Below are 72089 nucleotides of genomic sequence, written 5' to 3'. Positions count from 1 at the left end.
TTGAATATCTTTGCGTGGTGTTCAATCCTCGTGGGAAAGCATTCAATTTGTCAATATTAAGTATGAATTTTCCTATAGAGCTGGAAGTGGACCCTTCAGTGTTGATATGCCTTTCTCGGAGTCTAATTATATAACAGGAAAAAGCTGCTGGGCTTTTGCTCAATGTATTCTTCCATCCTGGTGGGATTCTCCCAACACACAGACTACGCCGAACAAAGGAAGGCTGGTTATGAGAACCTTGATGTGCTGATTTCTTTCTTCATCACGTTCAAATTCTATCTTACTGCTGATGAAGCAAATCAAATCCACTTAAGCCATGTCCCCCCAAAAAGCTTCCTTTTAATCCTCTGCACCAGGCTTCTTATCCAGGCTCGTTCCCAGGTCTTCCCAAAATACATCCTCCAACCAACAACAAAAGAATGAAACATTCTTCTACATTTTCCTTCATTAAAGCAAATATCCACTATTAAACAAAAGTCAAGGCATTGACTGAAAACACACCTGGTTATATTATCTTTCAAATTTGCACTAATAAATTGATCTAACATATTTTTAATAGTTCACAGGGAGCCAATACCTTCAAAATGCTTCCTTTCGCAGAATTATTTTGTTTTCGTGTTTTATTTTTGAGAGAGACAGAGACAGAATGTGAGTGGGTTGGGGCAGAGAGAGAGGGAGACACAGAATCCGAAGCGGGTTCCAGACTCAGAGCTGTCAGCACAGAGCCCGACGCGGGGCCGAACTCACGAGCTGTGAGATCACTACCTGAGCCGAAGTCAGACGCTCAACCAACTAAGCCACTGAGGAACCCCTGGAATTATTTGTTTTAATTCTCTATGCTGGAATAAAAAGAGCTATTGCATATTCCAGTAGGACTCTTTTATATAAGTTTATTTGTTTATTTTGAGATAGAGAGCATGAGCAGGGGAGGGGCAAAGAGAGAGGGAGAGAGAATCCCAAGCAGGTTCCACACTATCAGCGCAGAACCCTGGGAGGCTCAAATTCACAAATTGTGAGATCATGACTTGAGCCAAAACTAAGACCCAGTCACTGAACCCATTGTACGACCCAGGCATCCTCTGGTAAGACTCTTTGAAGGCTCTATCAGAGCCCTGTCAAAACATAAAGGTTGTATTGCATTGCTGTATGGGCACCCGGTCCTGTGGTCTTCAGTAGATCCTTAAGCACCTGCCAGAGTAGAATCGTGCTTTTGCAGGTAACTGCTTTGTTTTTGTGGCTCTAAGGTCACTCCTACTTGCTCCAAGTTCATTGTCTTGACTTTCTTACCTCTTCTCTCTCTCTCTCTCTCTCTCTCTTTCTAGTTTTATCAAGAAATAATTGACCTTGGGGCACCTGGATGGCTCAGTCAGTTAAGCGTCCAACTTCAGCTCAGGTTATGATCTCATGGTTCGTGAGTTTGAGCCTTACATCGGGCTCTGTGCTGACAGCCCAGAGCCTGGATCCTGCTTCAGATTCTGTCTCTCCTTCTCTCTGCCTCTCCCCTGCTCGTGCTCTTTCCCTCTGTCTGTCTCTAAAATAAATCGACATTAAAAAATTAAAAAAATAGTTGACCTATAACATTGCATAAGCTTAACATGTTCAGCATGATGATTTGATACATCAGACTAAAAAGCTTCTGCACAGCAAACAAAAACCACCAACAAAATGAAAAGTCTACCTAGTGAATGGGAGAAAATATTTGCAGATCATATATATGATAAGGGTTTAATATCCAGACTATATAAAGAACTCAAAAACCTCAATGGCAAAAAAACACCCACAAATAATTCAATTAAAAAGTGGGCAAAGACCTAAATAGGTATCTTTTTCAAAGAAGATATTCAAAGAAGATATTCAAATGGCCAACATGAGATGATGCAGTGGTGCATGAGATGATCTTCAGCCTCATCATCGGGGAAATAAAGATCAAACCCACATTGAGATACCACCTCACACCTGTCCGAATGGCTAGTATCACAAAGACAAGAGACAACAGGTGTTGGTGAGGGGGTGGAGAAAAGGGGACCCTCGTGCACTGTTGGTGGGGATTGGTGAATCGGTGAATTGGTGGATCCATTCTGGAAAATAGTATGGGGGTTCCTCAAAAAATTAAAAATAGAACTACCACGTGATCTAGAAATCCCCCGTCTTGGTATACATCCTAGTGAAAATCACTATCCTGAAGAGATACCTGCGCCCTCACGTTCACCGCAGGATTGTCGACAATAGTCGACATATGGAAACAGCCTACGTGTCTATTGACAGATGACTGGATAAAGAAAATCTGCCCTAGTCTCAATATTTCCCATCAGCCATCTGAGTCCCCTTCTCTTAACAAAACCCATGGGGCTTAGCTGTATAGCTAAGGCCCAAATGGGCTGCTTTAAATCTTTGTTCTTTTCCCTCACTGATTTCGAGAGCAATCTAAATGTGATATTTTTCTCTGTTCTTGTCTATTTATAACTGACATGTTTTCAAAGGTAAAGCATATTACTATTTTGAATACATTTTAGATGCCCGGTAAGTTTAGGTGAGTTTTCAATGAAGTCTTATCGTTACATGAAGATTTGAATTGCGCCTGGGCCCATCACCCTTTCATTGTAATGATCTAAGCAAATACTCCAAAGTGGTAAATTGCCAGTAAGAAAGAATTTCAGTATGATATCCATCACCTTGGCATCGTTTTGAGGAATGAATGTTCAATCTTCGGGTGTGAAAGTAAAATGGGGATGAGCTGCGGAAAAATGAAAATGGCCACGTCACATGTTGCCTGGCTTGGAAGGCATTTTGATTAACGCAGCACCGTTTAAAGAAAAAAAAAATCATTCAGCAAATACACAGTAACCAACAAGAAACACTTCTATTTTCATATGCTGCAATGGAGATCGACTTATTCATGTGGAAACCCAAGTTAGATAAAACATGCTGTTTCTCCAGAGAGATGGGAAGAAAGGATTGCTTTGTAAACTCTGGGACAGGAATTATTTATTCTTTAGGACCAGACCTGAGCATGTTGCTTTGAATAAAATTCAGTGCTTTATAAAGTGTGTCTTTCTTTGTTGTTGTAGATACACAATTAAAGTTGAAGCCACTCTTTTTTTTTCTCATTGTAGGGATATTCAGTTTTTTATGAGGTCTCAGAATGTTCTATGCTTGCGACATGTTCTTACACTGAATCGCTGAAGCCAGAAAACTAAGGAGGGTCAGAAGTAACAAAATTTTCCCTTGAGGATACACTGAGAGGAAAGAAACTGGTTCACTTACTGACTTGATAGATGGGTTCCTCTTTGTCATATTCTCAGGTTATATTCTGCATACATAGAGGGATACCCTGACATATTCCGAGCTATAGAAGAAATAGAGAACCTTTGAAGAAGGATTGAAGAGTCAGAAATAAAGCAGAGGGGGCCACCAGCCCACTTCAGTTTGTAAGTGCCCTTCCATGCATAATCTGAAAGATACTGCTCATTGCATTTGCCAGAAAAAGCGCCCGGGGAAAATGGAGGCCAGCAACAAATGTCCTAAAGGGGGATTCCCGGGTTTGCCCTAGGAGTAGTTTCCTGACATAGCCCTGCAGTACTAAACCAAACCAGACGGGAGGAGGAAGTAAAGGTCAGGCAAACAGGCCAAACACAATGAGATCCTGTCAGGTTCATCAAGAGTAGATGAACAGGAGTGGCAGATGTGGGTACAATGCAGTAGGGTATAAAAATCGAGTCATTTCTTTATACTTTCTCATAGATTTCTCACCTTCCTGCCAGTCTGTCTCCACCTACTGTGTGCTCCCCACTCTCTTAGACCAAACATCCTAAATATCAAAGAAAGATGTGTAGGAAGTCAGATTGCCAGCAACTTCCCCAAATGTGGTTTGCTGTAAGTAATGAAACCTCATGTGTCAGGAAAATCTGTGGAACTATTTCAAATTCCTCTCCATCTTGGGGGTGAGTGGGGATTGTGATGTCAGGGAAGCAGATGTGCTGTTGAACCAGGGAAACCAAGGTGTCAGTGGGGCTGTGGCTCTCAACAGCTGTGTAGAATGTCACCTCCCATCACTGATTCTGCAGTTCATCTATAAAGAACATAAAAACACACCTCTGGCAGGTTTGTACGAGGATTGACACTGGAGTGCGTGTAGAGTGCACATTCTATGGTAGGTAGCAGGTACAGTTCTCACCCCCCCTCACACTCTGCCAGTTTCGTCTGTCCACAGGAGGATATGTATGAGAACTGGCCTTAAATAGATCTGTCCAGCTTCAGGGAACACATCAGAAGCTTGACCTCTCTCAGGAACAAAATGGCGTTATAATACGAAAGGGGTACATTTATTACGTGGAGAGATCGTTAAGCATCCTGTGACAGGCCAGCTTCCCATTACTGAGAGAATTTCAACAGACACCTGATTCAGTAGGCGAGAATGTGACTTTGGCTGATACATTGAATCAGAGGAATTCAAAATTCCATTTCATTGTCCATCCTATAGAGTCTCTTTGTTTTTGCTTTTTCGTTGTGGTGGTGGTGGTGGTGGTGAAACACATCAATACTAACGTTGGAAGTATGGTATATGCATGGATGTGAACATGTGCAGGCATAGGTATGGCTAGGTATAATATACGCATAGGCACATGTAATTTGTAAAAGTGGGGGGGGTGAGTGTGTGTGTGTGTGTGTGTGTGTGTGTGTGCGCGCACAGGCGTGCATAAGTGTGAGCACTTGAAGGAGGGGATAACAGGTATGGGGAGAGTTCAAATATGGAAGTAAGCCTATCTAAATAATACTCTGTTCATAATTTACCTTGAATGTATCATTTAACATCATCCAGTTCTGTCAAGTGAGGAAAATAACATCTGCTTGGCTACTGTCACAAAGAAGACAGCAAGGAGGAATTAAAACACTTTCACATCCATTATCTCTTTCATCGTAGCAGCCATGACAATGTTGAAATGATCAATGTGAAAATTATCCTTTAAACTTTAAGGCAAAGTAAAAATGCTATCTAGAAATAACTATTTGGTTTTAAGATTTGAATTATGATTAATGTGTTTATCATTTTCCTCAAATAGGAATGGGAGGTGAAAGTATGATGTCTTCTAACCAGTGAAGGTTTCCCACCTGTCGCTAACTGTATTAATTAACTGTCACCCAGTTGTGCATCAGTTCTGGAATTAACAAGCAAACTCCAAAGACCCAACTAGAAATACATGCGTGTGCGCATGTGCCCACGAATGTGTGTGTCTTAATTTTCTCACGTTGGTTTTCATACTCTTCCAACCCACACAAAATTATCTATTGTTATTCAGAACAAACCTGCTTTCTTGTTTGGCAAGATTGCCTCCCTAAATGTCAAACCTATTAATTTTATGCTATATTTTCTGTGTCGTAGTGTGGAGTGTTGTCTCTGCGAATTAGCATTCTTTTCTCTGTTTTCACGAGACAAATTCTTCTCCCTCAAACAGGGATTAATTCTTGTTACTGAAGTTCATTGCCAGAGAAAACCACATTATAATATTTCGATATCTATGTGAATTATAAACTGGCTTCATTTTAGTATATATTTTGTAATTGTTCATATTCCTCAATCTTGTCAAATATCTCTAAAATATTGACATAAAATCACTTTCATTCTAGATAAGAAGTTCCCAATTCAGCATTAGAATAATATGGGAAACTTTATTTATTTATTTATTTATTTATTTATTTATTTTCTTATTTTCCATTCATTTATTTGTTTATTTATTTATAGTTTTATTGAAATTCCAGTTAGTTAACATATGGTATTATATTAGTTTTAGGTGAAAATTTTAGTGGTTCACCGCTTCCCTACATCATTCTGTGCTCATCACAAGTGCCCTCATCACCTATTTCCCCCAACCCCTCTCCCCCCTTCCCTCTGATGACCGTTGGTTTGTTCTCTATACTTAAGAGTGTTTCTTGGTTTGCCTCACTCTCTTTTTTTCCCCGTTGTTCATTTGTTTTGTTTTGTAAATTCCACGTATGAGTGGAATCATATGGTATCTCTCTTTCTCTGATGTATTTCGCTTAACATAATACCTTCTAGCTCCATCCATGTAAATGCAAATGGCACGATTTCATTCTTTTGTTTGCTCAGCAATATTCCATTGTGTGTGTGTGTGTGTGTGTGTGTGTGTGTGTGTGTGCATATCACATCTGCTTTATCCATTTATCAGTCGGTGGACATTTGGGCTGTTTCCATAGTTTGGGTGTTGTTGATAATGCTGCTATAAATATAGGGGTGCATGTATGCTGTTGAATCCGTATTTTTGTATCCATTGGGTAAATACCTAGTAGTGCAGCTGCTGGGTCGTAGGTTAGTTCTATTTCTAACTTTTTGTGGAAGCTCCATACTGTTTTCCATGGTGCCTGCACCAGTTTGCATGCCCACCAGCAGTGCAAGAGGTTTCCCCTTTCTCAACATCCTTGCCAACACCTGTTGTTTCCTGTGTTGTTGAATTTAGCCTCCTGACAGGTGTGAGGCTATATCTCACTGTAGTTTTGGTTTGCATTTCCCTGATGACCACTGTTGGTGAGCATCTTTTCACGTGTCTGTTGGCCATCTGTATGTCTTCTTGGGGAAAATGTCTGTTCATGCCTTCTGCCCATTTTTTAATTGGATTATTATTCATTTTGGGAGATGCTGAGTTTTAGAAGTTCTTTATATATTTTGATACTAATCCTTTATCGGATATGTCATTTACACATATCTTCTCCCATTCCATACGTTGCCTTTTAGTTTTGTTGATTGTTTCCTTCACCGTGCAGAAGCTTTCTATTTTCATGGAGTCCCAATAATTTAGATTTGCTTTTATTTCCCTTGCCTGAAGGGACATATCTAAAAAGAAGCTGCTACAGCCCGTGTCGTAAAGGTTACTTGCCTGTGTGCTCCTCTGCTATCTGGGAAACTTGAAACAATTACCACAACCCAGGTTCCACTGCGGACAAAAAAAATCAGAAACTCTAGAATATGGGACACGAGGACCTGTTACTGCTACTTTCTCTAAGCTCCATGAGAGGATTCAAATGTTCAGAGAGACTGTAGACAACAGCTCCTCCAGAGGGATGTCAAGTTAGCAAATTCCTCACGGTGTCCTCCGCTGAGCTCAATGAATATGAATATGAGCTCAATGAATATGGCCAGTGAAGAGGACTGAATGAAATCACAGGCGTAGATTGTTTACCAGACCCCATCTTTAAGTATTAGTTGCTTTTTTGTCTAGCATTCCTCATGCATGCTTAATCAACACCAAGACTATGTCATTTACTACAGACAATTGAAGACTAAATTTCTGCCACAATTCATGCCTTCCGACTAGAACGAGGCTTTGCCAGGGCTATCCTCAAATCAATAACGTCAGCTCCATTCCAAGACAGGCCTCCACATTCCTCGGCTGCTCTCAGGGGGTGGTGCTAGGACGTGGGGACTTGAATCCCAAGGATGCCCCTCGGAACTGCTACACACAACTGCACTGGAGGGCTCCTGGGGACGCTGTCCATAATTTTGAGAAATCTTGGCTTTGTTTATCACGGCTTCCCTTTTTTAAATCTTCTTATTAACCTAAACACTTTTTATTTTGGAACAAAATGCCTTTGTTCAGCGCCCCCCCCCCCCGCCCAATCCCTTTCTCTCTCCTTCTTTTGAAAACATTTGCCTTCCTAAGTCTGTGATTTAACCACGATGCATATCAGAATCACCTTTGAATGATTCAAAACTCATATGCCTGATGTTATTTCTGGAGATTCTGATAAAAACTCAGTGGCTGGAGCATAAATATAGGTTATTACCTTTAGAAAGATGCCTCGGTGGGTCAGACTTGCATTCCTGCCTAGTATTTCTTGCCACAAATATACATCAAGAGTAGATACCCAAAGCATGCGTCTTCGAAGTGAGAGCCAGAAAATCTACCTTATGCACATCACATTGGTATATAAGACACATCCCAATGTTACTAAAACAACATATAGAATGTGATCCTAATTTTTTAAAAAGAATAACATACTTTATATACCTATGAATATGCAGATACTACATATTGGGATCAAACAGGCAATTATGGCTTTTGTGTATGAAAGAATTTTCTCAACAGCCTAAAGTCTCCAAAGAATTTGGTGTTTTAATAAATGTTATAGCTGCAGAACCTGCATATGAAGCAAAAATACAAAGTTTTATAAATGTCTTATAAAAGTTTCAGCATATTCTTCATTTTTACAGCCTGGATTTCAAAGTAAATCATCATCCATCCCGAAAACCTGAGAGCTAGAAATCAGTGGTGGAATACAGCTAGTACTTTTCATCACGGTTATTCATTGAATTATGAGTCACCATTCACCGAACTATCATTACCTGAAAATAACAAATCACCCTGTCACAGTGGGACTGCTTTTGTGGAATCTCCATTTCCAGTCTTTTTATGCTGAAGATATTCTCGGAGTCCCCCATTTTACAAAATAATCCGACGTCTTGAGTGAATGATGTTCGCTGTTATTAAAATAATTATCTGCAATAATGTTTGCTCTGATTCATTGAATTTGCATTGCGAATAAGAGACTATACAACCTGAGATTAGGCCAACATAACATAATAACTGCTTCGCCTTTTACAGAAAGTGTCAAGGACCAGAATCTCCAGTCCCCCCCCCAACCCCTCACCACCACCCCTCACCTCCTTGCAAACATTTGGACATGGCCCCACTTTACTGCTCTGATTGAGTTAACAACTGGCCTGATCTAGAAAGAGGCAAAGCGTGCTGGCTGTTCAGTTCTTAGATCTGAAGACAACGCTAAGAGCATTTGAGGGAACACCTTAACTGGAGGTCACCCAAACTTCCATTGAGATGCCCAAGGCTCATGTCTAAAAGACAAGCCCCGAGGCTCCTGGCAGATGCTGGGTCTGCAAGCCAACACGCGTGCTCGTTGGGGCTTCAGGCAGAGCGTGCCAAATGACCCTGGGCAACCCAGCTGCTGGCCCCTAACGCTGCTTTCCCCAGGTCAAGCGACGCTACTGAATTCCCAGCTGTCGGCCGCATACGTGAGCCCTGATTCGAAACCTTTCCAAGTCTACCGTTTCAGTACCTCTGAAAGAACTGGATAGTGTTTGGCCACACCGAATGGACACAACCCTCCCCAACTGGCGATAGAAGCTGACTCCATTATTCAACTCTGGAGGCCAGCAGAGCTGAAGGTGAAACTTCCTTCTGCTACACCTTCTTCTCTCCAAGCGTCAGGCTCTTCCTTCCTCCTTAAAACAATGAAATGATGACACTTGGATCTCAGGTTTGTGGCAGGAATTTTATATGACCATATGCACACTTAATAGTTCTGGGCATAAGCAAACGTCTAAATTTTTAATTAAACAAATGAAAAATAGTAAAACAAAAAAGCTTAACTTAATCGTAATGCTTCTCTTTGTGGCACCTGATAAATCACATATGTGAATGAAATGGACGGAGTACTAATCCACATAGTGCAAAAATAACTCTTCCATGCCATCTTGCTTTCAGGATATGGTCCTTATGTCTTTAAAGTCCCCCATCCTATGCAATAATACATTTTGTCAAACTTACCTATATTGAAATATGGTTAAAATATTGAAATATGAGATCATTCGAGTGGTAATCAACATATGGAACGATGAGATCGCCATGAAAATTCTCAGAAGAAAAGGTTCAGGTGGCAGGGTCAGCCACCAAGACCTCTCGCTGATCAAAAGAGAGACATCCGGCTAAGATGGGGATTTGGCCAAAGAATTTTTTTACACTATTGGGAAAAAAAACCACTTTCTGAATCAACTAGATGTGCCGGCCTAACCTACAGCTCTCCACCACACTCTTGGACACAGGTTGGAGGCTTTTTGGTTGATTACAAATTAATAACATAAGTCATGAGAATTCACTGCAGACTTGACTTGTCATATTTAATATCTGTTGTACTTCTAAAATCAGACCCTAAATGTAGGGAAAGGGTGTGGGTTCCTTCTGCTGTTTGTGTGCTTATCACAAAAATTTAAATCCCCAGGTTATATGGTTACATATTCATGTGTGTGTGTGTGTGTGTGTGTGTGTGTGTGTGTGTAACTACTCACCTCAGCCCATATCTATAAGTGCTTGCCAATGTTCCCAATACGTTTCATTACTTTGAGGTGGCAAAACAGACCCTGCTTAGACCCTGCCCCATGACAAATGTGTTAAGCCTTGAAGTGCTCCCACCTACTAAGCTCAAAGTTTCTTGAATTTCCATGAATGTGCATGTAGGGCAAGGACACGGGTCACATCACACATCAGCATCATCAGGCACAGTTCTGTAACTCCAGGGTTTGGAGGTTTTCAAGTGACAAGGCGTGACAAGGGGGAACACGTTATGTGCTTTTCATTCTGAGCGCAGTCCTTTCTTCTGACTTTCTCTCTCTCTCTCTCTTTTCTCTCTCTCAGCCATTATCTGTTTCCTGTTCCTCTCCCGTTGGTGATAAAGATTGCCTAAGTGGGGCCCAGGGAACCCCCAACCGGTGCTGTGCCTCACACCTACTGCAGGGAGAAATAGAGACCAGATGTGAGTGAAGGAGGTCCACAGAGAGATCGGTCAGCTCTGGACACGAGTCAAGACCAGACACAGGTTTGCTCAGAGACCACAGGATGATCAAACTAGCTCATCATGGATCTCATTCTTAACTAGGGAAACGAGCTCATCATGGATCTCGTTCTTGACCAGGGTCCCCCCCCTCCCATACCTGAGGTTTCCTTTGCTGGCTCATAAACTAATAAGGAAAAAGGGGTAAGATAAAACATGTGTTCATTGTGGAACAAATTATGTCTGACTCTGTATACATCTGGCACATCTGGGATAACTGCTGTGACCCACCCCCCCTACCCCCCCCCCCCCCCCCACCAATCAATGCCTTGCTGAAATCCTTAGCAAACTCAACTAGGAGCCTATCTCCAGATCCTCTTTTTTTCCATTGGCTTCTTCGGTGCCTCACACTGGACTAATGCAGGTCTCAAAATTGACCATTTTGTTCCACATTGTTCTGTTTCTTGGGTTGGAGTGGATTAAGCCCACAAAGAAGCAAGTGTGTTCAAGGTCATATTCCTGAATTCCTCAACGAAGGCTCATATGGCATGGGGGGAAGTCAGGCCGTCACTAGGTGGCCACGTAAAAGTCCATTAAGCTCCTGAGCTCCAGTGGGCGTGTTTGTAGAGTGATGGAGTTGGAATTATATGGGCTCTCGCAGGTAAGTCTTAACGTTTGATTCCAGGGATTTGAGCAGTCTTCAGTTTGAATCAACAGTTTATCTTATTTCGAGATTGTAAACAACAAGCTTTTAAGTATTTGTGGTAATGCTTTTTTATTGCTGCATGTATTTACTGTATTTTTACAGCGTTTTGAGTGGTAGGTTTTTGATAAATAACTTTTTATTTTCTATCACTCTCTTGGCATTTTCTCATTACTTCATAGCATAATGACTTGGGTTTTGATTGTGACATTAATTGGATGTTATACTAATAATGTATTATTCACGGAGCTCTTTAGAAAAGGAAAGTTGAATTTATAAACCTGCATTCACTTATTAAAAGGAGACTGTGCACAAAATCATATAGAAAATGTTTTTTAAATAGAATTATTTGAAGTCAAATATTGGTTTGATTTTCTAATTTCTTTCCTTTTGGGCAAAAAAAACCCCACATTTTGTCGCTAAGTGTTTTTCATAATCAGTTCCTATTATTTTTTAATTTTTTATTTATTTTTTAACGTTTATTTATTATTGAGAGACAGAGCGTGAGCAGGGGAGGGACAGAGAGAGAGAGGAGGACACAGAATCCAAAACAGTCTCCAGGCTCCGAGCTGTCAGCACAGAGCCTGACACGGGGCTCGAACCCACGAACTGTAAGATCATGACCTGAGACGAAGTCAGACATTCAACCGACTGAGCCATCCAGGCGCCCCTATTTTTTTTAATTTTCTAAATTAAGTTTATTTATTTATTTTGAGAGAGAGAGAGAGAGACAGTGTGAGTGGGGGTGGGGCAGAGAGGGAGGGAGAGAGAGAATCCTAAGCAGGCGCCACGCAGCCGGCTGCAGAGTCTGATGTGGGGCTCGAACTCATGAACTGTGGCATCATGATTTGAGATGAAATCGAGTCAGACACTTAACCTACTGAACCACCCAGGTGCCCCATCAGTTCCTGTTTTCAATGTACAATTTCTAACGGCAGAATTCATAATGTAATTACACTTGATGCTATAAAATATTTTCCTATCTTTTTATCTTGATCGTTTAAATTAACTCAGGATAACTTGATGTGTTCATCATTTAATGTTTGAACATTATAGCTCAATCATTGTTTCCACTTTCTTACTATATTCAGTGTATGTATGGTCCACAACTTTAAAGTCAAGATAACTGATTTGAATTATAAGATGCAGTTGGAAATTGAGGCGTGAAGCCCAGGAGTGAGCCAGGGATGAAGGTAGACTTAGAAATCAAAGCAAAATGTGTCTTCACGAATGGTATTAGTTGTAAGAGTGTGTGACGTGATAAAAAGATTAGAAGATAAAATCCCATGTTCTGAGGCCAAAGGAGCATCCCAAGACGTACGAGGAAAACCAGAAGCCCTGGACATAGAAGCCCCAGGAAGCGTGCCCTCTCAGAAGTGCAAAGTCAAAGTAATGGCGGCTTTGGTGCCAGCGGGCTGCCTGCCATTAATTGGGACAATCATTAAGATCATGATTGAGAATGCTTATTATATCTATGAATGAGAAAATCCTTTATGACCTCGCAGAGAAAAAAAAAAGAAAAAAGAAAACACAACTATGGACTGTTTGGGGGGGGAAACCAGAGTGAGTGCTTGAGAGCGAGGCACGGTGGGGAGTGGAGCCAGTGCCTGAGACGTGGTGGGCGATGCACGGAGGCGAGGTTCCAGGCGTCGTGGGCAATGGATGCAGGAACACAAACTTGTGCTTCTCTAGGTTCATCCGTGAACAGGGGGAGAAAGGAGAAAATCAAAACAGAGGCTCTCTCAGTCAGTTCAAGCTGCTTTAACACATTAGTACAGACCTGGTAGCTTATAAGCAACGGAAATCTATTTCTTGGAGTTCTGGATGCTGGGAATCCAAGATCAAGGCACCAGCTGGGTCTTGTTCTGGGGAGAACTGCCTTCCTGTGCCATGGAAGGCTACAGACAGTGGATATTTCTGTTCCCTCCAGTGTAGAAGAGTTTGTTGAGAAGTCATCCACGGAATCTAAGGACAAAATAAAGGAACAAGCAAAACAAAACAACTCGGAACCAGATGCATGGATACGTTACCAGAGAGGGAAACGGAAACGGTTGGGGACGGGTAGGTGAAACAGGTGAAAGGGATTAAGAGCTCCAGGCTCTTGGTCACAAAGTAATTAGGTCATGGGATGTAATATGCAGCATAGAGAATACTGGCAATAATATTGTAAGAACTCCGTGTGGTGACAGATGGTAAGTGGACATAACTGGATTTATGAACTGGTGAGCATTTCGTAACGTGTCAACATGTTCAGTCACTGTGACGCACCCCTGAATGTAATGGAATGTTGCAAGTCATATATACTTGAATATAAAAAGAAGTCCTAAGTGGCCAGCACAGGCTTATTTGAAAGTGGCGACTTTGTTGAGTCAATGAGAGATGAATTTGTTGGACAGAGAAAGAATGTGATAAGTAGGTCATGGATATTTGTGAGTGACTGGGGTAATGGATAGTGGAATATATGCCTGGCAGAGAAATCAGGAATGTAAGCAAACAAATTCACCATAGATTCCCCAGGAAGGAACTGTGGAAAATCTTAGAACTGTAAAAGATGAGGACAGAATTCGAGGTAGTGCCCTAAGATACTACCATCTTTTTTTTCTTTCTTTTTTTTAGCAAGATAGATTTCCATTCGATAATAGAAAATATTTTCTAAAAAGAAGGGCTGACTGACAACTAAGCATTCTGTTTACTTAAGTCATAGCATCTCTGAGGCTGCATTGAAACAAATTTCAAGGGGGCGACTGGGTGACTAGTCGGTTGAGTGTCCGACTTTGGCTCAGGTCGTGATCTCACAGTTCATGGGTTTGAGCCCGGCATCAGGCTCTGTGCTGATGGCTCAGAGCCTGGAGGCTGCTTCGGATGCTGTGTCTCTCCCTCTGCCCCTCCCCTGCTCACACTCTGTCTCTCTCTCTCTCTCAAAATAGATAAACATCAAAAAAAATTTTTAATAAAATAAACATTAAAAATTTTTTAAAAAAGAAACAAATGTTAAGTAGTCAACAAATGCAGAATTGTCACTAAATGCTTGTTGAATGCCTAGGCATATAGGAGTAAGCAAAGGAGATGAAAACCCCTACTCTCATGGACCTTACGTTCTGGTCGTAAAATTTAAAAAATAAAATTAAAAAGAGTTTTAAAAATCTGTTAGGTGAAGAAACAATAAAGCAGAAAAATGTTGCTGAGATTTGTGTTCTGTTTTTGTTCTGTTATTTTAGAGAGAGAGAGAGCTCACAGTGGGGGAGGGACACAGGGAGCGAGAGCGTCTTAAGCAAACTCCGTGCTCAGCATGGAGCCCAACTCGGGGCTCGATCTCATGACCTCAGGATCATGACCTGAACATAAATCAAGAGCAGGATGCTCAACCGACTGAGCCACCCAGGTGCCCCTGTCTGTTCTATTTTAAACTGAAATGCATGTGTTCACTGACTCCTGTGGTGTTCATCCAATGATCCCAGCATCCGTGTAATGAAATCCTCATATAAGGCCCTCCGTTTCTACGTAGACTCATTCTAACACATTAAATATGACCGTGATGGATTGTCTCTTATCAGATTAGCTTATACAGGTCACGCCTTCAGGTTGAGTCCTCTCTCTGGCTTTCTGTCTGGGGAAGTCAGCTGTATATCTTGAGGCAGCCTTGAGAGGAGGCATTCCTGAGGAAGGGAGCAGATCTTTTGTGATGGTACTCTGGAGGTCTTCCAGCAACCGCATGCCTGAGATTAAAAGCCAGTTCTCCCCTGGTTAAATCTTCAGAGGAGATTGTGGAACAGCCACTCATGCGGCTGAAACCATGGGAGAAACCTGGATATTACAGGCAATTGTGTCATGCTTGGATTCCGGAACCATAGAATCTGTGAAATCTTGTTTGTTTTAGGCCACTCGAACAAACGACGGAATGATGTGTTATGCAGTAAAGATAACTACTACCATGAGTAACCTCAAGTTGGTGGACATTTAAATCATGTGGATTCTAGGGGAAGCAGCCATTGGCAGAGGATGTAGCAAACGGAGGGTTGCTTGGGTTTGTCTGGCTTCTGTGAGCAAGAGTGGACACGGCAGCCACTGTAGCTGTGACAGCTAAGGGTGGTTGAGGTCAGAGAGGCAATGACAGAGGGCGGCTCAGTTGGTTCAGCATCCACCTCGGCTCAGGTCGCGATCTGACGGGTTCGTGGGTTTGAGCCCCACATTGGGCTCCATGCTGTCAGCCTGCTGGGGATCCTCTGTCTCCACACTCATGCTCTCACTCCCTCCCTCTCTCAAAAATAAACATTAAAAAAAGAAAGTTAATGGCAGAAGAGGTACAACACAATCTGTCATTATAAGAGATTTGGCTTTTGCTCTGTATATCTGGGAAAGCAAACGGAAGAAATTGAAAATGTCTGCATTAAATGTCAACATGAGCCCTCGGACCACATGTGAAGTCTCAACAGGGTTACTTCCTGATCATCAGATGTACAGTAGAACCTCGGTTTGCGAGCATAATTCGTTCTGAAAAAACATGCTTTCCTCCAAAGCACTCATTAAAACGAACTTCAGAAACCATTGGCTCATTGTGGTCATGTGACACGTGTATTGCAAGACATCACTCGTTCATCCAGTTAACATTTATTAGAAATGTCTTGTGGAACACTCCCAGAACAAGTTCCTCACAACCCAACAGAGCTGAGGCTTACTCACTTGAGAAGGACTGAGACGGGTCAGTGGGGTATAAATGGAAAGTCTGGACAAGACGGTGAAAACTTTGAGACACCTCTTCTACATCCAGGAGACTTGTCTCTTGGGCAACTGGGTTTATGAGTTTGATTTTCAGGAAACAGCTGGGTTAGAGTTTAAGCCTGTGTTTCATTTGTATATCAATACTATTTAAAACCTCAAATGTAGGGGAACCTAGGTGGCCAAGTGGTTGAGCTTCAGACTCTTGATTTCAGCTCAGGTCATGATCCCAGGGTCGTGGGATTGATCCCCGCATTGGACTCTGCCCTGAGTGTAGAGCCTGCTTGAGATTCTCTCTCATTCTCTCTCTCCCTCTCCCCTGCTCATTTGTATGTGCTCCGTGTCTCTAAAACAAACAAACAAACAAACAAATAACAAATACATAAATACAAACAATGAGCCCTAAGAAGAGGAATATAAGGAAAAATCAGCAAAGGATACGTGGGTGGAACACCGGATAAGGCAGAAAGAAAACTATGTGAGCGAATGCTTCTGGGATGCAAATGAAGAAGGCGTTTCAAGGACAGGGATCCTAATGAACTGGACCAATGCCTCCGAGTTGTCCATTAAGATAAGGTTTGAGGATCGGTTTTTGGATTTAGCAACTGGTCACTGTTAACCTTGCCAGGAACCATTTTAGGGAAATATTAGGAGCAACTGAATTGCGATAAGAAAAATCGCGTGTATTTTCCTATTCGAAGTATGTCTTTAGCCACCGGCTTTTTGTTCTTCCACAAACTACCCCCAGGTTAACTTGTAAGTCCCCAAACTACAACTTTCTGTTAGATGTTTTTTTTTTACTTTGACTGTTTGACACCCTTCTATGGGTGGGGTGGATGCCTGCCCCAAGATGGCCAATGCTCCTACCCCTGGGGGGGGCCCATCCTCCGCTGATGCCGAGTTCTGGTCCTCCGACACGACACTGCAGTGCCCTTCGATGTTGACTACCAAGTAGCTGCTGTGGGGTCCAGAGTCTCGCAATGATTCTCCTAGTGGTTTTGGTTTATCTCTTCCCTCCTCCATTTTTAGGAGTTCAAACACCTCAGTGGTAAATAGACTTGATTCCAGCAATAACCCACCTCCTTGCTGCCGTTCCATACTTTTCCAGCCAAACAAACAAACAAACAAACAAACAAAAAACAAGTCTGTTTTCTTCTCTCTCTGTTACAAAACAATGAGCCCAAGCACATGGCTGTGTAAAACAATGGACAATGACTGTATAAGGTACTTGACGGAAAGCTTGAGGTTTTACCTACAGGATAAATCTGTTGCTACGCCTCAGGTTGGGGGAGAATGCCTTGTTGAATATGCATTTGGTAAGTCATGTTTCACTTTATTATATAACTGCACCTACGGAAAACCCAAAGAAAGATCCAGGAACAAATATATGGAGAGTGGATTACCAGTTACTTCTCTGCTCCCCAAAAGAGGGAAAAAAAAGAGTAGAAAATTGAATTCCAAATTTTAGCAAAATTTGATATCTGGTGAGAAAAAAAAAAAGTTGGCTTGCTAGCCAAAAAAAAAAATGAAAGTAATGAGGGTTAATTACCTGGACAGATTCAGCAAAATGTCTGCCATCATTAAACTGGCTTTGGTTTTACAGGCTTACCAACCTGATGTTACTTTGTTCCATCCAGGATTTATCAAAGAATTTGCAGAAGGAAATAATGCATTTCATGTTTGCAAAGTTAGAGTAAGTCTCTGCCAGACTACCTTTTCCACCCAAAGTTGTGCCTGACTTTTAATTAATACACCGAGTCCGGTCTAGTCGACAAGTGCAGAAAGGGCGATGCAGAAAGGGGGCAGTTCAAAACCCTCTCCTGCACAACTGTCACGCTATTGGTCAGATTCCTTTCAGGATATAAGCTTTTCTCCGTGGGCTTTCTCACCAGATTCAACTCTTACCACCTCGTATTAAAATAAAGTTTCTAGCGTAACCTGAATTATTTTTCTTAGCTCTTTCATCTATTTTGTGAATATGCATTTTTTTAACATAAGAGGACGCATCCTATAAAATACTTAGAAATCACATAGAAATATCTTTTCTTTTTTAAAATTTGTATTTTCGGACACCTGGGTGACTCAGTCAGCTAAACGTCTGATTCTTGATTTGGGCTCAGGTCATGATCTCACGGTTTGTGAGGTCAACCCCTGCATCGTGCTGTGTGCTGAGAGCATGTAGCCTACTGGGGAGTCTCTCTCCCCCCACTCTCTCTATCCCTCCATGTTTCTCTCTCTCTCTCTCTCTCTCTCTCTCTCTCTCTCTCTCCCTCTCTCAAAATAAATAAAGAAACTTTATAAAATGTAAACTTTGTATTTCGACATGGGAAATTGCTATAATTTAGTTGATATTTTTTTCTTTTCCATCTTTTGCTATTAAAAACGTACCATAAGCTTTTTGTGTAACTCTTCAAATAGACTTGCTTCTCCTCCGTGTTAAATGTATATCAGTTATTCTCAGAATTTCACTCACAGAGCTCAGAGATGCTGTCGGCTGTATGTTGTTGTAATTGACTCTGGGACAGGCTGGCCAATTCCATTCACGTAAAAATTGAGTTTCCCTGCATTCAGCCTTTCTGTAAGTTCAATTCGGTGGTTCTGTTTCCTCGAAATGTCACTTACAAACACTAAAGTGATAGAAGTATTTGGTTAATTTTTTTTTTTTTTTGGCGATTTTGTCAGATGAAATGTGCACCTGTTTCAAGACATAAAGTACTTCCAAGACCCCTGGCGGTTTCCTCATGTTGTTCTTTGTCCAACCTCAACACCCACAGGAAACCACTTCTAGATTTTTCCCGTGGCCAGTTAGCTCTGCACATTTCCACCGTGGGATTGGATACTTTCCAATTTTTTGTGTCTGCCTTCCTTTTCCTTTCTTTTCTTTTTTTTCTTTTTTCTTTTTTAACGTTTATTTATTTTTGAGACAGAGAGAGAGAGAAACAGAGAGAGAGTGGGGGAGGGGCAGAGAGAGAGAGGGAGACACAGAATCCGAAGCGGGCTCCGGGCTCTGGGCTGTCAGCAGATAGCCTGGCACGGGGCTTGAACCCACGAACCATGAGATCATGACCTGAGCTGAAGTCGGGCACATAATCTACTGAGCCATCCAAGCGCCCCTGCCTTCCTTTTCTTAACAAGTTTGTAAGAATTTTCCCTATGGCTGTATATATTTATAGTTAATTCCTTTTGCATTGTTGAATCTGTTGCATGAACATGCCATATTTTTCTTAGCCTACCATTAATAAGCACTTGAGTGGTTTCCAGTTTTTGAATATTATGAATAATGTCACTACAAATACCTTTGTAGTTTTTCTTTTAATTTCTCTTGGGGAAATCTATAGCAGTAGAGTTTGTGATGTGTTCTTCAAGTGCTTTTCGATATATTTTCTATCTCCTTAGTTTGCATAGATGTTTGGGGATATGTGTTTCTTCCACTGCCTTATAAGTTTTACAATGTATTTTGAGGATTTTATTCTTATGTTTAGAACTCCTAACAATATACCAAATGGCTCCTAGGATTTACAGAGCTTTAGACAGCCTCTTTGACTCATCCCTGTGAGACATGTAAGTAACATGATGTGCTCCATATCTCCTCCTTTTTATTTTTACTTCCAACTGTTAATATTTATTAACAAGGTAACAAGGTCTACGGCCTTTTCCTCCTGTTCTAAACCATAATTGCCATGAGTGTTTAGCTTTAGGCTCTACTTATGTTTTCAGTGTTGACCATCAGTTTCTAAATTCACTCCGTTGATGGCATTTCATCTTTTTGGCGGAGGAAATGTGATAACGAACACCGCATTTTCAGAAAACGTGTCTAAGTCTTTACAGTTATTAACTCTTTTAATCTCAAAACCTCCATGACTAATGTGGACACTTACCATTGTTCTCACCTTACAGATCAGGAGGTCTAACCAGCAGAACGTTAGAGGATGTTGAGAAAGCCTGCAGAACTTCTGAGTGACGGATCCTTACTTGGCAATCCCCATGATTCCCGAACCTGCGCTATCTTTCCGAGAGAATGCACGGCTTACCAAAGCTTCCTGAGTCCCAGCGGGCCGCTCAGCTTATCTGCTAGCAAATTGGGTACGTGACTAGCTCCTTGAAGGTCACCTCTGCCTGTGGAGAGCAAGCCCGGAGATACAGTCCCCAGATTCTGGTCCTCTGCATGCCTCCTTGGAAGGAGAGGCCGTCGTTCTCCACGGGAAGGTCCAGCTCTCTCTCAGAGGAGCTCTGGACGAGAGCCCCACAGGGGTTGGTGGCATGGTTACGAAAAGGACCCACCGTTCTGTTGGGGTGGAGCTTGTGGCTGGGAGCGCTCCAGAGCTTCTCCTGCGTTGTGGTGGTCCCTGCAAGCTCTCAGGAACCACTGCTTCATCCTCAGCCCGAGGCCGATGGAGCTCGCTTCTCCGGCCGTCACATTGCCAGTTCTCCTAACAGGTGTAGAACCCGACTCACTACAACAGGAAAACTCCCAGGTCCCTCCTGTGATCTTCATCGGGCCTGGGAACTAAGGTACAGACATCTTGTGGGGACATTTATGGTGCCTACCAGGATGGGAATCTGGAATTCGATTTCTGATATGATTATATGCCATGGGAACAGTGACTTCATCATTAGGGGGAGAAGAAACAAGACCCCGGGGATCCAAGGCATGTACATTGATGTCAGATATTGAAATGGTTACTTGGCTTCATGTGCTCAAAGAAGCCTTGGGGAGACTACGTAGCTAGTGGTATCGTTGTTCTTTATTGCTAATAAGCTACAACCCAAGACGGGAAATGGATTAAGTACTGTGGGGGTATACAGGGTGCTGCTTATTTCCGTTGCAAAAAGCAAATAAAAAAAACGTTTTCTCTAACTCTGGCCATGGGTAAAGATCCAGACAAGACACTTACATGATTGTGTTCAGACGCCATGTTACTTTTGCCATCACGGAGCCACGCTTTCTGAATAGCAAACCCTGAGCCAGGCCCCACAGCTGAATCACAAGGCCAGGTGGATTTACAACGTGGCTTGGCCTCCTAAATTGGTGTAGGAAACACTGTTAGACAGAGGGATCCTAAAGATTGGAAGGGTAATATTGGGGCAAATTCCAATGTATACACCAAATATAATTGAATACCTTAAGTACTGCTGAACCTCTTTTTCTACTGGAAGCACCCTTTCCCGTTCTGAGAGGGTTAGGCTTCTCCCGGCCCTACGGCGCCATGACAGTCTCAGCTGACGTAGTTGCCTTGAAAGAGAGGACGCTCATCCCAGGCCCATTTGTGCCTGTTCTACCATTTCTGTTTCCAGACCATACCTAGACTCAAACTCTAGCCAATTCCAAGAAAGAAAACAAAGCCATTTACCAGGAGAGGCCATTACCATCCCCAAATAATTGCACTAACTTTGCAATTAGCGTTCATAAAAACACAGAGACAATGTATGAGCATGATTCATTAGGAGAAATAAGGGAGAAAAAAAGGTTGATCTTGGATCGAAGTAAACGTGTTTATATGGGTACCCTGGCAAGAGATTCTAAATTTGATGTGGCAGCTTTAACAGCTCATAGTGACTTGAAATTTTATTTGGTGGGGACGGAAATTGTTCTCAGTGTGGCCTACATTAAATTAAATTGATTAAGTTAAATTAGATTAAATTACATTAAATTAAAAATGTCCATGGCATACTATAGAGAAAGCTTTGAAAGACTTAAAGAAGACAGGAGCGCCTGTGTGGTTCAGTCTGGTGAGTGTCAGACTCTTGATCTCCGCTCAGGTTGTGATCTCAGGGTCGTGACTTTGAGCTCCAAATTGGGCTCTTCCCTGGGCGCGGAGCCTACTTAAAGTAATAATGATAATAAAACGAATAATAAAAATAAAGACTTACAGAATAAATATGAGGGTAGCTTTGCTACGTTACCTGCCCTCATCCGACAGTGATGCCCTGGGTCTGCCCAGAGGACCATGAAGCACTGAGGAAAGGGGAGGCATTTCCAAGTTCTCCCATGGCTGTCCCCTGGAGGCCAGTGAGGACGTTAACAGCGCTGGCATTGAAGTGACTTCCTCAGTTCCCTGGAAGGATGGGACCACATGACAGCACAGGCTGAGCTACCAAAACTCACTTCCAATGACAACGTGAGCACGGTTCCCACCGGACAGCAGAGTCAGAGCAGAAGAAGGAGGAATTTGACCCAGAAACATTTCTGTCCATTATTAACTGATTATGGCACCCTTATAAATTATAAGGCAGGGCAGTATACATTAACGTCTTTCCCGATGGGTGCAATTAATGACTCTGGCTCTGGTGAACGGAGACCTAAATGAGCCACAGCACGGCCACCCCACCCCCTGCTGCCATTTCCAGGCTGAGGATATTTACAGACCCAGAAATCCTTAAAGAAAGGAGGAGTCTGAGCCATTTTGAGAAAGAATACTGTTATTCTGTGATCACGAGTATATATTTAGTGTAGCAACAGTATGTAGTATATACAGCTGTAAATATTCCTCCCAACATGCCCCGTGGGAACTTTAAACATCTAACAGGATGGCCGTGTATCAGGAAATGAAGAGTATCTCATGGGAACCACAAGGCAAGAACCTATAGTCAATACACCAAAGATGAAGGAATACAGCTACAGTTCCAGAAGTGGTGTTTCTATTGGATCACATGAACACAGTCCTGGTCCCTGGCATGTGGCCATTGATCTCGAAATTGCTTTTTCCTTTCTACTTGTTAACAAAGGACTTCCAGAAGCGGTTTGCTTTCATCTGGCATGGCCCAGCAGTACAACCTCACTGTCCCAATTCAGGGCTAACTCCTCTCTCCAGCTGTCTGGTCTACAGAGATATTGGCCAACCTGCTACTCCAAAAGGCATCACACTGGCCACCTACGAGATTAAGTAACACCTGCTGCGACCTGTACCCTAAAATTTTCTCTGTTGAACCTCTTTGGATTCCAGAGGTATATACACATATATAGGACATATATGGTCAATGATACGTCGCCTTGCCCCACTGACTGATTAACTCATGAGTCAGACCATAGGGTAGCAGGATTCTCACACAGAGAGTCGTGACCACGAGGCTTTTCTTTCCGGGAAGCAACTTTATTCATGCCGGCCCCGCTCAGTTGGGTTCGGACCTGGAGAACTGAGCCCTGAACCCCACGTGGTGTCGTTTTTTATATATTTTCTATTCCTTTGTCTCCCATATATGGTAACACACAAACACGCGGTCTGATTAAGTGGTCTCATGTTACAAGGTCGTGAGGGATGTTGTCACGTACATGTATAGCCAGGTTGCCTTCAGGTTGTTGTTTTCTTTTTTCCTCTCCTTAGGGACAGGAGCCTACCACAGCAGGGGAGAAGCATGGATCGCAAACACACAATTCAGCAGCTTCCGGCTTCTATCAGCTTATCTATTATATCTATATAGAGAGAGATATATATGTGGGTATATATATACACATATATACATATGTTTATTATAGGAAAATGTGTGAATTCTATCTTATTAACAACTTAGAAGAGAAAAGACTTGAAGATCCTAGTTCACTCTTGTTAAACATGTTTTCTTGTGATCTCAGGGTGCACATAGGAAGCTATCATAGCCTAAAACGCAGAAAAATGCAAGCTTTATCCTGAGACATAGGTCAATTACATAGAGATTACTAGATTTATTTCTAAAGTCCGCATCAGAATAGAAGAGACATAAAGAACAAAGGAATGAAGAAACGACGTGTAGTCTGGAATTAGAACATTAATATATGGACACGGTTTTGATCTTTACATATATGCACAAAAGAAAAATGGATTGATTTTCCAGAGTTTAGTTCCAAATGAAAAAGTAGTCTCAAGAGCAAGGTGTTTTAAGAGACTGGAAGACATATTTTATTTTGGCCTAGGCAGACATTTCTTAAGCCCTTAAGCTATGGAGAAGAAAACATTTTGGAGTTTTAAGGTAGAATATATTCTGAAACCAGAAGGATAAACAGGTGCCGAAGGAGGAAGCAGGAATTCAAGCCCATGAGACGTATTCCCAGGGGACCCAGGTTTTCTGAGCAACCTCGATTTCCTCTTTGACATGTGACTTACGTAACTTGAAGGCACATAAACGAGAACATCTAAACACAAGAAAATGTAAGGTATTGTAGACTTTTAACTCATTTTGACTCAACTCTTGCTGGCAATAGAAAGATGCTAGCTATCAAGTATCTTCTATCAATGAAACATTATGTCAGAAACCCTACGCTGTCTCCAATTCCGTTAACCGTCTTACAAGTGAGGCATTATAACCTTCACTTAACACATGAGAACCTCCAAAATTAGAAGCATAAGTCACCCAAGAGAAAACATCCAGGAGACGGGAGCGATAAGATCTGACCCCAGGGCTTCCGGATGCCAGACTGATGCTGGTTGTACCCCTGCCGTATTGTGATGGCTCAGACTCTATCACAGACAGGAGAGTCCTGCACAACTCATCACAAAAGTTGTTTCCCAGTACAGTAATCTATTAAGTGCTTTCATACGAATGACCCATTAAATGGAGACAGCTCTGGATAAAATACGTGGGTAATCTGACCGAAGACCGCCGAAAGTCAGATTCTTTTACAAAGATATTTATTCTTGATTCAGAAACCAGAGGGGGTTTTTTAGCAAGCAACAGTGGGGTCTGACAAGGATTTGCTTTCTTTCCACTGTTACCATCAGGACATGAGCAAATGCTGGGCTTAGTGGAGAAGTGGGTCTCTTTCGTTACCCGATTCGGTTTTGCCTTTCTGAGGCATGATTTTTAAAACCCTAGATGTCAGATTTTGTAAATTCGTATCAGATAAATTTAGCAAAATTTAATGTCAAAGATTTTGTTTTCTCACTTAAATGCCAGAGTATATTTAAAACTCTTTTCTCTGGAATATGGCTCTTGTAATCAGCAGACGTCATTTCTAATTCCAGAAGGACCTACTACCCACGTTGCTCTGGAGAAACTTTCTCATTTCTTTGAACCTCAGTTTCCTCTACTTAAAATGTGACTCTGTGAGCCCTCTGAGGATAACATACAATGAAATGTCTAAAAAGTATCCATTCTATTTGCTCTGGATTCTGTAGGGTGAATGTTCTACCGGTTGTGCCTGGGGTCGTTTGTATGAATGAACTGTCAGCACCTCAACGGGGGCTGGTTGTCTGAGGCAGCCTTGCTGAAATGTGCCCGGTCCATGCTGCTGGCCGGGCCACGTATTTCCAGCAGCCCAGACTTACCCATGTGACAGGGAGACAGCTCCCAGGAGCTAGAGAGGTCTAACGCGCAGACGCTTTAACCCTTCTTTCACATTGACCAGAACAAGTCCTGTGGCCGAGTGTGAGGTCATCGTGGAAGGGGACCGCACGGGACAGGATCCCAGGCGGTGTGATGCGCCAGAGGCCGTCACGGGAACATCCAGAGTGTTCTTTACTGTTCCCTGGTGCCCTGAAGAGTACAGTTCTGACCTACAGCGTCTTTGAGCCCTAGCAAACTAATACCTGTCCAGAATTGCTTTCTCTCCTCTGTAGCTCTCAGGAGCATAGTGAAGATTAAAGTTAGTAACACATGCAATGTATTTTAGCAGCATCTGGTGCGGAATAATTATTTAATGTAAGGTAGCACCTTCCTTCTATTGGACTTTGCATTTCTGTTTTTATACTACAACTCTACCTTTCTCACCATTTCTCTAATAGCAGATCAAGAATTTTTTTTCAAGGGGCACCCAGGTGGCTCAGTCGGTTAAGTGTTTGTGGGTTCGAGCCCTGCATCAGGCTCTGCACTGACAGTGTGGAGCCTGCTTTGGATTCTCTCTCTCTCTGCCCCTCCCCTTCTCTCTCTCTCTCTCTCTCTCAGATACAAATAAACATTAAAAACATTTTTTTTCTAAAATCTGTAGAGCCTCTCTCCCCCCAACCAGATATTAAAAATTCTAATTCTGAAAGACCAGGGCAAATGGCAAAGCAGAATAGTGAAAAGAACATAAAATTTTTCAAGCACCCTGGTATACATGTATTTATGTATTTATATAGATCTACGTATAGTATATGTAATTTTATTACCTCTATGTGATAAATAATATTTATTGTATAAATATAAATATATATTTATATTAATAAACTAATACATTTAGTTTTGTATAAATTTATTTGCATAAATTTATATTTACTTATATAAATTTATCCAACATTTACTAAATATACATGTCTTTGAACAAGACGGCATCACTGAACCTTAGTTTTCTTTTTTCCTTTGATTTTTTTTTCTAATGCTTATCTATTTTTGAGACAGAGAGAGACAGAGCACGAGCAGGTGAGGGGCAGAGAGAGAGGGAGACACAGAATCCGAAGCAGGCTCCGGGCTCCGAGCTGTCAGCACAGAGCCCCATGTGGGGCTCAAACTCACGGACTGTGAGATCATGACCTGAGCCGAAGTCGAGACTCAGATGCTTAACCCACTGAGCCACCCAGGCACCCCTGTCGCACTCTTTATCAAGTGTATAACACGGAGGTAGAAGAAAGGGCCCACTGAAATCGAATAGACTCTGGCCAGGCCGCGCGCTACCTTACCGAATTCCGTTGTCTTGGGTCTCAGTACTCCGGGCGAGACCCTTCTCCGCGGTGGTGACCTGCCCTGTGCTCCAACAGCTAGCTGGCTGTCGTTCTGGTTCACCAAGAACACGTCCACACAGACCCACACAGACACAGAAAGCCCAGATGCAGCCAACTGGCGAGGGCAATGTACTTATCTCTCAATGTTGAAGAAAAGAAAAAACACGAAGGCACAGTTCTACACTATCGGCCAAATGACCCGATTATTCGGCTATTCCCTTCTTTTTCCCATCCATCATTGCTTAAAAATGGAATAAAAATTCAATCATCTAAGGAGAAAGTTTTTGAAGAATTGCTGAAACCCACACCCTTCCCGGGACATGTTTAACCTTTCTGGGAACTTAATGATGAATGGTCCAGGAGTGAGTTTTCTTGGGGAAAGTACAATCATTATTTGCTTTGAGTTAATTACTCAGAAATAAGTGGTCTACTAGGTAGTTAGAGGAGAGAAGGAGTGCTGTTTTAAGTTGTGTATCTAATTTATGAAAAGAGAGGAGGTGCGGCCCATGGATTAATTATATTTCTAAGTAATAAATACAGTTTTTCAAAACACTGTATTAAAAGTAAAACAGTTCACATATTCAATTTGCAATTGATGTGAAAAACGAATGACTTCATTAATTATAACATACATATTATCTTCTTCCTTCCTTTTTTTTTTCCCCTTTTGGATTTCAGGTGGGAAGGAGATTGAAGGCAAAGGCAGCTAGTATTGTAAAGGTAGAAACATTCAGATAAAAGAGGGCCAGTTTTAAAAAAGCAACGTATACAAATAGCTAATGCTACATTTTAATGTTCGCACTACAATCTTTTGAAAATCATTAATGAATAGAAATGCCTTACTTCAAGGAAAGTTGGAAAGTATGAAAAATTGCCAACGCAGATTTTTATCCCTTGGTTCTATACCAAGAAAGTTGATTTTTAATCTTTTATAGGTTCATCATCCTCTTTATCAAAAAATATGTAACGTGTAACAGTATCCTAAAATTTTTATTATTTGATCACAATATAGTGAGAAAATTAATTAAAAACTTGAAGATATGTACTGATAAATTCACCTTCTGCTGGAATCAGTTTCAAATGCATGTGCAGACATATCAATTGCCCTTAGATTCCTTATATAAAGAAACAATTTTACTTTTGGTCTCTGTTGATACCCAGAGCTGGAAAGAGACAAAAAGAGAATAGTCGTCTACAGAAAAGCTAATCCCAAGATTTAAATTACGTTTTGTTTATTTTTGCAAAGACACATCTATGGGAAAATACGTATTTATTTTCGTTTTAAATCTAACAATGTGATTAAGTACATTTAAATTCTCAGCACAAAGTACAAATATTCACCATGTAGTTTATAGAGTAAAACCTTGATATTTCTTTTTAGGAAAACTTTGTAGGAGCTTCAATAGAGTATCTCATACCCGTCTTACCTGCTTTCTTTTATTTTTGCAATTTTTTTCTTTTATAAATAATTCACGTAACCGCATCTACACATAGACACAGTTCATCATTCAGGGGTTTTTAGCGCCCACAGCACTGTGCACCCTCGCCACTGTCTACACCCAGAATTTCCCACCATCACAAAAAGTGAGTCCACACCTGTCAGGTGTCAGTTATTCCATTACCCCTCTCTCCATCCTTGGCAATCACTCATCCACCTTCTGTCTCCACAGGTCGGTTCTTTCTGGGCATTTCATACAAATGCAATCATACAATATGTGACCTTTCGTGTGGTGGGTTTTTTGGGTTTTTTTTTTTCACTCCGCATAGGGTTTCTGAGGTACATCATGTTGCGGCAGTCTCCCAGCTCCTTCCTTGTTTGGGCTGGGTCCGACGCCATTGTATGGACAGACCACATTTTGCTTACCCATTTATCAGTTGCTAGGCATTCGGATTTTCCCCTGCTCTTTGGATACCCCGGATAATGCTTCCGTGAACATTCAGGTACAAGTTCTTGTGTGCACATATGTTTTCAATTCCCTTGGACACATAGCTGGGACAGGACTGGCTACGTCATGTGGTAACCCTATGTGTCACATGGTGAGGAACCCCAAACTGCTTTCACCAGTGGCTGAACCATTTTATGTCCCCACCGGGAATGCACGGGGGTAAAACGTCTCCACAACCTTGCCGACGCTTGTTGTTTATTTCCTGTCTTTTTTAATACAGCCGTCCTAGTGCATGTGAAGTGGGATCTTATTGTGATTTTGATTTCCACTTTGCTAATGACGAGTGATGGCGAGCATGGTTCTGTTGGTCTTTTTACTGCTGGCTTGCAAGGGTTCTTACCACACGCTGAACTTTAGATGTTTACGCCATCCACGGCTTGCGAATATTTTCGTCTACCCCATAGCACGGTGTTAGGTAGCATCTGGCCAGCCCACAGCTACGTCCGCCCCCGAGGGAGGACCCTTCAATCTGAGGCGCAGGATGCGTGGATGTGGGCTAATGACCCTGTGTCGTTGCTGGAGGGACTTTAGGGGACCCGAGGCCCGCTGGAGCTTGCCCTCAGACGCTGAGGGCAGGGGGCAGAGGTTCTCAGGATTCTACTCCTCCTAGAAGCCACCAGACGGCAGTTCTTCAACAGATATGACACAAAAGCACAGGTATTCTTTTTGCCAAACATTTAAAATGCAATTCAACATTTAATCAGGATTCCATAGAAAAAGCGCTTTTTTTTTTTTAACATTTTCATTTCTAGGATGAACTGGTAGTCTCTAGAGAAAACACGCTATTCCTTCATCCACTTTAAGGAAAGCACAAATAGAACAAATAATTAGTGCAAATAAAGCTTATCCTCCAAGTTCAGAAACCACAATCACAGCCTTAGTAGGAAATGTGATGAAAAGGGATTTTTGCTTCAGCAATAGTCTGAAAGAAAAATACAACCTCGCCACGTTGAGGTCCCTATTCTCAATAAAAGAAAGATCTGAATGGCTTGGAATTACTGTTGTTAGAAATTATTTATATGTGTTTGCGTGTATGTCTATATGCGTGTACACGAGTGTGTGTATGTAAGCATATGCGTGTTTATTTTTCCATGTTAATTTATTTATTTTGAGAGAGACAGAGAGGGATAGAGAGAGAGAGAGCACGCACATGACCAGGGGAGGGGCAGAGAGGGACAGAGAATCCCAAGCAGGCTCCATGCTGTCAACACTGAGCCCCACTTGGGGCTCAAACTCACAAACTCACGAACTGTGAGATAATGACCTGAGCTGAGATCAAGAGTCAGATGCTTAACCGACTGAGCTACCCAGGAGCCCCAGCACGTATGTGTTTATGTGTATATGCATGCACGTGTGTACGTGTGAATGTGTTTGTGCCACATACGTGTATGTATACGTGTACATAATTTTCAAGTAAAACCAATGTGGACCTGTTATAATTTTAACAGGGAAATTTCCTTGTATTTAGTTCTGTTTTATAATTTTTAATGTTTATTTTAGGGAGAGAGAGAGAGAGAGCGCGAGAAAGGGAGGGGCAGAGAGAGGGAGAGACACAGGATCCAAAGCAGGCTCCAGTCTCTCGCTGACTGCGAGATGATGCCCTGAGCCGAAGTCAGACGCTTAACCAAATAGATCTGCGATCATTGTATCCCCCAATTTCCTTAGTATATAGAAGAAAATTCATGTACAGTAATTCAATTTACATGAACAGCTTTGTCTTCTGGGACCTCAAAAACTTGTTTTTGTGGGAAAAAGAACTAATACAAAGAAAATAATTTCAAACACAATATGTAGTTTATAAAGGCTCATAAGTATTTAGGGTAGAAATAGCTCCATGAGAATCAGAATTACCACAAAAGTCTTTCCAGGAAGGGTACAACTCACTGTGCAGTTTGAGGACTGTGTAATTTCAAAAAGTCACGAGATTCTACCTGAGAGAAAACCATGAAGGGAAAAAGGGGCAAGGATTAACTTGTGTTCTTAGAACAAGAGAGGAATTAACCCTCGTATAAAGAAAATCTTCTGGAAAGAAATTGGATGCAAAATTGCATACATAGATCGGAAAGGATGTGGGAGATGAAACCCCAAGAGTGGAATGCTTACCTTCGATCGTGGCTGAACAGTAAGGCTTTAAGACAAATTTGTCAGGGTAGTGGAATAATGAAAACTCTTTACAGAAAATGAATTTATAGGGGTCATCAGGGCTAAATGAACATGCTGAGTCGTAAATATTGCAATTCCCTCAACTTTCGATGACTAGAGTTTTGGAAAAGAGTTTTGAGAGTAAGAAGGGAGAGGTAGAATCAATACTTACAAATTTTAAGAGAAAATTGTAAGATATAGTATGAGTGTGTCCACATGTGATACATGAAGTCAGATGGGACCGAACCTTTTGACACCGGGTCAGCTGAGCGCACGTGTCGATGTCACTGAGTACGGGTTGAGAATTATCTAGAAGCAGATTCATCAAGACTAGAGATGAATCACAAGAAAAGTTGAGTCCCTCGGGGAGGGGTAACACAGAGTCAATCAGAGAGGGGTACTGGAGAGTAAACGAGCAATCATTTAATGGAAGGGGGAAAAATTGAGGCAAGACAGAGATTATTGATATGGGAGGACCCAGGACACCACGGGCAGAGGCCTTTGGAAAGGGGAGGCCCACCCGTAGGTTAACTGTGCCTGTAACTGAGGCAGCTGGAGAGGGATAGACTTGAACAGACATAGAAAATATCTCAATACAGGGCTCATCACTTTCAGGAACCCAGGTTTCAGCATAACCATGGCAAAACAAATGGTTGGTTTGGTGGAAAAATTAAAAGTGAGGAAAACCCGTAAGGGCCCCACGATGAACCTCCTGGCAGACCCTGGACGGGCAGCTTGATATGGAGGCCGTGACTGTGGTCAAGCCAAGCCCGACTCTGGGAACAGAAGCTTGGTTTTAGGACTTATGACACTTTGGTCCATAACAGGGCAGGAAATGAAGAATTGAGACGCCAAAATAGAACCAGGGCCATCGAAGGACTGTACATTCCGTGAGAGAACATTCTACAGCAAACCGACTCACGAGAAATGACAAGAGATCATTCTCTCTCAGTCCGTGGTTCAGACCACCCACCATCCCGTATGGCATCATCGCGGCCTGCTCTCCAGTGCAACTGGACGTGCGTGTCCCGAGTGGTTTGGGGACCCCAAGCAGTCCTCACTGCAAGGGGTCCAGGTTGGTAGCATCCTCAGACACAAAGGCAAGTGCTCTCGGGATAGAGAACACACTCAGGCCCGGCCTTGCGAGACTGTCACAATTCCCATTTACAAAGTCCATAAAGACACTGGGCCCGGGCATGAGAGCAAGCAGGAAATCAGAAAGGCCCTCCCAAACTGAATACTATAGAATTCTTTTTTTTTTTAATTTTTTTTAACATTTATTTATTTTTGAGACAGAGAGAGACAGAGCATGAACGGGGGAGGGGTAGAGAGAGAGGGAGACACAGAATCAGAAGCAGGCTCCAGGCTCTGAGCCATCAGCCCAGAGCCCGACGCGGGGCTCAAACTCACGGACCGTGAGATCGTGACCTGAGCTGAAGTCGGACGCTTAGCCGACTGAGCCACCCAGGCGCCCCTATAGAATTCTTTAATACATTGAAACAACTGTAAAAGGGACGTCGTAACATCAACACGGAAGGAGATCTGATCGGTAGAAGCTAAAAACATGTTTGCAAATAAATATAAATTCCAACGGAGTTACTGAAGTTAGAACTCGCGACAGACAGCCTGCTGATACCAGTGGAGAGCACACTTTTCTTCCTTTAAGATGTCATTCACTTTTTTTACCAGCAAGAAAGCGGCGAATAGACAACCGCGTTAAGGTGGAAACAGGTAACTGCAGAGCTAAAAATAATTAGCCTCACATTTCCTAATGACAATCACCTATTCAGGAAATTTAAAAATGAGTTAAACTAAGACTTTTATGCTATTTAAGAAGGAAAAAAAAATCCCATGAATTGTAGGGGGTGTTTAATATTGATAGATGAACAGAAAAAAAGCCATCTTGAAGAAACAATCATCGTTAAGGCTGACAGTAATTACACCTGTTTTCTCCGATACAGGCTGTGAACAGACTTGTTACTATTCTAAGGTTCTGTCACATTTTTTAAATGCCAAAACAAAATAGGTTTATTGTTTGTCATGAAAGTCAATACTGCATTTGCAGGATCCGCCCCGTGTGCAGCCAGGAATACAATCCCGGACCCCTCCCCAACCTGAAGGTAAATAATCAGTCACCAGTCATAAGCCCAGGGCAGCTTTTTCTGCCCATGAGTCCTGTCCCTGTGCTTTATAAATAAAACCACCCATTTTCACCGTCAGCTCCGAACCCCCAAGCTTCACACCACATCATTATGATAAACAGCAGCTAGTCCTCAAGGACCAGGACAAGAAGGCACCATGGGTCAGAATGTGCTCCTACTCAATTCCCCTGGTAGTTGGGGTGACCGCCGTGTTTGCCAAAGGGCTTTGTTCAGAGAGAAACACAGTTTTCACATCTTCTTGGCAGGACGGAGTTTGGCAACTTAGAGCAAGGCGCCCACCTGGGTTAGGCTCCCACCTTCCTACGGAACATGGGAGAGAGAGGGGATCTCTCTCACCTGGTGTTGGCATTTTAGTGGCACGGCCCTCAGGTCCTTGGCCCAGGCATTCCTGGGTCACAAAACTGACACAAGTCCTAGCTAACATTTAAAAGGACTCATATAGGGGCGCCTGGGTGGCTCAGTCAGTTAAGGGTCCGACTTCAGCTCAGGTCATGATCTCACTGTTCGTGAGTCTGAGCCCCGCGTCGGGCTCTGTGCTGACAGCTCAGAGCCTGGAGCCTGCTTCAGGTTCTGTATCCCCCTCTCTCTCTGCCCCTTCCCCACTCATGCTTTGTCTCTCTCTCTCTCAAAAATAAATAAACATTAAAAAAATAAACAAATAAAAGGACTCCTATATATTTCAAAAAGAGGAGAAAATGCTTACGGTTATGTTTTCTAGAACAAAGGATCCGATGAAGAAAGAAGGGTGGCAGTCTCTTCTTTTCAACCTGAGGAATTAAGCCTCTTACATTAGGTCACGTCCGTCCTGCCACAGGTTTGAATAATGTGTGGTAACAGTTACTACCCCTGGAGGGACAAGAAAGGCTCAGAGCTTGTAAAGGTGCCCTTGCCGAGCACATCAGGAAGCTCAGAATCGAAAAAAGCCAGCCCCCTCTCACCCCAGAAACATGGCGTCTCTAGAAGAATTTGGAAGTTGTGGGCATGAAGGGTCACCGTAGCCACAAAATCTCAGACACACACCCAAGTACATCAATGCAGATCCCACGCGGAAGGCCTCATACAGGAAAGTAGTGCCCCCTCCAGACAGGAACTACCCACCGTGGTCACTGTTGTCCTCCACAACATGTATGGCTCGGGACAAAATAATCGATGAGGCACATAAAAGGCGAGAATGAACAACCCACGTCCAACCAACAGAGAAATCATCAGAAACGGCTCAGATATGACACACGTTTTGCGACCATCTGACATGGAAATCTAGAAAGGAGCCGGGGAAAAAAAGAAATACCTCATTTTTTTTGGAGGAAAAATGGATAAGGATTGCGGCAGATTTCACATCAGAACCCCTGTAAGCCAGAAGATAACTAAGCTGCGTATTCAACGTACTATAAGAATAAAAACTGTCAATCTTAATTCTATGCCCAGCAAAAGTCTTTCGAAAATGATTGAGAACTAAAGTCTTTCTCAGATCAAAAAAAAAAAAAAAAAAAAAAAGGGAAAAAGAGAGAGAGGACTAATTTCCAGGAGACCCAGTCTATAAGAAATGTTAAAGGAAAGTCTTTAGGCTTGAAAAATGTTTCTTACTGAAATGTGGATCTACACAGGGAAATGAAGAACCCTGCAAATGGAAAAAAATAAAAGCATAATTAAATGTTATGTTTCTTGGTGTGAAATGCTCTAAAAGATAACTCATTCAAGACAAAAATAGTCGCAATAGCTTGTGTGTTTCTACCATATGCAAAAGTGGACTCTGAGAAAATAGTTCAAGCAACGTGATGGGAAATTTGAGCATAAATTATTGTGAAGTCCTGGCCATAAAAGGCAGACTCTGATTCTTTTGAGGTGTATGTTGTAACCCCAAAGGGATCTCCTGAAAAAGTAAATAAATACAAGAGATGTACCTCATAGATGAGGCAAGGAGATAGAATGGATTCAAAAAGGATGCACAATTAAAAGAAGAGGCAGAAAAGGAGGGCAGAATAAGTAGAGAAGAGACAGAACCATTATAGACAACAACAAAAACACTCTAAGAGATGACAGATTTTAATCCAAACATATGAGTGACCGCATTACATGAGAATGCTGTAAACACACCGATAAAGAATAGAGTGAGTCAGATTGCATACAAAAGAGACACTTTCCCCTGCCTGCAGGAAACCAACTTTGATATAAAGCGATAGGAGACAAGGGAGGCTAGAGTCATCACATTATAATCAGACAAAACAGGTGTCAGAACAAGGAACGTGGCTAAAAACAAGCTGGGATTGCATTATACAAATGGGGTCAATTATCCAAAAGGAAATTACAATCCTAAACTTGAATCTCCTGGCAGCAGAGCTTCTGAACACCTGACACAGATATGGAACGAAGTGAGAGAGGGAACAAACCCACACTCAGTGCAGGACTTCCGCACCCTCCAGTCTGAGACTCATAGGACAATGAGCTGTGAGATCGGCAAGGACAAGGAAGACGTCCCCAGTGTCATCAGCCTGATGTCTTCAACTGCCATCGATAGAATGCCCAACTCAGCAGTGGGATATACCATTCTTTTCAAGAATTTTTCCATACAAGACTTAAGAAGATTGGCCATACTGTGGGCCATAAGGAAAACCTCTTAGATTTGAAAGAAAAAAATTATACAAAACATGCCCAAACCATAATGGTATTAAAGTAAAAATCAATGATAGAAACTATCTGAACAATCCCCAAATATTTGGGGAGTAAGTAGACAATTTTAAATAACTCACAGGACAGAGAGAAGGTCTCCACAACAACAAAAATTACCATGAGTGGAATGTAAATGAAAAATCATCACGTCAGAATATGCAGGACCCAGGCTAACCAGTGGCTGTAGGGAAATTACAGCATTCGGTGTCTTTATTAGAAAAGAATAAGGCTGTCAAATCATTTATCTAAATGTTAACTTAAAGAAACTAGAAAAAGAAGGGCAAAGTAAACCCGTACAAGTAGATGGAAGAAAATAAGGTTACAGCAAGAAACAATGATTTTAGGAAAAAATGAAAAGACAGAAAAATCAATGAAAAGGTCGGTTATTTGAGAAGAACAATAAAACTGATAAACTTTTAGCCATACTAAGAAAAAAACAAAAAGTTTTACGTTGTGATAGCATGGGAATAACTATGCCTATAAATTCCACACCTTAGGTGAGATGGGCCAATTTCTTGATAGACCTGCATCAAGGCATCACCAAACTCACTCGAGGGAAATCGATAACCTGAAAAGATCTCTGTCCATTACAATTCTAGAATTTGCAATAAAAAATCTATTAACAATTAAAATTCCAAGCCTCAAGATTTTATTGAAGTCTAAAATACCTTTAAAAAGAGAAAATAATATCAATTCTAAACAAACAAAAACAACCCCATAAAATGAAAGAGGAGGAAATATTCCCAACCCCTTTATGAGGCCAGTGCCACACTAGCACTAAAACCAGACAAAGAATCTTGAATCTTGACCTTATTCTAAGAAGAACTTGAATTATCTTGCCTTTCATTGTAATATGGGTTAGTAATTCTAAAACTACCTTTTTGTATTCTAGGACTGAGACAAGATGTCTCCAGTATTCTCAATGAAGAGAATAAGAGGCAGTAGTATTGTTTCCTTCCTTTTTTCCTGCTGGAAGACTGGGAATCGATATAGAAAAATAGAATCCTCAAATTTACCCTTCAAGACTGGAATGAAATTACAATGGGAGATATTCATACATACTCCAGTGTTACTGGTAAGTTAGATAGATAATGATAATAGGTAGATGAAAGATGGATAGATGGATAGACAGATAATAGATAGATAGATAGATAGATAGATGATAAGTATTGATGACGGATCGATATATAGACAGGCAGAGATGGATATTGAAAATGCACACACACATTGCACGTGCATATCACTCTATCTCTGTCCATTGAGACAGCCTGAAATCCATGACATTTTAGCAGTCATTGGCCATTCTAACCCCATGATCTTGGCATATAAATTGCCTTTTCCACTAAAGGGAGTCAGTTTCTTGGAAAATGGTTCATTCTTGAAATGGAAACATTAAGAATATGAGCTTTCGACATCTTGTTGTGCCAGAAAATGAGGAAAATTTCAGTAAACTTGGGGACATGTCAAAAAGACCAGGACACTAGCCTGAAGCAGTCCCCAGTGGCTGTATATGGGAAAATATGAACACTGAATAAATAATAACAGTAAAAGATTATCCTGTTGAGTAAAATAGATACAAAATAGAAGCAGAATAAAATACAAAGTCAGCATCCCATACTGATATTATCATGTAATAAATATGGAAGAATGATAGATTTAAAAGATCATCAGTGAAGTCTGAAATTAGTAGCTAAAAATTTGAAAACAAACAGGATATTTACATCATTTCAAATTACCTTTCCACAAATTACTTATTAATCAAAAGGGGTAAATTATTACATTATATTTTTACCACCTCAGTAAGATATCAAAGTCACTATCTCATATACTGGGACAAAAGGACACAGTGTCTGTCCCTCCTCACGGCTTTCATGAAGAAGTATTCAATGCCACGTTGGTGGTTTCTTGCCAAAATTCATCATCTCTATATATACCTGAGGAAATTTCAGACGAATCTAAATTGTGGCACATTTTGCAAATTAATGATCTATACCCCTCGAAAGTATCATCAAGAAGAAGGACAAAGACAAGAAAAGCTTAGGATATTTCCTAAATTAAAAGGGAGTTAGACCCTGAGCCTGGAGCATGGAGGTAAAGTCAGGGTCATCGCCACAAACGCCATTTTTGAGACGATTGAATCAAAGGGAACAGTCAACTGCATTATATCAAAGTAACTTCCCATATTCTGATGGTGGTGCTTTGGTCACAGAAAGTCATGCCCTTGTTCTTAGGAAAATCACACTGAAAAATGTCAGTGACAAAGCACTTCTCGTTCCCGATTTTTTCTCAAGATGTTCAGAAAATGTGTGTGTCCCTATGTGTATGTGGGTGTGCTTGCATGTGCACGTGTGTGTGTGCACACGAGTGTGTATATGTGCACACAGGTGTGTATACATGCACACGTATATGTTAAGTGTATTGTGTTCACGCGTATATATGTATGTGTGCTGAATGCGTGTTTGCATGTGTGTTTGCGTGTGTGTGCACGTGCATGTGTGTGTGTGTGTGTATATAAGGAGCAGGAGAGAAAAGGATGGAAGAGAGAAAGCAAATATGTCAATATGAATCTGGTTAAAATTATATGAATTTTCTGGGGGCGCCCGGGTGGCTCAGTCGGTTGGGCATCCGGCTTCGGCTCAGGTCATGATCTCACAGCTCGTGAGTTCGGGCCCCGCGTCGGGCTCTGTGCTGACAGCTCGGAGCCTGGAGCCTGTTTCAGATTCTGTGTCTCCCTCTCTCTCTGCCCCTTCCCCGCTCATGCTCTCTCTCAGCCTCTCAAAAATGAATAAACGTTAAAAACATTTTTTTTAAATATATGACTTTGTTTTACTATTATTGTAACTTTTGGTGCATTTCAAATTATATCAGAGTAAAAATTTACAAATACAGGTTTGAACTGAGAAGGAAACATCAGGAGGGTCGAAACCTGGGCACCTGTGAGGTGACATCTCCACCCCTGCCAGTTTCTGATCATCCCTGGTTTTCCCCCAGACTAATTTAAGCAAACCCGTGAAAGTTCAACTTTATGGAGTGAAGACAGTGAAGGGAATAGATTGCCTATTGGTTATCTCAATGGCTCAATGAGTGGCTCTTACAGAGGACATAAAAACCATTAAATGCTTGACATTCTATGTGAAACATGAAAAATAGTCCCTACCTAATGAGAAACACTATTCTATGAGTTTATTTATTAGATATTCTTTTTAGAATATTTTTCCAGCTTTCCTTTGACGTAAATTTGAATGAGTACATTAACTTTTTAAAATTGAGCTGCCACATTTATAGGTCCTCTTTTTTTCGTGAAATTAAGCCGTCATATTTATAGGCCCCTCTTCAAAAAACAAAAAACAAAAAAACAAAAAAAACCCCTAAGTGTTCCTTACCTTGGCCTTCTGTCCACATTAGCTGTTGATTCAAAAGCACTCAGTGGTGTCTCATGGGAGTATTGATTTACACAGTGTCTTTAACAGGCTATCTTGTGCCTCTTTGCCCTCTGAATTTCTATTTGTGATACAAAGTAAGATAAAGCCCATTAAACCATTTGTTTACATGAAATCAGAGCATTTGTTCAGACACAGCCTGTGGTCTGCCGAGAAAGACACTCCAACACCCATCTCTGTCTCCTGCTTGCTCAGGCGATTCCTTTATTGAGACCAGGAAGACTGTCGGAAGCCAGGGTATTCAGGATTTAAAATCAAATCTTTCTTTTAAGTCTCCGTGCCTAGTAAGACTACTGAAGCTCCAACATTCCGATGCCATCTGGAGGTCCAGCTCCTACGAAAAGGCCACCTTGCATCTCTGACATCTCAGTTCTCTTGTGTTGAATCTCCCGCGTTTCCACACGAGGTGGTAAGTCTGCGCTTCGTGCCTTGACGAAGGTTTGGAGACCTTCAAACGCCGAGGGTGCAGCATACAGAAGTTGGAAGTGAAAGGTTCTTGCCCAAATCACCCAGAAAGAAAAGAAAATTCGGTAAAAATCTTGAAGATCATGCCTGTATCTAAGTCGCCGGAAGAGTTAAAAAGATCGAAATAACTGGTTGAAGATGGCTAAGAACTTTCTAATCATTTAAAATTTTCCTGAATGCCAAATGAGGTGCATACAAGTGTGTGAAGAGAGGCCCATAGCTGGGGCTGATTCATATTTTGTAGAAATTATTCAAGTGTTACCCAGGGACCCAGCTGGGAGTGAGCCCGGGCGACCTCTGAAACACATTCTTACTTTGAATTTCTGAGAAATGTCAATCTTTGTGAGTGTCTATATTCTAATTAGAAATGAAATAGATAAATTCAAGGCAAGAGACAGGGACTCTCCACATCCTGTGCCTTAAACCGGTGGAAACAAAGGACGGAACAGGAAGGTTCTCAGACGTGAGATGGCCTCCGATCTGCACATTTGAGACAAACCTCAAAACGTTTTCAACTTTTCTTTTAAAGAGATTTTAAGCTTACTTTGTTTTCAACTTAAGTTTACCCACTGACCGAGCGTGTGGCTGGTTTCCCACGTTGCAGGGTTGGTGGGAGGGCGGACACCCAGGGACACAGGGACCAAGTCCACAGTCGGCGCCCTTGAGAAGCCTGAGTGGTTTGGTGGGATAAGATGTGGAAACGATGACAGTGTCGCATGATGCAGTTAATGGTAGAACCTCCATCCCAGATTGTTTTGTTGAGTGAAAAAGCCATTTCTTGTGTGGTAGAAAGAAAGCGTCTGGTGGTTGGTGCTCCTGGATGGAGACCGCCATCTACGTCTCCGTCGGAAATGGATCCGGCTGACATGTTAGACTTGAACGTGAGCGAAGGTTTTGTCTGTTGGTGAAACTAATTTTTTAACTGATCAAGAGAAGTGCCTTCCTTTTTTTTAAATGACTATTTATTTCTGTTGCAACAGAAAGAGTGAGCAGGGGAAGGGCAGACAGTGAGGGAGAGAGAGAATCCAGAGCAATCTCCACCCTCTCAGCACAGAGCCTGACTCAGGGCTCGATCCCACAAACCGTGAGATCATGACCTGAGCTGAGATCGAGGGTCAGACGCTTAAGTGACTGAGGCCCCCCGGGCGCCCCTAGAGATAGTATCTTTTACATTATCCTCGACACACTGATTCCATTTTGAATCCACATTTTGTGAGATTTCTTATCTTTTAGTGTTTGTATTCTTCACTTTCTTCCTCAGAACCCCTCTGTCTTCTACTGATGTCCATGACCTCAGGGACCTTCCTCGGTTCCCTGGTTCTGAACGCCACCTGAGACTGGGGGTACAGGACACGGAGCCCCACAGCGACTGCTCTGAGCTCACAGACCCAGTTGTGCACACAATAGTCTCACCTGGGGACCACCAGGCTCATGTCTTCTCTCTTCCCCTCCTTTCCCTAGCGTAAGGGGACACTGTTCCCTCACTGCTAGAACAGGACAGACAAAATCCATCAACCCAGCCCCCTTCTAAATTCCTACTTCATTTATCAAGAATGTTTGCCCTTGAAACATGCAAACCTTCCAACAGATGTGTTCCTCTGATGGTTGGATTGGGGCTTATGGTTGAGAGATGTTGGCCTTCAGGCACTCTGTTAGGGTCCTTCAGGTCTCCTGGGAGTGTATCCGTCCTCTGTGGCTTCTGAAAGTCTGTCTGCACCACCCTGTTCCAGCTGGACATTTCCAACTGGGGCCATGGTACTTCTGGTTTCTGCAAGGGATTCAGAGTGGCCACGTCTTTAATGCTCTCCTTCATTCATTCATCTCTCTTTCACTCCCTCCCTCCCTCTCTCCTCCTTCTCTTTTCTCCCTCTCTCCATCTCCTTCTCTCTCTCTCTCCCTCCTCCTCCTTCTGTTCTCTCTCTCTCCCTCTCTCTCCATCTCCATTGCTCTCTCTCTCCTTCCTCAGTCAGCTTTGCTCTCCACTTGCTGAAAGTTCCAGAACTATTGAGAAAAAAAAATACCGGCCACATAACAAAAAGGCAGAGACTCGAATGTTATGTAAACACCTCGTGTGAAAAAAATCTCATTGACCCAGGCAGTGAATATAACTTTGTGGCTTTGTTCATCAGAAGGAAACAATCATTCATTCCTTGGAAGAAAGAACTTTAAAAAGAAACCAAAATCAAGGGGGAAAAAATCAACGCAATTGTCCTTTTCTCAGATATACTAAGAATTAAAATTAATTCCTTAGGAATGTAAATTTCTCAGGCATATTTTCTATCTCACATACTTTATTACAGCCATAAAACGTGCAAAAAGAGCGAAAAGGGTTTGAAATCAATTTTTAGCCAATACTCATTAGCTTTTCTTCTAAGATACCTGTTCTGCTGTTCCTTAAATATATCCATTTCAGGCAAGGTTAATGGTTTCAAATGGGGTTTTTCACCTAAGTTTCTAGGTATAGAGATTTTTATCAGGAACTGGGGATTTAACTCTGTGTAGGATTACAGAAAAAGCACATAAGATTTGTAGATTGCCAACTCACATAAAGGGACAAAGACATTCCCTTTAAATAAGAAGAATAAAAAAACATTTTCACGTTTAACTTCCACAAAATGAGTACTTAGGGCACCTTTCCAGTTTTTTGATCGATCGCAGGGGGTACTCTTAGGTAAACATCAACAAGCCTTTATTTTTAAATATTTCCAAGGGTGTCAAGTGTATGGTCACAATGGAGAAGGCCCGGGCATCTGGTCAACCATGGAGGGGACAGCGCTTACCGCTGGGATGCTGTGCCTCCCACCAGCTGCCCCGTGGGGTTCCCCTCCCACGCCCTGCTGCCCCCTCCAAAGCCCGGATTCAGCCTGTAAGAAGCAAGGAGTGAGGGGAGCCCCCTTTTACCAGATCCCTGCCCCCCCTCGCCAGCTAGCATCACCCAGCTTTCTACCTTGAGTTCCACATTATCCACACGCTCGCTGATAAGTAAGTTATCACTGTAACAACCACGGCAGTGAGTCTGCGGGAGGGTCCGTGTCTTTCCAGTCCTGGCGTTAGCGGGAAGGAACGTGGGGTGAAGACGAACGAGGTGGGAGCCAGGGTTTCATGCTCTTGAGCGATTAAAGCAAAGACCGAGCAGCCAGAAATGCCAACCACAGGGAAGAAACGCAAGTGAGCCGGGATACTCCTCTTCCCAATTTGGCCCACAGCCTGTTGGGTCCCCAGGGAGTAACGCTCTAGCATTTCACACCAGTGGGCCTGACTGCCTGTCCGCCTGTCTATACACTACGACTGTCTGCACTTGACCCATCACGTCTCAGCTCTACCTCCTGTCACATCGCAACCCCCTGGAGCATTCAGATTAATTGAAAGCAAAAGCTACGCATAAACTCAGTCTAATTTCTCTGTTTCATTCTACATCTTTGTTGCGAAAGACACACATTCGACAGACAGCACAGTGGATTTATTTGGTTTTTACTTCCTTGCGTTTACTGTTCAGACAGAGCTCTCGGCCCCTGGCAGCGCAGATGAAGTCAGACCGTGGACAGGACAACCACGGGTGGGGGTGGGTGACCGTCAGATGGGCGGACAGACGCAGAAAGATGGCTGGATTGTCGGGGTGGAGGGGCGTCAGGAGTCTGACTTTGGACAAGCTGAACTGTGCCATGCTATCAGGAGACAACCGTGCGAGCATCTTCAATGAAAGTAAGTCACGCTGGAGGTGAACACCAGCATTTTGGGTACAGATGGGTGCTGGGGACCGAGACGTGAGGAAGGGAGCACCTCTTTGGGAAACATGATCAAAACAGCCCTGTCGGGGGAGGTGGCATCTGAGCAGAGAAAGGGTTGGGAAAGGGACAAGTCTCAAAGGATAGCGTCGAGTCAGGGTTAAATTTTGAGCGCGTTAGTGTCGAGAAGTTGAGTAGGGGAGTGGCGAGGACATTGGGAGTGAGTCTGGATTCTGGAAGAGATGAAAAGACTGACTGACACAGGGTTGGTGGCCAGGCCACAAGTGGCAACGGATCTCTGACCCACCCCGTTTGTGCAACCAGCCCGGAAACGCCAGAGCCTGGTGTGTGATGGCCAGCTTCCCTCTGGTTTTGCCCCCACCGACAATTCAGGACGACTCAGAGGAAGCCAGACACATCCCCAAGCCGATGACAGAGGACACCCTTTTTCGGCGTCCCCGGCCGACAGACTGCAGTAAAAACGTCCGACTGTCCCTCTTCACTGGGAAGCTCTCTCTGTCCTCTGCCTGCCTGGGTCTCCACTGGCACGAGCGGTGATTCCTCAGCCCTAGCAAGCTCGGCAGAAATAGCCTTAGTTTGCTCCAGTCTGGGTGGCCTTTGTTTATTTCTCTAGTTTTCTTGGAGGCCCCACCAATATTGGGTCTGCACTGCACCTTCGGCCTGAGGTCTCGTGGACTCTGGGGTCTGGGCTGACACGACGTCAGCCTAAGGATCTACTCTGCTCCCTTTGCATCGAGTCCTCAGATGGTCCTTCCCAGTTCGATGCCTGAGTGGTGTCATTGCCTCCCCTTGCCTGGTGTCCTTGAACTCCAACAGACCTGAGGCACGGACGCAGAAGGAGGAGAGAAGCGGCCAAGTAAGCGCCTGGGGGGCCCACACACCAGCGTTTCTAGTTTGGGGAGACGGAAAAAATCCAGCAGAGAGAATGATGTGGGTCAACCAGTGAGGGCGGAGGAGACGGTTGGATTGGCCCTGCGGGGCCAGACGGAGGAGTCAGGCCCCAGCTGGCATCTTACATATGACCTCTGGGCCCTGACCTTTGCCCAGCAGGCTGTGCGGGGTAAGCTGTCCCGGCCACGCCAGACTCCGTGCAGAGCCACGCATCACAGCTTTCTGGACACAGTTCTAAGATGAGAAGGACTCAGATTCTCCCGGGCCAGCCACGCTCAAGTGCGTAGGCCCGCCGTCCTCACCTGGGAGCTCGACACAGCTATTACAGAAGTCCCTCCCGAGAAGTTTCCGGAGTCTCTAGAGGATGCAAGGCATAAAGGATCTCCTGGAGACAAAGGAGGATTCTTTTAATTATTATGTTAAGAGGGCTTTTATAGCTTGTGTTCCTGTTGAGTGAAACGTTGCAGCAGACAGAACGCGAGGCAGGAGTCAAGAGGGCAAGTAGACGTAGGGCAGGAAGTGCCAGATGTGGATGGAGTTGGTTTCGGGATCCCCATCGGTCATCATCCCAGCAGGTGCGAAAGAAGATGCCATCAGTTCCCGTTAGTAGGACCGACCTGGTGAAAACTGCTGTAAGATGGGAAGAGGCCTGAAGAGAAGGCAGGCCAAGGGTTCTGAGTTGCTAGGACGCCGACTCCAGAGACCCCGGGCTCTAAATGAGAGTGTTGGCCACCCACAGGCCGCACCTTGGAGAACTGCTTTTGCCCTGTGTCTCGGGTTGTTCGTGTATCAAGGGTGTCTCATCAGAGCGCTCAGGAGCCAAACAGCATGCGGGGCAGTGCTCAGAACATATCCCATCTATTCCAAGCCTTGGCTCAGAGGGGGAAGGGTTTGGTTGGGACTGAGGAACACGGACGCAGACCGGATCCTCAGCGGCGTCCAGGGCTCAGCTGTGTGGCGTCCTGTCGGAGGCCAGCTGGTGTGTCAGAAACGGCATGGCCTGGGTGCCAGCCTCCACCACCGGTGGGCTCTGTGAATCCGGGGGTTGATTTCCCTCCCGTTATACACGTGACGTGGCGCCACAGTAATCCCGAGGGATTTGTCCTTCATCCAGCGGTGACCTAACCGTCACCAATGGAGAGATACAGGGCGGAAAGGTTGCCGATAACCAATTCCTATTAGGTAAACACTTACATCGCTGGAACTTTCAGCAAATCTCTGCTCGGGGGCTCCAGCTGGAGGGTAAGGGTAAGGGTAAGGGCGGAGCCCAGCAGCTTCTCAGGAGTGGTCACCTCGACAGTGTTGCTCGCTTCTATGGCCTCAGGATGACCAACACGTCGGACGCAGGCTAGAGACCCCATGACGTCTTAGAAGGAATGCATCAGTCCACAGAGCGGTCTTAGGCACTGGGAACATCAGATTGCAGGAGGGGTAAGAGTCATCTCTTCCGGTCGTGTGGCCAGTTCCATCAGGAATTTTAAATAGAAGAAAAAGAATAAAATAATGCCAGGGGACATTTCTTTCACACGATACAGATCCCCTCATGCTTGAAGACCTCCTCCACGGTTTTTTAAAAAAATCTTTACCCCAAATCCTTAGAGCTCCCTCAATTTTCTTGCCATTGCCTTAAATGTGACTGGGTAAAAATCACTTTGGAGGGTCCCACCCTGTCGTACCATTTTACTTAATGTCGTGGAGGTCTTCATATTCGCACATGGCCATACATTCATACGTATCCCAGGAGGTCTTATGACGTCTCGGAGTGGCATCTGTCACCCACAGACCTTTTGAGCAAAGCTACGCAAGGTGGATTGGAGGGGAAACGTTGCGAGCGGTAAGCATAATATAAAAATTGCCATTGCGTTTGAATCCAGCATAAAAAAAAAAAAAAAATAGAGACACTGAAGAAAATGTCTAGTTGCTATAGCAACAAGAGTGCATTTTTTTCACTATTTAGAGATCACACATTATTAGAATTGAGTAAACATATTTCCATTTTTTCACATCCAAACGAATAATCATTTCCAACTAAAATTGTCTCCTTCCCTGCTTCTGGCATGCAAGAGAAAATGAAACGGGTTTTAAAAAATTAAAATTAAACGAGTCCTTAAATTATAAGAAAGAAAGAAATAAAGAAGGAAAGAAAGAAAGAAAGAAAGAGAAAGAAAGAAAGAAAGAAAGAAAGAAAGAAAGAAAGAAGAAAGAAAGAAAGAAGGAAAGAAAGAAAGAAAGAAAGGAAGAAAGAAAAAGAAGAAAGAAAGAAAGAAGAAAGAAAGAAGGAAAGAAAGAAAGAAAGAAGGGAAGAAAGAAAGAAAGAACAAAGAAAGAAAGAAAGAAAGAAGAAAGAAAGAAAGAAAGAAAGAAGAAAGAAAGAAAGAAAGAAAGAAAGAAAGAAAGAAAGAAAGAAAAGCAAAGCGAAAAATAGCTCCCAGATACCGTTTTCACTGGAAGATGTGGCCAGATATTGTGCATCCACGAACCCGCCGTTTTATGCCCCCACGTATACAGTGGAGGCCGTCACCGTGGTGAGGGCTCTCCAGCCCCTGAGACTGCCTCCTGCCAAATTCTCATTACTCGGTTCCAAAGAAAGCAAAGCACGGGAGTTCGGGTTTCCGGGAGTCTGCGGAAACAGGGTGCCGGGAAGAGGTGATGACATGGCAGCAAGCTGACCACTTCTGAACACTTTGGTGACGGGGTCCCAAGCAGTAAGACCGCTTGAGGCTGACGGCTCCTGTAGTAAACCCGAGCTCTGGCTCTGGCGCGTCTCCCCCACCAACTGCACGATGAGATTCACGGACGTTCGGAACTCGACAGGTTGTCACGTAGATGAAAGGAGATCAGCGCCCATGAATCTGTCAGCACCGGGCAGGGGATTCAGTAAGGGCTCAACGGATGGTGATTATTAACGTGTCGCTCAAGTTTTTCAAAAGCCCTGCGTGTTCCCCAAATTAGTAGCTTCGCGCCAGACCACGCCTTCCCCAATGGATACAATCAACACCATCACAACGCTTAACGCTTTTACAAGTTGAGGCCGTATCGTGAGCAAAGACCTGAGAAAATGCGGGGGATGGCTCAGTATCCCGAATTAAGCACGCCAGACCTCACTGAACCGCCGGGGAGGCGAGTAAGTGGGGATCCGAGATGTGTTGTAGCACATGCGGTCCCGGAGGCGTGGGCCAGGCAGTGGGAGTCACGGCCAGCCGGTGCGTTGTTCAGGTGGCTTTGGGGGGATCCGCCCCTCTGCAAACCTTCATTTCCCCTGCATGGGGCAAGTCCTTCCACGGGTGTGGCCCCCGTCCTGACTGGTCACGTTACACACTTGCAGCTACTTGTTCATGTTCAAGCGCAGAGTGAAAACACACTGGCCAGGTTCCTGGTCCTTAGCTCTTGATGGCTATCCCCTGATGTGACAGCCGGTGTTACCCGGTAGCAGGGGCAAGGTCCCTGACCCGCATGACATACTCTGATAAAATGAACTTTGAAAGCATCTCCATGATGCAAATGTTACAATATTCCTACTGATTCATATGCCCATCCTTACATTTTCTTAAACCTACATTGATCCGTTCCGATAGTTTAAATTAGGAAGAAGGGCGCAGAGAAGGAGATCGTTAGCTAGTTCAGTAAATCAACTCTTTAACTTTCACCAGACATATTTTGATATCATTTTGGAACATGTAGGGGCAAGTAGATGTCATTTCACCGTAAGACATTCGTGTGAGGGAACGTGAGGTCGCATGGCCCAGAAGCTTATAGGTTCAAGCCGGTGCATGGTCATTTTGAGTTCTGGGGATGTACACGCAGTCATCATCCACAAAAGTTGAGGTCGTTCCTTCGTTGGTTTGCACACTGTCCAGATTTTGAACCCAAAGTACATCGGATAGAAAACAAAACTTGAAACAAAACGTTGCTACTCTATTTGTGGCCTCTTGAGTTTTTGTTTGGCTTTACCAATTCCTTCCCAAACATTTGAGATATTTTTATAAAAGATATAGAGTGTGGGGACTTCAGTGGACCAGCTCCGTGACCGACACACATTCTTACTGAATGAATGAACCTGCACGAATCGCTCAAATTACACTGTGCCGCGGTCCCAAAATAAAGAATGGCAGAGTTTAGAATGAGCTCTCCGTGTCCTAGGAGTGTATGTTTTTTTTGATATATTTTAAAAGGTATTTTCTTTTACCTGTAGTTTACCATAATTGGCCATTACATTCAAATGCTTAAGGACTCCATAGGACAGTCAGCATTGACGATCAAAAGAAACCGCAAGTTCTCAACGTCATTTAAAATGATATCTCCTGAAAACAAAGCTCACAAGGATGTGGATTTTACCGGATAGGGAAAAAAAAAATGTTACTCTTAAGTCCTCACTTAGGGGGGGAAAAAGACTGTGTAAAATATAAATGTCATCTCAAGTAGATACCTGATGTTTAAAAACAGATCACATTCTAGATTAAGACAAGAGGGAGACAGATAAGACTCTGCTTAGACGGGCCTCTACCTGAAGGCCCATAAGGGAGTTAGAAACGAGACATGTCATTAATTATGGACAAGTGTAGCACATTCGAACCACTCTATGGATTTTTGTGTAATTGATCTTTGATCTGAGACGATGATGGACGCTTCTAACCTTATAGGAGTGGTTTTTTCACAAACGGAGGAAGGACGCGGTCAGATTATATTGTGACAAAAACATCCTTATGATTAAAATTAATGAATGGAAACAGATACAGATTTGCGATGACACCGTACGCATGCACCTTCAAAACCAGCCACTTTATTTCACAAAAGGACAGACAGCAATTTGCATAACCTGGGAGGCAATACAATTCTTTATCATCAGTAAGAAAGTGAAGCCAGGCAGAGGAGAAGGAGGTGAATGCCTCCTGCAGGCCTGTGGCTGATTAAATCTGGTTCTAGAGCCTGCAAACTTTGGATGCGCATGAGATAATGGTATGTCCCTGTAAAGCCTTCCTCCAGCTATAACACATCATGATTTCAGCACCTGCAGCACAGGAAAACCTTTCCATCCATTTTCCATATAAAATTATACTATCAAATGCATTAAACTGAAAGGCTCTACCCTGGAATCCTAATCTCCCTATGAACTCATTGAATTTTCCTTTTTGTACTTCTTTTGGTAGATCCGAGATGGCTGGAGATTCTTTCCTACACCTTCCCCCAGGAAGAGAGGTCTAATTTTCCTCCCCTTGAGCCGGGGCCGGACTTAATGCTTTTTCTTTGCCAATTGATTATGGGAGACGGGAGATCCCAGGACTCCCACGGCCAGGTCATACGCAACCTATCCCGACCCTCCAGGCCTCCAGGAGCGAAGCTAGGCTCTACGTCAGTTCAACTATCTGGAAACCGTCATGCTATGAGAAAGCACAAAGAATTCACATGGAGAGGCCCTGGCACCAGATACGTGAGCGAAAAAGTCAATTTTTTAAGCAGCTTCATTGACGTATAATTGATATACAAAAGCTGTCCATATTTAATGTGTGCCATTTGATGAGACTGGACGTATACAAAGACCCGTGAGATCAGCACCACCATCAACGCGACAGACACATCCATGACCTCGGAAGGTTTCCTTTTGCCTCTTTTATTGGGTTGGTTTAGTTATTTTAAGTACTCTGAACGTGATATCTATGCTCCTAACAAAATTTTAGCGTACAAAACCTCACTGCCCTAGGCACTGCTCTGTAGAGACAATTTGGAATTTATTCACCTTGCAAAACTGAAACTTTATATCTACTGCACAACATCTCTTTATTCCCATTTCCCCTTGTCCTCAAGCACCGTTGTCTCTGCTTCTCTGAGGCTATTTTAGATTCCACATATAAGGGAGATCACGTAGCGTTTGTCCTTCTGTCACTGGTTTATCTCACTGAGCATAATGTCCTCCAAGTTCGTCCATGTCGTCGCAAATGGTAGAACTTCCTTCTTTATTTAAGGCTTAATGATACTCTACTGTGCATATAAACCACATTTTCTTTATCGATACATCTGTCGATGGACATTTGGGTTGCTTCCATAGCTTGACTATTGTGATTAGTGAATGCTTCCACAGTGGGCTTGCTGGATCACATGATAGTTCTATTTTTGTTTTTCTGGGGAGCCTCCATAATGTTTGCCATAATAGCTACACCATCTTGTAAGAATTCCCGCCAAGAGCACATGAACGAAACGCCAAGAAATGAAAACCAAAACCACAGAGAAAAAAAGAAAACCAAGCAAAAACAACAGAAAGAAACCATGTCAGCATTCCAGCCGCAACAGAGGGAAAGTGGCAAGCAGCGAACAGAGAAGCCACCGCCACCCACGGTGGACACGGAGCGGGCATCGTGCTGAGTCCTTTCTGCGTCCGTGACCCGTGATTGTGACAAAATAGTCGTGACGTCACGCCCCTGTTCTCTGGGGTGTCTCTAAAATAGATAAGCTGGATCTTTGGCTCAACCCGGGGCGTTTATTCAATGTCCCACGAGAGGGGATATTTACTTAGCTCCCTATTCACTGCGATTCTCCACTTCTCTGCTGTGACTTCTTCTAAAGGTTTGGGTTTTTTTGTTTTTAATTTTTTGTGTGTTTATTTTTGAGAGAGAGAGACAGAGGTAGAGCACGAGCAAGAGAGAGGCAGAGAGAAAGGGAGAGAGAGAATCTCAAGCAGGCTCCACGCTGTTAGCACAGAGCCCAATGCAGGGCTCAATCCCACGAACTGTGAGATCATGACCGGAGCTGAAATCGAGAGTCAGACGCTCAACTGACTGAGCCACCCAGGCGCCCCATGGTCACAAAATATTAAAGCAGTAACACATAAGCATGAAGGAATGATAGCACGGACACGGGCTCTCCATTTTATTTCCAGCGACCATATGTATTTCTTTCAGGTGGAGCTGTTATGTGTGGTAACTGCTGGGGAGCATATTTTGAAAGAAAATAAGAATTAAAACCCTGCTACATGCTGTCGGTTGAAAGGGTGCCCTTTGTTTATACGAATTAGGGCCCTTGCCTACAGTACCTGAAAGACAGGAACTTTGATATAAATGCACACGTCTCTCAGAGGGAAGGGTCAGCTTTACAATAAACTAAATATACTGCCAATTTAAAGCAGCTCTTAAAACATTTTGGAACAAAAATTCAGTGAACGGTCTATCAGAAAAAACAAAGCTCCTCTCCCGTGTAGCAAGTTCGCCATCTACTGACCAGTGAGGTAGCTTTTCCCTATTCTAATGTTGGGGGGATTTCTGAATGTCAACATGTCTGCATCGAAGATCGTCGTATCAATATTTTAGAGCAAAATCATTTAATGGGAGGTTTTCACAGCAACACCGTTTGGAACAAAGCCTGGGAGGAGACAGGTGCGTAAGGGGCACCAGCCTCCAGTCCATCCCGCCCGGTGGGGGAGACGCACACACAGCCTCTTCAAGGAAGATAGGATGTGTCCTGTGGCCAACCAAAAGTACAAGCAGATGTGTTGTTTGGTTCTCCCGGATCTCCAGGGCATCGGGAAGCAGCCTGGCCACCTTTGATTTCCACCGTAGCTTCCCTGCTAAACCTACACGCATCCCCAGACTTCTTCGTCTAGAGGCTCTCGCTCTCAGGCCGTGGCAAGGGATATTTTGGACAACTGTCTAGTATTGTTCCTTTGGAGGACTACAAACCAGAAACTCAGAGTAAGTCTCACATCAGAAAAGAAGGGCACAGACAAAATACTCGGATGAGTCGTAGCGCGACTCCACCAGCTGATTTGGGGACGGATTCCGGTTACACTCGGCTGCAAAGTCTGAGAGCAACCCCTACATGTATGCCCTGCCGCTGAGTGTATATTCTGAGTGGTAAACATTAGGGGCAATGAACACAACATGGCTACGATTCAAAGTCTAATTTCTTATCGCTTGACAACAACAAACATTTGGTCATTGATGCATTTAATAAGCCTTTCCGAGACACCATAACGCCGGGTCCTTGCAACCGCACTGCCAGATAAGGATGGGCAGATATCAATGTCTTATTTCCTAGCTGGACACGTTGAGTGTGTGAGGATCAACCTGACTGTCCAGGGTCAGGGGAGGCCTTGTGATGTCCCCAGCAGGCCAGAACTTTTGCATAACGCACGCCTGGTGCGATGGTACACAGCCCCGCGGCCCGTAGACTGGATGCTACGCCAGAGGGTTAAGTCTCACAGCGTGTACTGTGCGGCTGTCGATTCATCTAACAACTTTTAAAAGTTTGGAGCCAAATGTCTGTCTCTCTGGAATCCATCATAGAAAAGAGATTCCCCTCTCTGGAAATTAATTCCCAAGGAGAGCTGCTTTCCAAAAGTCAAACCTAAAGCCCTTGTACACGTGCAGATCCTTCAGGGGTCCCACTTCCATAGGGGAAAAGAAGGCATTTTATTTTACAATGGAATTTCAAATTAGCAGGTGCCCGTGTGAAAAACAAATGTTAATTTTTCTTTGAGAGGGACTATATTTAATTTGCAAGTCTTATGAATATTCTAAAATCATTTTATTTCTATCCCAAACTGTTCCTAAGAAGACATGCTTGAAAACGATACATGCGTGGGTCCTAAGTTTCAGGAGGCTTCTCAGAAGTTATTATTTGTGTGACATGTCTATTGGTATCCTTCTTTGGTTTTGTCCACACTTTCCCTCTCTCGTCCGGTAAGCTGTCTTACTCCACATTTATTCGTCATTCCAAAATATGTCTACTCTGGAGCATTGGGACGAAAGAACACCAAGGAAACGCAGTCGGTCCTTTCCACAAAGGAGTCTGGGGAGAACTAACGTACCCGGGCAGCGGCGAGGACGTGCGTGGACCAGACAGGACACGCCATCAACGCTGCGGTTGCAAATTTAGCCATATTCTATCCTGTGGAGTCAGACTCACTTTAATGAGGACCTAACAGATTTGATATTTGGGGATACGTGTAGCACATTCTGCAATCAAAATGCCTTGGGTAGAAACCTGCCTCTGCCGAAGCTAAATATGTGACTTTGCCAATGTGTTTACATGCTCTGCCCTCAATGTTCTCATCTGTACAATGACATGACAGCTACGCACCCCCCCAACCCACGTGGTTGGCAAAAGGCCGAGGCAGTGGTGAGAACAGTGTCTGACTCATAAACCAAGGGAATTCTTGTTCTATTACTATCACTGTTATTATTACCACCACCCCTTCTAGTATTATTTTTATTAATTTGGGGCTTATGTCAGTTGTCTTCTTCTCTTTTGAGACCTTAATTTCAGAGGGTTGCAATCATTTGAGTATTCTAATTGGCGGTTTCTTTTGGACCAGGTAAAATCTAAAATGCTAGGGTGTATATGTCCCGTGACACATTAAGAGCTGCAACCTTGCAGGACTCGAATGCACTCCTGCAACATCAACTTCTAAGCCACCAACTTGCAAAAGCGTAATGTAGTCATGCATCTAACAAATTTAGACACATCGGGATATCGAACTAAGAAAATAAGACACAAACTGGTCCCGGCTCTGCCAGAAAAGAGGCGGTGTGGTCACCAGGAACTCAAACACCCATGCTGTGTCTCAGTTATCTTATAACACACACACACACACACACACACACACACACACACACACACACACAAGGATTGATTGGATGGTGTGGATTTGTTCCCAAATATGAAACTATCAATATAGGCACATTTTATTTTCAAGATGAATTCATCATGCTAAGTTTTCTAGCGTGGCCAGAAAAAGAGAAAACACTGGAAAATCCACTTTATTACACGGATTCTTGCGCCCATTCTCTTTTGCCCCCTGTTTATACCTACGCATGTCGGTAACCGAAACCCACCGCCAGCCGATGTCCGGTCTCAGGGGCTGACCTCGTGTTCCCAACCCAGAAATGAATGTTCTGATGAACAAATATTAGAAGCCGCTAGTGGAAATGGAAGTGCTTAACTTATTTTACAAAGTAGGCATTCTGTTTGCTTTTGCTCTTTTCTTTATAAATCCGTTGTTTCTTTACGCACACCATGTTCTCCAATGTTCCCAGAGAATAAAGCATTAACTCCCCCCCAAAAAGGGGCATCAATTTCCAGGGTAAACTATCGGACTTAGTAAAATCTCTCACCGTGAACACACATAGCACCTCTGGATGCAATAATGGAATCCACGCCAGGCTGGCGTCTGTCTGCTTTTCGTCTTATTATGATCATCTTCAGAAGATCAGCACTCATCACAATCTTATTTTTCTCATAACCCCACCACCCTTTTTATCTAGTGTGAAAATTACATTGTGCAACTTCATCAAAGGAGCCACGAGTAATAGTAGGAGCCGGCGCATCATAAAAATAAGTTCTCTCTCTTTCCCTCCCTCTTTTCCTTTCATTAGCTCAGTAGGTCAAAGCCATCCACAAAGGCTTTTCTCCACCCGGATAAATGGCTCTATTTACACATGACGAGAAACCGCAAGGACCAAATACTAGTCCCTTCACCTGGGAAGTTACGGTCCGATGTGATGCCCTCCCTGCGCGTGGCATCCGAGGGAGAAGCAGCCTGAGTCCGTCTGGGTCTGGGTCTGACAGGCAGGAAGCGAAGCGTTCTCGTGAAACCCATTCAGAGAACAGTCCCTCGTGTTGCCTGCACGTCGTGCTCCAGCCACACCAACTCAGGGTCTGAATATACCCCTGGTATATCTATATACCTATAAGAGATGTATATATTATATAGGTAATATATCTATATACTATTATAGGTAATATATCTATCTCCTGCTCACAGATATTCTGGAAGACGTCCCCGTGTGGTTTGCGTCTCTGAAGACACAGTGGTACCCCCAGGAGCGCCGTGCACCCCCGACGGGGTGTGTTCGGGATACCCTTTCTGAGCGGTCCCTCTTCAGCTTCCCTGCCCGCTCTCTGGGCGTGCCGACCGTGAGGACAGTAGGGATGGTGGTGAGGACAACGTCCTGACTGATTTGTAGCAGGTCTTGTCATACTCTGGATTTATGCCTTATCTGGGTAGTGTTTGCAGCAAGTACCTTCTGCCCTGCCCTTACTTCTTTACTTCCTGAGTGGTGTCTTTTGATAAAGGGAAGGTATTAATTGCAATGCTGTCCGGTCAGTCTTTTCCTTTAGGGTCAGACAGGGTACGGACTCGTAATCAAAACGGAAGTCACCTACTGCCTGATGTGGATACTTTCAGAATAAGACCGTGGACTGAGGGCATCTGAGAACAACCCTAGTCTGATTTCTCCCCAAAGCGCTGGCAGAGGAAGAGCGTGCAACAAATGGGAGGGCTGGCAGGTGCCGGGCAGGGGCGGGAAGGTGCTCAGAAGGTGGCAGAGGCTGGAGTAACTGAACGGAGACTGAACGCAGAGGGTCAGCGTGGTGCTCGGGCCGGAGACCCCAGGACAGAAGAATATCCTTTGACGTGCGGAACGTCCACCTGAAACCCTGTGATTGTGCTTCGGCGTTTCCTAACCTCCCCTGAGCCCCCATTTCCTGGGGTAGAAAGTACAGATGATGCCGATAAGCAAAATCGTCGATTTTACTTTACTGTCCCTCCCGGGACATGCCAGGCAACCCCATGAGGCACAGGTGGGGTAGGCTGGAGATGTTCAAAGAACAAGGGGAGGGTGAAAACAAATTTTAAACATCAGAAAAGATACAGGAACATAATAGAAATGGAAATAAAACTGACAGATTATTAAAGTATTTCTTCGGGTTCGAAATTACTCTGTTGAGGTGCACCTGGGTGGTTCAGTCAGTTAAACATCCAACACTTGATCTTGGCTCCGGTGATGATCTCGTGGTCCGTGAGTTCGAGCCCCGCATCGGGCTCTGTGCTGACAGCGCTGAGCCTGCTTGGGATTCTGTCTCTCCCTCTCTCTCTCAAAATAAATACATAAACTTAAAAAAAAAAAGAAATTTCTCCCTTGAGCCACTGAACTATGGCCACTGAACTATGGCCACTGAACTATACTGACTATAGTATCAAAGGCACGCTAACGCATGTCGCAGACACCAATCCCCACCACGGTCCTGTGGGGAGGGGATCGCAGCCCTCACGGCCAAGGCAAAGCCCAGATGCATGCAGGCTTGCCGCTCCCAGGACCACGGCCGGTGTGCCGGCTGGAAACTCCATGCTGCTCTTAATGTTAGAAAACCAGACAGAGATTTAAAAACCCACTATTGGGCATATTTTCCTTTGAGACACAAAGACCAATGGAATCTTCCAGAATCCTAATTTTAAACGAAATAACTCTAAAAAAGTAGCGTTTCCATTATTCCACTTCAACAGGAGCTGAAACATGAGAACGGAGATGAGATGTTAGGAGAGGAAAAGCGGGTCCCCTCTACGGCCAATCCAGGGGCCCTTTGCGGCCCTACAAGTGCACGGCCGGTTCCTCCCTAGCAACGCAGGCAGGCGGGCACGCCGGGGGTTCGATTCCCGCACCACCGCCTCCTGAGAGCTCACCAGCCATCGAGTATTTACTGACTGATTAGTCACGGGAAACAGAATGCATCCTGCTGGTGAGCCCTTCGGTTTTGTGGTGCAGAAGAAACTGGGGAGTGACGCCCGTCCCCGGAGCTCACCCCTGCCTGTCCACAGCCGCCTCTCCAGACACGAGTTCTCTTGACAAATTCAATTCTCGTCGTTTATGCTCTGACTCATTTAACCCTCGAGGTTGTGCTCCTCCCGTAGAAACTTTCCTCTTCCAAAGACGCCTGGGTACGTGTGTCCTACCCTGACATCTCTGCGGAAACGTAGCCCTCCCACTGCGTGTCCGGCCATCCCTGCACCTCTTCACAGGTGACAACCAAGCCAAGGGTCAGGCCTGCAGACGCTTCTGTAGCCCTTGGCTGGGGGTCGAAGCCCCGGGAAACAGGGACGAGGCCAAGTTTGTGCCGTGTGCTGTTTATGAGGAATCATCACCTTGGAAGAGGGAAAGAAGGCTGGACCGGTCGGAGAAAGCCATGGTCGACCCAACCAGAGCTCCGGAGAGAACAATGGTGTCAGGGTGTGCCACGCAGGGACCCAGCTCCAAGGTGGCGGAGCCCAACTGGAAGCCCACCTTGTTACCCTCTTCCTCAGACCCCTGCTGGTGCGCCCTTCCACCGGTCCGTTCTCTGGACTCAGACATGAGATGGAGGTGGGTGTATGTGCGCACATCTCACGGGAGGAAGCGGGAAGAAGGAGGTTGGGCAGAGGGAGATGGGGAACGGGAGCCGGACAAAGACTCCGCTAGCCCCGCGGACACCTGTGGTGATGAGCCTGCCCCCCTGCTCACCCGCCGGCCCAAGGCGACAGGCCAGGATGCCCCCACTCCGCCTGGATGTCGGCTGCTCTGGAGTCGCCGGGCTTGGGACAAAGCGAAACCCTAAAGAAGTGCCCAACCCTGAAGGAGCAGAGAGCTGGGGTCTCTCTGCTGAATGCCCTTCCCAGCAGGACCCCCTGTCTTCCCTTTGAAAGGAGATCTGGGCCTATCTTCATGGCTAGTCCATTCTTGGATGGCATTTCTCACACACTCAAGTGTGTCGTCGTTTGATTAAGTTCTTTGAGGAAAGCAGCAACATCTATTACGTCTTTTTATCTCAAGAGAACTTAGTGCAATGGCGTGTATGTTACAGAGTCTACAGGGATTAGCTTTTGCTGCGTGCATGGGATGTCCTCTGAGGTTTTTGCATCCGTGATCTCACTTAATCCTCACGCAATCCCAACTAGTAGGTGGTATTATCCCCTCAAAGTCACAGGTGACGATTGGGGATCCCAGGGTTTTGCGGGGGTAGGTCACTTGTCCTAATAACAAAGCCATTGGGTGGCAAAGCACATATTCTTAACTACATCACATTGCGTACTTTGCATAGAAGGACTCATTCTATTTTCATCGCATGAGTGCGTGGACTATAGAAAGACTGCTGTTCTTACTCAACATTGATGGTGACACAAAGCTAAGGTACATGTCCCCAAATTACTTACTCTGATAACCCTGTCAATATGGTCCAAGAGGTTTCCACATCCCCATGCGTATCTTAGAGTCTCTCCAAATTGAGTACATGTGGAAACGTGTAGATACTGTTAAGATTGAAAGCGTGAGAATGACCCATATACATGACATCTGAAATCGTGGAAGTGTGAAATACTTAAGTCAAATATAAGCAACATTATGTTTAGAGGAAACATGTCTTTTCTATATTAAAGATCTTCTAACGAATACCCAGTGACATAACTCACATTGATAGATACTTCACTTTGAATTATGCGACCATGGCCGGGAAATAAGGAAAAAGTTGACATATCTGACGATAAATCCAGCAAGAGCATATGTTTTCCTTATTTATGGTGAAAATATGTGAAAGGGAACAGCAGATATTTTTCCCTACTCGTCAGTCACTCAGACAAAATGCTAGTTACTCAACTCCTGCAGTGAAATTGTGGGGCCAATAAAAAGTTTCTCAGTTTGAGAGGCCAAAAGCACTTTTGAAAGTTGACGCTTAATTATTGGAACCACGTAAGCGATTGCAAATGAGATGTGCCTTTATTTTTTAAAAGTGAGGTCATATTGCTTGATGACATTTTACCTAAAGTGGTTTGAGAGTTTTCTTATTAAAAAAATTTAAACATTCCAGAAATAGAGTTATTAATATGTTAAATTCCATATGCCCATTATCTAGATTAAATAATTATCAATGCATGCCCAGTTTTGTTTCATTTGCAACTCTATCCTGTATCCATTTTTGCCTCCCCCCCCCCATACATTACTTCCTGGAATAAATTTCAAACCTTTTATAACTTCATCCACGTGAAATTCAGTATGTGCATCTAAATATAAAAATCATTTTACAGACACACACAACACTATTATTCTATCTAAATACAACAGTATCATCACAATGTCATTAAACATCCAATCAACTTCCAAATATCCTTATTGTACCTTAATCTTCTAACGGTGTACTTATATCAGGAGCAAAATCAGGTATGTGCATCATGATCATTGATATTTCTCTTTTAATATATAGGTCAGTCACCTCCTTGGCACTTTAATTTTGGACAATGTCTTTTAGCGTAGATTTTGTAGATTGGATTCCATTGGCTCTGTTGACCCTGTTTCTCCACCCTCATTATTGCCTTTAAAATGTTAGCTAAACCAGGAAGCTTGACGAATTTCCATGATTTTGGCATGAATACTTACTTCATAGATGATGGGGCCTCAGAATCCTCATAGTATCTGGTTGTCCTTTTTTGAGTTTTTAACCACCATTTTATATTACCTAGGTCCCTTATTTCAAAAAGTGTTGCAACATAGTAATATTTGAATGTATAACTTCTTTCAAAAAAAATCTTAGCTGAATATTTCTCTAGAGATACTTCTTCCCCTCTGCAGCAGGTTGAATATTGGCCCCCCCAAAATGTGGGTCCATGTCCTGACTCCTGGAGACTGTGAATGTGACTTTATTGGAAAGGGAGACTTTGCAACTGTGAGTAAGGATCTTAAAATGACATCATCTTGGGTAATCTGAGTGAATCTTACACCCAATGACAAGTGACTTTATGAGAGATATGCAGAGGAAACACAGGGAGAAGAAGGGAAGGCCATGTGAAGACTGAGGCAGAGACTGAGTGATGGGGCCACTGGCTGAGGGATGCCTGGAGCCACCAAAGCCTAGAAGAGGCAAGGAAAGAGCTCTGCCTGAGTGTTCAGAGGAAATGGCCCAGCCAATGGACACCTTGGTTTTGAACTTCTGACTTCTAGAACTATGAGACAACGCATCTGTGCTGTTTGAGCTACTCAGCTTGTGCCACTTTGTCACAGTAGCCCTAGGACACTAATAGCCCATCATTTGGTTAAACTGAGCCTCCATATATATCAGGAAATTATGATAAATCCTTGAGATTCTTTTTTTAATATTTTGAAAAAGAATAGAAATAATAAATTAGATTCCTAGTGCCATCTAGTGATATTAAATTGGGTTTTTCTCTCCCTTCATTTTTTTTTTTAAGGGAGAGAACTTAAACTCATGATTTAAACATATTTAATGTGTTTCAGTCCTTTGATGTTTTGATCCTTATTGCTTCTGAGATGGTCCCTTCTGTGAGTACTGGGAGTCCCATGTAGTGACTTCTGAATCCTTTTGACAAGTCGCTGGTATCTTTGTGAGCTTTCTTGCTTCCTGATAAGATGTTCTAGGCTCATCTTATGCATTTCATCTCCCAGACGTGGACTCAGCTTTTTTTTCTTCCTCCAATATGTCTGGGTATTTAATGAATTACAAAAGAGAGTGGCATATCTTATTGCGATTCCAATAACACTTTCACCAATATCAACGTGGTAAAAACAAAAACAACCTGTTAATTTTAAACACAAAGTCATTTTTAACCATTTTTAGCCATTTTTAACCAACTAATGTGCCCAAAACATCCTCACACCCCATCTTCATCATCACCCCATTCTTGAACCGCTCTTACCCTGAGATAAAATGAAGCGCTCAGCTATGGAATGACGGAGTGGATTCCACACACCAATCCATAATAAAGATAAAAGTGGAAAGTTTTAATAGATTGCGGTAGAGGCAACAGAAAGACGGCAGCCTTGACACATCATCATCATAAACAAAAGATATGAGAACAATAACAGTCTTGAAACCAGACAAACTGAAGTAACTACTGGCTTAGAATAAAAATCACGGGGATGACAGAGACTGAGAGGACAAAGGAAGAGCTGAGCGTAGAAATGCGTGCCGTGCGGCTGAGGTGACGCAGAGCGACAGCATACGGTCACCAACATGGTGGCCACACCAAGACCACTGTCTAAGGTCATGCCACGAGTAATGATTTTTTTTTTTTTTAATTACTCACCAAACTACTGGATTCTCTCAAATTTCACAAGCTTTTCCATTAATATCCCTTTTCTGCCCAGGACCCATCTGGGGCGCCATATGACATCATCCAGTCTTCGTGTCTTCTCCATGAAGAATGTGAGTTTCTTCACGGAACTGTGAGTTTCTCCATTCCTTGTTGTATTTCATGACCTTGAGAGTTTCCAGGAGTCCTGATAAGGTGTTCCGTAGAATCCTTCAAATTAGGGTGTGTCTGTTTTTTTTTTTTTTTTTCATGATTAGACTGAAGTCACTGGTCGGTTTCGGGTTTTGAAAGAATCCTGCAGCTGCGAAATGCCCTTCTCCTCCTGTCACATCCGGTGATGTGTGACGGTAACATGCCAGCTCCTCTGACATTCACCTTCACTGCTTGGCTGCAGTGCCGTCTGCCAGCTTCCTCACGGCACGTTACTAGTCTCCCTCTCGTGAGCGGCTCCTAGGAGGCCAGCCCACCCCTGAGGATGGACGGAGTGGCTACACGTCCTATTTCAAATTATTCGGTGAGGCAGATTTTATCTTTTCTCCTCCATGTCGTGATACATTTTTATCAGTGTGGACTCATATCTATCTAGTTTACACTTTGGGTTTTGATAGAATATGACGTTACTGTTAGTCTGCAAATTGTTCCGCCCTTTGTCACTGGGAGGTCTTCCCGGCTGGCTCCTGTGTCCCTTTGACACTTCCCCCTCCACCTTTCCGTTTTCAGAGCACTTCCCTGTGTCCTGACACTACATGATGATCCAGGTTTACCTTCTCCCCTACCTTAGTGCGTTTCTCAAGGAGATCTGGTGCCCTCTTTGGGGAATAGTACTTAGACACCAAGATTTGGGACATGGTCATTGCTACAAAGCATGAATCTTCCAGGCCTTCTCTTGCCTTAGGTCGTTCACCATATCCATACTCAGGATGCATTCCACCCCATGTACACACACATACTGACAATTCCATATACGCATGCAATGCGTAATACATATAATATATATCCTCCTATATCTATCCCACCCCATGTACACACACGTAACTACGATTATACATACATGTGTAATTTACAATATGTATAATATATATTCTCAGATGTACATTCCAGCCCATGTATAAAAAGACGTCTATACTTACTTCTGTGTATGCCCAGCCATCTTTATATATGTTCTGCTAAGCAAGAGTGTATGCCAATGACTGACCCTGCTCTGGGGTCCCAGGGTTTATTTTTGCTTCCTTGTCTGTCACCCCCCTCTCTGGTAGCAGTCACCAACCTGGCCCCATTCATTTACTTTTTTTGTTAAATCCCAGCAAATCGATAAAGTGGTAAAGACCTTTTAAAATATGGGTGTGTGTGTGTGTGTGTGTGTGTATGTGTGTGTGTTGGGGCGCCTGGGTGGCTCAGTCAGGTAAGCGTCCAACTTCAACTCAGGTCATGATCTCACCATTCGTGGGTTCGAGCCTTGTGCTGACAGCTCAGAGCCCGGAGCCTGCTTCAGATTCTGTGTCTCCCTCTCTCTCTGCCCCTCCCTCGCTCGTGCTCTCTCTGTCTCTCTCTCAAAAATAGATGCACATTAAAAAAAGTTGTTTCGATAAAAAATTAAAATATGTGTGCATGTTGACTACCTTATACTTTATTTAATGATTTATTTAATGATTATTAGTTTATTTGTAGTTTAGGGATATCTTTTGGAATCAATTTGGGTAATTATACTTTTTTTAGAATATTGACTACCTTGTCTATTTTTTCACATTTACTTGCAAACTCACATATTATATATGTATATAAACAGAACTTGTAAAGGCAAGAGTCTATAAAATATAATGATTCAAATTCAGCAACATATCTAATATCGAAATCAACTAATTAATACCATATAAAGGTGGTTAAAGTATCAAACACCTGCGTTCACCTGTCACTGCCTAGAGTTCTATATCACCACGGGAAAAATCAGCATAAGATTAACAGCTACAACAACGCCCACTTACTAGCTCATGGTTGTCCAGGTGAGAAGCCTCGGGAGAGTGGCCGGCTTGGGGGAGAAGGGCACCAGAAGCCCAAGTCAAGGAGGGAGGCTGGCTGGGCCCTTCCCCACAGGCTGTGGAGGAAGAATACAAGTCCACCCTCATCCACGTGGTGAGCCAGAACCCAGCTCTTCTGGATGCGGGGGGTGGGGGGTTCCCATTCCTTGCGGACAGCCAGCTGGACGGGGGCTGTCTGCCTTCCTTGTCACAGGCTGCCTCCGTCGCCAACTGCCAAGGCCGCGTTCACTCTGCCACACACGTCAATCGTTCCTCTCCTTCCATCGGCCAGAGGAAACGGCCTGCTCGAAGGGCTTCCCTGAGGGGTCGGGACCCCTTGGGTAACCTCCATATATTAAGGCACCTGATGCAGCCGGTCATATCTGCAAAGTCCCTTCACATGAGTCCTTGGGAAGATGTTTGATCGAAGAGCCAGAGGGTGGGGTTCCCTGAAAAAAAAAAGGAGAAAGGCAGACACCAAAAGGGATAGAGAGAGAGCGTTTTTGTGGTTTTCCAAATTCAAGGAATAGATATGAAAAATAAGAGAGAGATCTTCTCTAATCATCTTTGTGGTAATTATAATCTTGATAGCAAAATTGGACAAGCAAAGAACAGCGAGGGAAATTATAGGCAATTTCCATTATGGATGTATTCTCAACTAGAATATAAGTGACATGAAATCAATACCAGTTGAAAAATATGCCCTGAACAAGTAGGGTTTATATCAAGAATGCAGGAATTATTCAACATCAGGGGACCTGTCAACGTAATTCACTGCATAATCTATTGAATGATAATCGCCATATGATCATTTCTCTAAAAGCAAAATAGCATTCAATAATATACAGCAGATAGTCATGAGAATAAAAAAAATCAGACTAATAACGCAAAGGAAACTTTTCAACACGATAGAGGAAAATGACAAAAATTAAATTGAAGAGGAACCAGGGGGTCACTGCTATCACTAAATCTCCTTAGCATGGAATGAGAGGTCCTTATCCGTGCATTAATGGGGGGAAAAGGACTTAAGGATTAACAAGGAAAGAGCAATGTTACTATTCTTTACAAATATATATATATATATATATATATATGAATGTGTAGACAGTACGTGTAAGAAAATCTACGTGTCAGAAGATTTGTGTAATCTTGTTCTGCTGGTAATGACAGTCAGTAGAGCTATGAATTTGTGTTTCTGTCTGGGTGTCTATGCTTATTATTTTCTTTTACATAGTGTAGGTTCATCTAGTATAACTTTTAACCGGGAAAAAAGGTACACTATCAGTTTTAGCAGGAAATAACGAATCCAAGAAACTCTGAATGTTGCTCCTAGCTCTGAAAACTGAGGCATCCTTCCAAAAGCTGGGCCATAATTAGTGCCAGTGGTCACGTGCCACAACCACGAAGACAGAGGATCCAAAGGGATCCAAATAATCAGAATCCTTTACCGGGATGCAACGTCTTTACAGGATCCTACACATTAAATCAGAATGGAAATACAGTGCAACGAGCAGCACGGTTGTTCTGGAGGCATCACGCTCCTCAGCTGTGGTGACCGTGGAGGCTCTAGGACGAGACTTGGAGCTGAGAGGGTGGAGACATGAAGGGTGCCCACCCACCTTATCGGGGAGTCACATGCTCAGGAACGTGCGGTTCCCACAGGGGCCCCACCTGGTGGAGACAGGACCTCCGCTGTGAGAACGCGAAGTGTTGTCTTCTGCCTGAACGGTGACAGTGGCTTGCTGGACAAGGTAGCTGGCAACATCTGGGATGACCAAGAGAGCATCCTTCCGGGAGAGTTTACTTTGATGGTGATAATGTGGTTCCTTGTCATGTACACTGCTTGCCCTTGGATTGTTGGATAGAGGACATTAGGCAAGGACCCAACATTTCACACCAAAGGCAACCAAATTGAAAATCCTACAGGAAAAGAAAAACTCAACAGTAGCCACACAATAATAAATGCTCAAATAAACCAGACAGTGCTAGGACCTTTCTGGAGAAAATTCTGGAAGTACGTTCTAAAGACGTACACACAAACGTTCATCAAGCGGAAGGTTCAAACCCAGTACGATAGACATGTCAACACAGTTGCTCCAGGAAATCAACCCAAATCCAGTCGGCAATGAGGGTGTTTGTGGACTTTGAGGAGCTTGCTCTAAAATACGTATAGAGATCCTGGGGCCCCTGGGTGGCTCAGTTAAGTGGGTTAAGTGTCCGACTTCACAGCTCACGAATTCAAGCCCCGTGTCGGGCTCTGTGCCGACAGCTCAGAGCCTGGAGCCTGCTTCGGATTCTGTGTCTCCCTCTCTCTCTGCCTCTCTCTCTGTGTCTCAAAAATAAATAAACATTAAACAAAAATGTTTAAATAAAATAAATAAAATAAAATACGCACAGAAATCCGAAGAACCAAGCAGTGTCGGCACAGAAGCCATGTGAGGGGAAGCAGCTCGTCACGTGTCAAGTATCTTTATTTAGCTGTAAATAGTCGAGACAGAAAGTGGACACAACAGCCGAGGCACAGCCATCCGTCTGCTACTCGGCAGCTTAGGACCTTGAGTTGTCGGGGCGCAGTTTTCGGCTGCCCGTGCCTCACTTTCCCCATCTACACCATGGGAGCTGTAGTGTGCTGCAGCCTAGAGCACGGTGAGGCGGCACCAATCAATGCACCCACCGGCACACAGTTGGCCCTTGTTATTAGTTTTGTAGGCTGCATAGATTTGCAAAAATCCCTTCACCTCCGTCGACCTCGGTTTTGTCTTGAAACGGAATAATAATGTGAACATTAATCTTTTAACTTTTTTTTCCAGTTGCACTGAGAAATAATTGACCTACATCCCTGTACAGAAAACCCTTGGTTTGCGAGCCTAATTCATTCCGGAAACATGCCTCTAATCCAAAGCACTCGTTTATCAAAGCGAATCCCCCATAAGAAACAGTGACAACTCAGATGGTTCGTTCCACAACCCAAAAATCTGCATAGAAAAATGATTACAGTGCTGTAATATAATAGAAAGTAATAAAGCAAATACAAAATGTGAAGAAAAACAGACAAGTTAACCTGCACTTTGAAAACCTTCGTGGCTGGTGTGATGGAGACAAGAGAGACAGGGGTCATTGTGTAGGATGACTTTCGCTAATGGATTCACTGCCATCTCCTGGCTCCATGGAATCTTCGTCTGCATGGCGGCCATTGTATGCGCTCGCACAGATGTTGACTACAGTGCGGTATTAATAAACTCTTGTCATATACTGCATTTAATGTAACTGGCGATAGGGCAGCAGGAGAAAGAGTCTGTCTGCAGGCAGCCTGACCTAGAATGAAGCAGAACATTCCTAAGCTCCCTCTTGGATGGAAAAGCCAAGGCCTGTCCATAGGTGCTTGGAGGTGACAGAAAATACACGAGTGCCAGTGGTGGGCACCTTCCAACGTTCTGAAAAATTAGTGATTTCTACAAACACCGCAGCCTGAGACTGAGCATCCGAGCATGGGAGACGATCACCCACAGTCCCGCGGAGAGAGAGAGAGAGAGAACCATTGGCTCAGTTGTGATCACGTGACATTCGGCATCACGTACTCCTCGGATTGCAAGACGTGGCTCATTCGTCAGGTTAAATTCATGAGAAACGTTTGCTCGTCTTGTGGAACACTCGCAGAGCAAGTTAGTCACGATGCAAGGTTTTCCTGTATAAGGTTCCAGTGTGTGGCAGAAGTTTGCTCTGCGTGGGTCGTGAAATGATCACCATAGAGGGTTAATTAGCATCCATCATCTCATGTAAACACAGTAAAAAGAAGATAAAAAAGTTTCTCCCTGTGATGAGAATGCTCACGCTTCACTCTCTTAAAACCTTTCCCAGACACCAGCCAGTGCAGTGGCCTCAGCCCCCTGCTGCACATCGTACAGGTACTTTGTCTCCCGGCTGGAGGGTGAGGCTTTGTGACACCTTCCCGCACTTCCCTCTGATAATTAAACCTCATGTCTTTTCCTATGATTTGGGAGAGGATTTGCTTTTTTTCCCTTTTTTTCTTAATTAGATTCCACATAGAAGTGAGATTATACAGTGTTTGCCTTTCTCGGACTTATTTCACTGAGCACAATGCCTTCTTCTAAGTGACATAAACGGAAGGACTGTATATCCTCTGTGGAACTTAACTTCTCGAACAAGGTCGTCGGTTTTCCTCTTGTGCTCTCCTCTGTGACATGATATTAAAAACCCCAGCGCAGCCATACTGGACGCACAGTGAATCAGTAGGTCTCGAGCTCTCACCTGCTCTTACAGAATTTTCCCTTTCGCTTGCCTCGTGCGTCATTCTCAACTCCGGGTTTTGACATGGTCTCCGACTGTCTCTTTTATCTCGTCAGTTTGTTCACGTTTTAACCAAAGGAGAACAACAGAAGTCGAAACCCAAATTTCGGCAGCACCAAACAAGTTAGGAAATTGTAAGAGTCTGTCTGATAAAGCACGTGTGAATCTGTGTGTAATCCTATACAAAGTGAGTGTATGCACAAGGCACCAAAGTAGGGAACACAGTGAAATGTCTGTGATCATGCTGGTAAAGGAGCAACGTTTTGGGCACAGGAATTGTGACAAACTTTGTTGACGAATTTGGATGACTGGGGACCACCATTTAGATTTGAATATTTATCATAAAAACTTTCTGGCAATTGCAGTGAAATGTTTCAGGAGGCGATGCATTTTATATTTCACACCAAGGCCATATTTTACACTCACACATAAAGAGGCAGAGACTATCGAACGCGTGTTAGATCATCTGCTCCCACCTCCCCCTTGCCCCTTGCTTCTCGCTCATCCATCAACATGTTTGTAAATTAGGACTCCTGGCGGGCTCAGTTGGCTAAGGGTCTGGCTAAGAGTCTTGACATCGGCTCGGGTCACGATCTCACGGTTGTGAGATTGAGCCCCGCTTTGAGCTCTGTGCTGAGTGTGGAGCCTGCTTGGGATTCTCTCTCCTTCTCTCTCACCACCGCCCCCCTCCCCCCGCCTCTCAAAAGGAATAAATAAACATTAAAGAAAAAACCACACAAAGTATTGGGGCTTAACCAGCTATGGTCTGAGCCTCTCATTACCACCCATGAGTCCTGGGCACACAACAATAGCAGTTGCTTTCAGAAATGCTTCCTTAAGAATTTAGAATTCAAACTTAGAGCCTAGGGCACCTCGGTGGCTCAGTTGGCTAAGCATCTGACTTCGGCTCAGGCCATTATCTCACGGGTCATGGATTCGAGCCCCACATCAGGCTCTGTGCTGACGGCTCGGAGCCTGGAGCCTGCTTCGCATTCTCTCTCTGTCTCTGCCCCTCCCCTATTCGTTCTCTTTCTCTCTGTCTTTGTCTCTCTCTCTCAAAAATAAACCAATCTTAAAAAAATTAAAGAAAAAAAAACATACTTAGAGCCTTAGTCCCTTTCCGAGAGGATGAACTGGTAAGAAGAAATTCAGGAAATGTGGGTAGACATGTTTCCCCCAACATACGATCCTAAGGAGCAGACAAAGGTGGTATTGAAAGGTAAAGACCAATGAAATCATGCAAGGAGTTACAGAGGCTTTCGATTACCTGCTTTAAACTTCTCCCGGTTCCGAGATCCATCTGTGAATTGGTTGTCCCAGCATAATTATACAGTTTAAGATATGTCTCCTTTTCTGTCTGTGTCTCAGATTGATGTCACTGGTTCTGTGACAAGGAGATGGTCGGCAAACCCTTCACCCTCTTCCCTCTCCCTCTACTGTGTCCTCTCCACCTGACCCCTCCCTACCTGCCTTTTGGGATGGGGTCACTGGGAGGGTTCTGTGCTTTGAAGACAAAGAGAGTATTTGGGGAACAAACAGTGGAAACCAAGAGAACGGGCTCACTCCACAACACCAGAGACCGAGGGACTCAGACAGGTGCAAGGAACCCGAGCAGCAGGAGGGGGACATGAGAGGACAGGCAGATGCCAGCAGGTGCGTTAGGGGTTTTAGAGAAAACGGCGAAATATGTAAAAGAGCTGTGATTGGAGGTGCACATCCGCGGGGCAAGAGCGATGTCCAGAAGCTTCTCGTAGAGTACCTCTCCACCAGCTCTCGGCGGCCACTTCCTGTCCCACCAACAGAACCTACAGAAGCACTTGCGTCCAACGTCAACCCTCCCAGGAAGAGAAGGCGGAATGGAGAGGAGCAAAGAGGGTGCTCCTCTGGGAAGAGGAGGCTCAGCCGGGGCCTGAGCTCTCGGGCAGATTGCGACTTCCCTGGGAAAACAGCCTCCCTCCAGGGGGCCTGCAGGTGTCTGAGAAAGAAATGATGACAAGAGACTTAAGGGCTCTCCAAACATAACATGGGTGCTTTTAAGCTGGAGAGGAAGAAGCAGAAAGCAGGCATGCTAAAAAAGCCCTTGGTGTTGGAGACGCCGGTGACCCAAGCAGGAAGATGCCACAGCCCTGGGGGAGGGGGAGGGAGGAGGAACCAGGAGAGCCCAGGGCGAAGCCAACCCCGTGAACGTCAGTTGACTTTGACAAAGCCTCTCCACCGCTGCCTTCAGTTGGCCTTTAGGAAATCCACTCTGCCCCACCTGGGCATCTTGCTACGCGATCCACCTCTGACGCGGCGGGGTGGGTGGGGGTGTTTCCCCCAGAACTCTCTTCAGCTCCGTGCCACTTGGGGAGTCTACACTTGCTTAGCACACCCACGCTGCCCGACATTCCCTGGTGGAACACACGGAAGGCAGTGAAGAGGTCGCTCGTGTTTCTATTTAAGAAAACCATATTCTAAGGGTGAACTTGTTTTCTTTCAACAAAAAATATGTGAAACTCTTTCTATAGGGAAGCACTTGAATAAAGATCCACGAAAGTACATGAGACAGTTCTGACCTCAAGGAGTTCGCAGCCAACAAGGACAAATGGTGTCAGATTCACCCTTCTCCGCACCGTGGTTGACCCCAAGGGGAAATGTAGCCGTGGGCAGGAAGCAGGGGAAAGCCAAAGGGACAGACGTTTCAGGAGGTCAGTGCAAGGAAAGACCAAACACAAACATGACGTGCCTCTCCTTGCTCCCTGAGGTAGGGCCTTTCTTTCCCCAGAGAGCAGAGTGGTCCCCCCACCAACACACAGCAGTCAATAAAAGACATGCACAAATGCTCCACGCTGGAAAATTCACAACAGGGCAAGAAGAATTTCTCAGTTTAATTATTAATTGCTTATATCTCTAGGGCAAAAATAGAAATCAAAACAAACCAAGGCGAAGGAGGAGAAGGAGGAAGAGGAGGAGGAGGGGGATGAAGGGGAGGAGGAGGAGGAGGAGGAGGAGGAGAAGAAGAAGTTGTTTAATGCTTACGTGCCCCTTAATATTTGCCAAACACGCCTTTCTGTATTTTACGTATATTAAGCCACCCAATGCTCACATTGAGTTGAGCTGCATATTACCCACATTTCACTGAAAGGGAAAACTGAGACTCAGAAATATTAATGACGTTGGTCAAGATCACGAAGCTGGAAGCTGGTCTGCTGTCTCTCTTTCCTCAACGAGCCTGAGTAGACAGAAACTACAAAGATCGCAGCATTGCTAAATATATTCGTTCAGCGTCCACGAAGTACTTCTAGTGTGTCCCCCTTTCTCCTAGATCCCCAGCACGGGACAAATGACTAGTGCATGGTCTCTGCCTGGAGAGAGTGCGTTCTGATTAAGGAAACACCATAAATCGTTATAGCCAGCTTTCTAAAACACTCTGCTTTTGTTCATTTCATGGACCTGGGAGCAGAAGCAGAGACAGAGTCCAGCAAATGGAGAAAATCATGAGAGGCTAAAAGCGCACAACTATGTTGGAAGGAAAGCTGCCATTTCCTTTGCACGAAGTAAAATCTCCTCTGGCGGCCAGCACTATTGCCCTAGAAAGGGGGTGTTCGTGTTCACCAGCTTCCGGGGTGGGCCTGGCGTCGTGTTGCCAGGGTCCACGAGATCTGCAAGTTTACCTGCGCGGAGCAGGGTTTCAGGTTGAAACATAAACACACACAGGTCCCCAGAGAGCAATGAGTGACTGACCGTTCAAAGGATCATACTTCAACGGAGGCAGGAGATTAGGAAAGATCTCACTGACTGGGTTCAAATGGGCCACTGGAGGAGGAAGGAAAAAGTATTCGATCTCATAGCATAATGGTCTAGTGCATTTGTCATGGGCAAATCCTCACCAGCTGGGAAATGCAAGGCTGTACTAAATGAGGCAACGATCAAGATACTCTAAATCCGTGCTGTTCCAATGGCACGTTATGACCCATCATGGGTTTTAAGGTTAATTCAGTAGCTTGTGACCCTCATTTTTATGTGTGACCTGGGCTGGATTAGACCAGAATATATCAGACTTCAGAGTACTTTAAAAACAAAGCTCGCTCTTGTTTTCAAGTGGTTTTTTTTTCAATTATACAAACTCCTATGGGTTTATGTACATGCTTTTGCTTATATGATTATGTGTTTATAATTTCTATATTAATAGACACATACACATGTATATGTATTTGGGGTCACAACTAAAATATATTTTTTTATTTAAAATTTTTTTAACCTTTATTTTGTTTTGAGAGAGAGAAAAAGACAGAGCGTGAGCGGGGGAGGGGCAGAGAGAGAGGGAGACACAGAATCCGAAGCAGGCTCCAGGCTCCAAGCTGTCAGCACAGAGCCCGACGTGGGGCTCAAACTCCTGAACCCTGAGATCATGACTTAAGCCGAAGTCAGACACTTAACCGACTGAGCCACCCAGGCACCCCTACAACTAAAATATATTTTATACTGAGAATCAACATTTTAAAAGTCTGCTTTGGAATTTTTTTTTTTTTTTGTCATACTCTAAAGACACAGAAAAAGGTGAGCGTATCTTAGATAACACAGGTAACATTCAGTATGGTTTAGAGCAAATTGTGTGTGACTAGCTGTATTCTGAATTAGTACTGCTTAAATAAAAGAGACAACAGATAATACATCCACACAAATGATCTGGAAGGTTCATGCTGAGTGAAAAAAACCAGGCATGAAAGAAAACAGACATTTATATGAAATTCTAGGGTAACAAAACACACAGTATCAGAAGGATCAGTGTTTGCCTTAGGGCTGGAGAAAGGGGCGTGAGGGTCATACTGGAGAGGCTCTATTTCTTACTTGCACTGGGGGTTATAAGAATGTGTATTGTTA

This window comes from Panthera pardus, unplaced genomic scaffold, assembly GCF_024362965.1.
Source record: "Panthera pardus isolate Hobbes unplaced genomic scaffold, ASM2436296v1 HiC_scaffold_13, whole genome shotgun sequence".
In the NCBI taxonomy this organism is placed as follows: Eukaryota; Metazoa; Chordata; class Mammalia; order Carnivora; family Felidae; genus Panthera; species Panthera pardus.
Note: the sequence above shows the minus strand (reverse complement) of the source record.